The sequence below is a fragment of the Sparus aurata genome, chromosome 12, assembly GCF_900880675.1.
Source record: "Sparus aurata chromosome 12, fSpaAur1.1, whole genome shotgun sequence".
NCBI lineage: Eukaryota > Metazoa > Chordata > Actinopteri > Spariformes > Sparidae > Sparus > Sparus aurata.
The window spans coordinates 632,494-704,582 of NC_044198.1; the positions used below are offsets into that span (position 1 = coordinate 632,494).

Genomic DNA, 72,089 nt, shown 5'->3' on the forward strand with positions numbered 1-72,089 from the left:
AGGGAAGCGCAAACATTGCACAATTGATACGCACTAGGAGAGCCGTCTCACGTGAACGCCAAACAATGAGCCAACTTTCCAACGCTGCTCTTGACTGCAAAGACTCTGAATCACTTGCAAAATTCATTGAAACTGCGCTGTCCAAACACTTTCAAGAAGCGGATGATGTTGCTAAAGAACGATTTAGTCGGCTAGAAAAAAAAGTCGACACAATGCAATCTACTCTGAATCGCCAAGCTGAGCAGCGAAAATCATTGCATACAGCTGTTGGGAAGATTGAATCCCGTGTGCAGAAGCTCGAGACAGATTGCGCTCAAAATCAGACTAAGCTGACCAAACACGAGGACAAACTTGTCCAGATTGAAGATCGAGCACGTAGAGATAATATACTCTTGATAAATCTCAAGGAGGGAATCGAAACATCTAACGCCAGGCAATATCTGCTTGCCAATCTCTCAAAGTGGTTCCCTGCGCTGGCTCAGCAACCTCCAGAAATAATGTGCGCGCACAGGGTTGGTGCGCCGAGAGATGCTTTTTCAAAACCTCGACCACTGATCTTAAAGTGCTTGAGATTCACTGACCGGGACAGAATCCTCAACGAGTCAAGAAGGCAGCCAGTCATGGTAGCTGGTCATCAGATAAAATTTGCGCCAGGCTACAGCGAGACTACATCCAAAAGACGCAAGCCCTGCTACCCGGTTCTAAACAGGGCACGCCAGGCCGGCTTCCAGGCTTTTCTGCTTTACCCAGCGAGGATCTCTCTAAACCGGGGCGGTGAGCGCTACATGTTCGAGGATGTTGCTCAAGCCTCAGCGTTTCTGGATTCCGAGGCTGCAAAAGGATCAACTGGTGTGGAGTAAACCTGGATAAGGGGCCGGTGATCTGCGCTTTGACGCAGCGGTAAGGCTGTTGCTGGAGTTATCTCTTAAACTAATCTGACCTAATTTTGTCACACAAAGTACGATAAGGCGGAATAACTATAAGCAATACTCTATGGTCAGTAATGTGTTTGTCTGCTTATTTTATTATTATTATCATTTCCCCCCCCCCCTTTATTTACATGAAGCGTTAGGTGACAGTGACTTTTATTATGGACCGCCGAGGAGAACAGATTATGGCCGATATCCCCATGAACACGTTTGTGTTTATTCTTTGCTTGTTTGTTTTTTCTCTGCTTTTTTCTTTAATGTGTATTTGTTTGCTGTTTTTTTTGTCTTATGTGTGGCACCTTCTATGTGTGTGTGCGAGTGGGTGGGAGGGAGGACGGGAGGGGAAAAGAGAAGAGGGAGGGATAGGCAGGAAAATGGAAAATAAGAAGGCTGTTTTCTCTTTTTTGTTGTATGGATATGCACTTGGCAATGGCAAGAAGAAATATATACTTTCTTGTTTGATGCTTGATCTTTAGATTAGTCTAATGAGTAGCACGAAATTAAGAATTATATCCTGGAATGTGAACGGAACAAATAATCAGGTTAAACGTGGCAAAATATTAAAGCATTTAAAAAGATTCTCCCCAGATATCGTTTTTCTCCAAGAAACACATGTAAGAATAGAGAAACTTGGGCACCTAAAAAGAGAATGGGTAGTTGAGGTACTTGGTGCTGGACAATCTTCAAAGAGAGCTGGTGTTGCTGTTTTATTTAATAAGAGATTAAATCTCATAGTCAACAATGTATTACGTGACCCTCTTGGGAGATATATTATTATTAATGCCTCTGTGGATTCAAACAACTTTACTCTAGTAAATGTATATGCACCTAATGAAGACTGCCCAGGTTTCTTCAGCACAATCGAGAGTAAATTAGTAGATTTTTATGACTCAACAATTATAGTGGGGGGAGATCTAAATTTAACATTAAATCCACAGGTTGACAAGAGCGGGAAGATAAACCAACCAAAAAAAATCTGTATTTACGTTATCCAAGTTAATGCATGATGTTGGGATTGTTGATATCTGGAGAATACTACACAGTGATGAAAGAGATTATACTTTTTACTCCCACAGGCATCAAATCTTCTCAAGAATTGATTTGTTCCTAATTTCTCAAGACATTGTTAAAAATGTGACACAAAGCTTAATACATCCAATAGTGATATCTGATCATAGTCCTATTCAGATTGACCTTGAATTAAAATTGGCACCAGTGTGTTTTAAACAGTGGAAGGTCAATGAGTCCTTGTTCAGAGATCCAGAAATTAAGAAACAAATAAGTGAATACATTCATACATTTATGGATATTAACAAAAACTCCATAAATGATTTGCCAGTGATATGGGAAGCATTAAAATGTTGCCTCAGAGGAGAGTTAATTAAGATCGGTAGTTTCAAGAAGAAGATACAGCAGCAAGAGGAAAGCAAATTGTTAACAAGAATTAAGCTGTTACAAAGTTCACTGTCAAACGAATACAAGAATGAAATATGGACGGAACTGTGTAAACTTAAAATGAAATATGATGACATTGTAAGAAAAAAAACTGAATATAAACTAAAGAGAGCAAAATTAAATGATTACGAAAGTGGGGAAAAGGCAGGAAAGCTGTTAGCCTCAAGACTGAAAAAACAAATGACAAAAAAGAAAATTTCTAGTATCAGATTACTAAATGATTCTTTATCCTCTGATCCAGATCAAATAAACAAAACTTTTACTCAATTTTACAAAAACCTTTATGAGTCTGAAGGTGATGACAACTTTGAGTCACTAGAAAAGTTTTTTAATAATGTAAAGCTTCCCTTTTTAACAGAAGAGGAAAAACATACATTAGAACAACCAATAACTCTATCTGAAATAAATCAGGCCATAAATTCCTTTGCTAAAAATAAATCCCCGGGGCCTGATGGTTATAATGCAGAGTTCTATCAATAGTTCAGTGGGGATCTATCACCCCTGCTTTTGCAGATGTATCAAGCATCATATGAAAATGTAAGTTTCTCACCGTTATTTAATCATTCACATATTACATTAATCCACAAAAAAGGTAAAGATCCTCTCTTGTGCAAGAACTATCGTCCAATATCTTTAGCCAACCTGGATAATAAAATTCTGGCAAAAGTTCTTGCAGCAAGATTATTTAAGGTAATTGGAAAGCTGATACATAGTGACCAGACTGGCTTCATGAAAAAACAATACTCATCTGATAATACAAGGAAATTATTTAATATCATACAATATTCAAAAAAACTTCCTCTGTCAGCTGCACTGTGTACTATTGACGCTGAAAAAGCGTTTGACCGCATTGAATGGTCGTTCTTGTTTAGTGTTCTACAGAAATATGGGTTCGGCACCAACTTTATACAGTGGATTAAAATGCTTTACCACAATCCTACGGCTTCAGTAAGAACAAATGACTTAATTTCAAAACCATTCACTTTACATCGAGGTGCAAAACAATTTCAGGTCTCTTATTTAATTTGGTTATTGAGCCATTAGCTGAGAAAATAAGATCTGAAAATAATATCAATGGAAATGGAAACAAACAGAATTAACATATCTGGGACTAAAAATTACATCAAGTATCTATCAAACAAGAGATATTAATCTCACTCAAACCTATAACAAAATAAGAGCAAATATTGGTCGCTGGTCAAGCCTTCCTATATCTCTGTGGGGTCGATTAAATATTGTAAAAATTAATATCCTCCCTACTGTCAACTACATCTTGAGAATGCTACCTACTATCATACAAAAAGCCTGGTTTGATGACTTACACAAAGCAATCTCAGCATTTATTTGGCATGGTAAAAAGGCGCGATGCTCATACTTGAGGATGTCCAATCTATACAAAAAAGGTGGCCTGCAGCTCCCTAACTTTTTTTATTATTATTTATCATTTGGTTGTCAGCAAGTAAATATGTTTTTGGATCCTGGTGTGATTAAAGAATGGAAAACCATTGAGGAGAATATGTTACAAAGCTTAAATATTGACTCAGGATGTCTTTATTATATGAAAACACTTCCTAAGGTACTGATTGGAACTCCTATTGAAGTGTCATTCAATATTTTAAAGTCATGTGCAAAGGTTTTGAGAATTGACACAGATACTTCAATAAATCAACCAATATGGCAGAACCCAAATATAACAGTGAACAAAAAGGTTATTAATTGGAAAAAGTGGAAGGACAATGGAGTAACAAGACTTTGTCACATATTCTCTAATAATAATAATTGCAATTGTTTTAAAAACTTTGATGAGTTAATCACTGAATATAATATTCCAAAGAGTGAGTACTTGAACTTTATTACCTTACGACACTCTATTGAAAAATGTGTGTCGATAGAAAAGTTGAGAATTTGTGTACACACATTTGAAAATATTCTTTACAGTCACAACCTGCCAAGTAAAAATGCAGTTAAATTATGGTATTCAACTCTGAATGATAGCACTGGTGATCAATTTGATGTTTGTGCAAAAAAATGGGCCAGAGATCTGCATAAACGAGAGGAAGAGCTGTCCTGGAACGGTATATGGAAAAATGCAAGGCAACCTTTTCGATGTATAAAAAATAAACTAAGACAATTCAAAATACTCAACAGATTATACTACACACCGTCAAAACTATTTACAATGGGCTTACAAGAAGACAGTAAATGTCTAAAATGTGGCTATACTGATGGAACTTTGTTTCATTTACTTTGGGATTGCCATAAAATAAAAGAAATTTGGTTTGGTATAACAAAACACGCTATGAACTACATTAATATAACTATTCCACTAACACCAGAGTCATGTATATTAGGAGATCTACATAATTTTAATAAAGTTCCACTAAAGGACAAGAAAGTGTTCTTCTCTTTATGCATGATCACAAAAAAGGTGATCATCAATAACTGGATCTGTACAAAAACTCCATCTGAGAGGGAGTGGGTCACCGAGGCCATGGAGTCTAGAGAAAGTAGCCTTTAGTTTGGAAAATAATGATGCGGGTTATGTTGAAATTTGGGCTCCAATGGAAAATTATTTGATGTCGTTGTGATGTACATCTTTTTGTTCTCTTAATATTTCTTTTGAATTTGTTTATGAAGTTTGTAGTTATAGTGTCTGAGTCCATTTTTTTTTTTTTTTTTTATTGGAAGGGACTGGAAGTGTGCTATTTGTTTGTCTGTTTGTGTCTTGTTTGTTTTTTTTGTTTTTTTTCCCCTTTTTTTTCTCCTTTTTTATTTATTTTTATTATTTTACTTTTTTTTCCTTTATAGTATTATCATTAGTTGGAATATGTTTGTAAAAAAATAATAATGATAATAAAGAAAAAAAAAAAAAAAAAAAAAAAAAAAAAAGCAAGCAATATAGATCCTAAGCAAATATTCATACTATGTAATTGAATTATGTTACACTAATGCAGAAATTCATAATCTGGATTTATATTAAACCTTGCAATATACAGTGCAGTGTCACTTTAAAACATGCAGCCAATTTCTAAAGTTGTCACTTTTAAGCAGTTTACAACACATTGTTCTTGATAAAGTTATAAAACAAAGATAAATGACTGATGAGCATTATGTGATACTGAAGGAATATTTTTGTGTGTATTTACAAAGTGGACTCCTTGTGCCTAACTGATGAACCTATATTCTGTGAGCAGAACTAACGGTCATATATAGTATAGTTTATATGTTTACTTTAAATATACTTTAATTTGAGTTTTTATGATTCTTTTGAATAAAACAAAGTAATACATTAAAAACATAACTGAACTGTAAGAATTTAGGCAAATTTGTTCTAATCATATTGTCACAATAAATATTGTAATAAATTTGGTAAAGAAAGAAGCAACTAACTCAGAGTTAACAATAATCCACTCAGAGCAATAATCTACTGCCACAATAGTCCATAATCATCTACAATAGGTCTAATATGTATTTGTGTTGTTTAGCACACTTCACATTAGAGACCTATAATCTGAGGACACACTAAAATAATTCTAAAGTAATGTTAGTACTAATTACTAAAGTAATGTTACATGGCAAATATTGAAGAGCAGAGGAGGTCTATGAGGGAACAGCAGCTCCCACTGGACGAGGATACAGCAGGTGACACACATCTGCCTAACAACACACCCTCCCTCTCAAATGTAATGCCAACGTGCTGGACTTCACTAACACAGGTGTCACTTTAGTCAATCACTCTTTTTCCTTCATCTAGTTTCTTCTTTTTCCTTTTTCTGAACCAGATGAATGGGTTTGTTTTGATGCCATGCTGTGAATGACTGGTACTGGCGGCTCAGAGCAACTCGCTTCACCTAGTACTGGTCATCATAGCAACGCAGCGCGATAGAAACCAGATTTGGCCAATCAGCAGGCGTATCGCCTTGGTTCGTTTGGAACCTCAGCGGAGGTGCTTGAGAAGTGCCAGGTACTTTTCACACCTTTTCTGTCAGGTCACTCCTCAGATATTGAGGCCAGACTTGCAACTTGAGGGGCCCCCCTAGTGGTGTGGGGGCCCTACACACCTGCATATAGCAAGAAATGGCTCTGCCTACATCCATGTGCACCACCTCTGTCTATTACGAGTGAGACTTTCCAGGTGTGGATAAAGCATATAGGGTTCACCCCACTCTACCTGGCTAGGGCTAATATTGCCTGTGATGTGGATGAGAATCTCAGGCATGATCCAGACCAGAGACGGGATTCTGAGAAGTTTTTTTTCCCCCATTGGTTTAAATTAGGATAAACATTCAAATTATTTTTGTACATTCTTCGTCAGTTTTGTATTTTTATGGTTCATATACCATTTAAATCATTTGCTGTTTATTTTACATTGGAGAATCAAATATTTGGAAAATATATAGCTACATATGTTGTGTCTTCAAGCTAAAGAGGTTGGAAACCACAAGCATCATCATCCACAGCAGTAATACATCGTCATTCTACTGATTTGAATTGATCACACAAATATTTAATTGCCATTTTGCTGTGCATATTTCATGGCTGTTCTGTGTTGTTCGAAGGCAAAGTTTGGTTTTGATGTAAGTTTAGTGGAGTGGAGAGTTCATTTTTGACATGGAGGCTTGAAGGTTGTGAAAATGAGTCAATTTCGGGATATGGAGTATTATTTCATGCAATGTGTGGCAGCCGGCGAGAAAACTGAAGCTACTGTAAACGACCTGCAGAGCCGCCCTGAACACTCGCACACGCATTCCAGTTCAGGAGGCGGCGGTACTGCAGCGTAACGATCCATTTAAAGCCCCTCGAAGAAGAAAAAATACTAAGCGAAGAAGAAAAGGCAGAAGACCACAACAACCAGACAGTCTCAGCTCCAGTTCCTCATGAGTGGGGCTCCACTGTCAGTGTTTCACTTCATCCCTGCACATTCGTACCGCGGTCAGTAACAGTTTGCCGTTGTTTTTACTGTGTCTGTATATTTATAATTGAAACATTATTTTAGCACCGCCGCTGTGTGTGGACGTCCGTTCTTCGCACGTTAGTCCAAATTTCGGGTTATAACATTCGCTGACACAGCAAACCTGTGATGAGCTGAGGGCACCAGGAAGGAACACTTCAAAAGTACATTTGGTAAGGATGTGGACTTGTTATGCTACAGCCATAACGTTAACTGTGCAGGGGGAAATAACTAATATTAAGGCCTGTCAGTTTACCCGTTAGTGTGTGTGTGCTTCTTCGTATTATATGGTTGACTATAGGCAACCTAGTTAATGAAAAATTTGAGACAAACGGCTATTTTTTGCTTAAGGTAGCAATATATATTGCAGACTCAGCAGTTGATATTTCCTCAGAAGGATTTCTGAGGAAATATTAACGACGCAGCCTTCATTTCACGTGAGTTTTATCACTGGAAGTTTCCTTAAAATCGACTGTAAAGTAGGACACCTCTATAAAATCAAAGTTATTATTCTAGTCTCAATCATTATCTGACAGCAGTGTGCTGTCTGTGTTCCGTACAGGGTGTGATACTTTGTACAGGGTTTTATTTGTGTTGTCACATGCCACCTGGTTTGACGTAGGCTGTGTGGATGAGGTTATCTAATGTCACTGCTAAAGCAGTAGAGTTAGCTGGTGTGTAGGTGCCACTGCCAGGCTCAGTCTTACTGTGGCTGTTGATGTGAGGGGTAAAGATATGATGAGAGGACCAACTTCATTGTATTGTAAATTCAATATGAACATAAACACAAACATTGAATATGAATCCATGAAGAGAGCCCCCATCTGAGACCATACGCTTGCATTTATTTCCTGGGCATCCCAACGATCGAGATGTTTCCCAGAAGATCAAGAATATTACAATTATTATCATGATTATTATTCATCAATTAATATTGTCATTATAGTAATTATGACCCTCTATGAGTGACCTATAGTTGGAATTGTGTAGCTCATTGCCAGGTGATGACAAAACAAGACAAACTTTGAATACCTTTTCGAATTGAAAAATGTTTAACTTTTTGGTCCGTAGAGATTAAATGCACTTCTCGATCGATTATGCTAGCTAGCTGAAAAGTTACAGCACTTTATCCCTTGAAATGTTGCAGATGGTCACATTTTTTTCTATTTCTCCATAATCATATCTATTTGGCTTATTGTGGTGCACAGTGTTAAATATGTAAAATCTGATTATTGATGAGATCGCCATGCATATGAGTATGCTCATCAGTAACTTGGGGACATTGTCTAACATCGTTAGTCGAACGCATATTGTTTGCCGATTTTGTGTATGTTTTGTTCCTGGGTATAGCACCGTAATGCTTTTTCTGAGAGGCTTTAAATAGTTCTATTTACAGAATACAAATTCAGACTTTTGTGAAACTTAACAAAGTATTACAGAGCATTTATTTTCAGGGGTAGAAGTCGGCAAAATGTTGCTAAAGTTTATGAAGAGTCACAGCTGGACACTGACGCCAAACCAAAAATGTAGAGTTACATGATGTTTTGACTAGATCTTTGTCAGGTCAAATAGTTTCAGTATTGTTGCCACCCCTATATTAAGCATACCTAAAGACTTTACGATGCCGTGTGGATAACCATCCAATCCGCCCAGGCTCTTTCTATACACTATGCAGCTTGATTGGTTGGTGGAGGCACAAAGCAGTAATGTTAGTTCAACCCTAAGGAAGAGGTCATTGATGGTTAAAGTGGTACTTTTCAATTAATTAAACAATTAATATTCCACTTGAGAAAGTCACGTTCTTTTTGCATTACTACTGACACTAAGATGTTCTGAGATGTTTTCACCATTCTGAGCAACCACTGGTTTCTGCTACTAATTCTTACCAAAGCTGGATATCTTCTCAGGTTGGCAGTTGGGTTGTGGTCAACTCTGTTGTAACTTTTTTCTAGACTAATAATGAACAATATCAGCTGAAGTGATGATTGACCTGGGGCTGTGTACTCCATGTTCATGTTTGCTCTTAGGCCAGCAGGCAGGGTAATTTGGCCAAATCAGGTTTTGACTGTATGAAAATCAAATTTATCAGATTTGAAACTTGCTTGAGGCAAATAATCCATCTGGCACAACCTTCAATGTTATGGATTGTCCAGTTTTCAATAACAAAGAGGTTGTTTTCACAGCATTCTCAAGTTAATGGGAACCAGTTGCCTCCGGAGAGTTACAGCACATTCAGAAATCGTCCTAGCTTTAATATGAATACTGTACATATGATTGCAGTAAATGGCTGTACTACACAAAAAATGTCTTATGGTTGCTCTGTGATGGTCTCTATCTTGTTCTTTTACATTTTTCAGCCCAATCAGGTCATGAAAGTTGAGAAGGTTTAGATGCAAGTTTGAGAGAACATGGATGACGACTGCAGGCCTTTGCTGAACTCAGAGCAGCCTGGAGAGAGTTACTCACACAGAGGCTCCACAGACTCACTGGACTTCAAGCCTAAAAGGTAGAACCGAAGCACTACACAAACACCTATGCAGTATGGGGGGGGGGGGGGAATACACACACATTTTTGTGCGCATTTTTTTGCATATGTACAAATGAAATGTAAGTATGGCAAAAAATATTCTGATTTGTTCAACCTGGCGTGCGCCTGCCAGTGTTCAATCCTTTTCTAAATCTCACTTCAGATTGGGCTTGTGTGCAAGGTGATCAGCCCCTTATCGGGTTGCGCACTCCGCACCCACATTCAAGTATAGATGGTCAATGCAAAGTGTTGACAAGAAGAAGGCTTCTTCTCGTCAGCAAAGTTGAACATCTCTGCATATTTTTATGTGACGTATATGTAATGAGCTGGGCACGTACAGTATCCTCTTGTCAGTCTGTATGCGGGGGGCTGCATTTCACCTGATCTACACACTTAAAACAAGTGACTACGAGTTACAGAAACAGCAACTGAATTAAGGACCTAAGCCAACAAACGATTGGCCTACTGTATATCAAAAAGTGACATGTCCAGTCTTGCACTCATAACCAATTAGGAGTTTCTGCTCTGACATTTTCTGTATCAAAAATATTCCCAGTGGGAAAATTATGACAAAATATATTAAACAATCAGCCTACCTGCTCACACTGTCTGGTATTATCACCAGATCCAAAAGTATCCCTTGCCAGGCTTTGCAAGAGTTTCACAGTGATAAATATGGATGCCCATTTCCGCCAGTTAAAGAAAAGGATAAGATGAAAAAGATATTCCCATGGTCTGCCATAATTATGAGCGATAAAGTCATTATCATGAGATCAAAGGTAGAAATTATTAGATAAAAGAAAATCAAAATTACATGATATGAGTAATTATTATGAGGTGGAAGGTCAAAATTATGAAATACAAATAAAAAATGATGAGGACAAATAATCATAAAGATTTGAGATTATGAGATGAAAAAATTGTTTCATTCTAACTATGAATTAATATATAATACAAAAAAAAATCTTTTCTATTGAGTTTTCATTTGACAGAACACTGTACAGATATACATGTGCCCCTGGACACAGAACATACCGTGAGCAGTAGGGGGAAAGTCCGTTCCTTGAATGAGCAGCAAGTCCGCTTGTAGGTTTATATATATGCACACATACGCATCTCTCTACTTCCATATATATACTGCCCATTTAAAGTGATCCTTAAAACAATAAGAAGCATCTTCAGTTGAAAAAAAACCCCTCAGTGTTATATTTTGTACATAGGTGAGCCATTTAGACCAATTTTTTATTAAACATGTCAATCTGAGTTCTTAATATAAAAGTAATTCTGTCCATTATGTATATATTATAAACAAAGTCAATCCAATCGTTTATGGTCAGAGTGTCTGTCTTAAGCCATTTTCTGATCAGCACCTTTTTGCAAGCCACACAGTAAGTCCTGCAGAGTTTATGTGGATATAAAGGAGGTGTGTTGGAACAATTAAGTCCTAGGGTGTCCCTTGGGCTTAAATAGAGGACTGAAAGCCTTGACACAAAGTTGAAAATATCTCTAAAAGCACATCGGATGGATAAAGAACTGCTTGTTAACTAAAACTGCAGGTAAATCAGGAAATGACTGCTAAATTAAAGCAGTTGACAACAAAAATAAATCAAATAAAATCACTAATGGTAGAATATGATAACTTAGATTAGGGCTGCACGATTCTGGAAAAAATGTGAATCACGATTTTTTTTTGCTTAGAATTGAGATCACGATTCTCTGGCACGATTTTTTTTTCACAAAATGTTTATTGCACTGATGAACTTGAACAAAACAAAAACAAAAAACATAGTAGTATGGCAGAGGCATACTACTATGCCTCTGCCAAAGCAATGTTTTTTTTGTTTTGTTCAAGTTCTATCATTGGATGAAAAGTTATTTTTACAAGAGTAAAAAAAAAATAATTAGTCTCCAAGATGAGAGGGCACCCTTTAATACCTCATGTTGTGCAGTGTTTATTGGGGCCGTATCTTAAGCTAGGTGATATGTGATAGCTGCTGTGATCGGCTTTCTAAAACGAAGGCATAATATTCGTCCTTTTCCAAAAGCTGCCTCTGAGGTAGACGTAAACATGTGACGTGACGTGAAACCCGAAGTTGGGCCAGTGAACAGCTGACAACGAATTTGTCTTCAAAATAAGAGCTTTACCTTGCACCCCATTGGAGTTTAGAACTGGGTACTTAGCAGGGGGCTTTTAATTTGAAAGTAGCGACCGTTCCTAGCTTGTTGCTACAACAACAAGCTAACACAACCATACAGCTAGAGATCCAGGAGACGCTAGCATCTCCCGGACCTCAGCGGCTGTCCAGTTGCTCATCTGGCAGGCGAGGCGGAAATAAGTGTACCCTCCGAGGCGGCAAATCGGCGGACCAAAACAGACCGCCCTCTGTCTAAAACCGCGGACCTAGCCGCCCAAAGGACGGGCAGATTGGCGGCTTGCTGCCCCGTCTAAAAACAGCTTCTCACCCACTCCTTCCAAGCACTCAACTGCAGGCGGGCTTCCTTCACTGAATCACGTGTTGTAAAGACGCTTTACCACAGGTTGAGGGAGGAGGCAGCGGCAGTGCTGCGTTTGGGGGCTCTTCAAAAAATCCGGGAGGCAAACTAGGAGCATTTGTTTGTGATTCAGCTCGAGATAAAATGCTTCACAATCGCCGTGTGTAGAAATGAGATCACGTGTATGTGTGAATCGAGATCGCGATTTTTTAATGATTTTTTGTGCAGCCCTAACTTAGATACTAAGATACTATTCTGCAGATGTACAACTCCTTTATCCAACTTCTTCAGCCTCAATCTATGAAACAATTCCAGAAGAGGATAAGGAAACTGATCACACAAAGTGGTATTTACCAAAGGTGGCTAAGTTAATTGAATTTAAAAATACAACCACAAAAAGGATACAGGATGCAGAAAGACTTGCAGCAAGAACAGCAAATCACAGAGAAAACCGAAGGGCATATTTATGTTATCTCTGTTGGAATCATGAGCAGAAGGACAGTGTAAGAAGCAGATCATCCACAGCTTCATCTTCAAGACGTAAGACTGAAGCTGAAAGAGCTCCACTCTCTGTTCAAGGTGAAGGTCTTAAGAAGAAACTTGCCCTTGAAAAGGAAGAAACTGAGCTGATGCAAAGGAGGGCTGAAATAAAAGCTACACAAGGAGTATTATCATCATCATCATAGAATTTCAGTAGTAAATTTAGATGATCTTAGGAAACAGAGCTACAATCATGAGTTCCCTGAGAGGGTGTATAAAGAAAAGGCTAAAATGTCCATAGAAGACAAATAATTCATGCACATCATGTCTACATCTGTCACAATAAAGGAGGGACATTATCAACTGAAACTCTCTATGCCAAAAAATCTCGAGCTAGTAGAACAGCCTTAGGTTTGAAAGAAAGTTTCTCAAAGATGCTAGCTTGCACCAGGAGTACAGAGACTTTCATCCACAAGGGGCATGCTGAAATGGTACCTCCAGATCAGCTGAAGAGGAAGAAATTCAGAAACAGGAGTGGAAACAATAATTTGAAGCCTTGGAGCAAAAATTAAGATCTGAGTCAGAATCAAAGGAAAACATTGACAGAAAGATGAGAAAAGGAACAAACTAAACTCAGAAAACTGCAAGAAGAATCAGAACAAGAAAGAAAATATGAGGAAAAGAAAAAAGAAGAGGACAAGAGGAAAAAGACACAGAGAATCTGAAGAAGCTGTATGAAGAAGAAACACTTGGAGCATGGAATCAGAACAAGATCATGGTCAATTGTGATGCTTCGCCACAAAGCAGGAAGTCCTTATAACTTCAACATGCAATTTCCCACCTACACCAAATTGCAAATGTAGAGAGTGTCGCCCTGAATACGTCTATGCATCAATACTAAGTCGGCCACTTTGATTTTCACTGCCATTTTGACCCATTTCCATGACTTGTACATTAACAAACTCCTCCGACAGATTTAACACCACAGACTTCACATTCAGTCAGTATCATCCTCAGACTTTGAAGATGAAAAGTTATCAAAAACTTTCACCTACATTATACCTGGTGGGCATGGTGGTGCAGTCCATTTTGCCGTTTGGTTATGAAGCAGGAAGTCCTCAAAACTTCTACATACAATTTCCCATCAACACCAAATTGCTTACACATGTAGAGGGTGTCATACCTGGTTGGCGTGGTGGTGCGAGGTGTGTTGAAAGAAATCCATCCTAGGATGTCCCTTGTGCTTAAATAGAGGACTGAAAGCCTTGACACAAATTCTATAAAAAAAAAAAAAAAAGTTTCCCCAGTGAAGCTCTTCTAAATCCCCTAGGTACATTATTTTATAATTAAAATTTATTTTGATTTTGAAGACCACCTCCAGGACAATGTGGAACCTTCTCCAAAATGGAGCCACAGAGGGACAACTCCAGAACATGTGAAAGTTGTTGGCCAGTGCACTTCCACAGGAACTCCAGCAGGTGGTCTGGTTAGAGTAACTAGTCTTTTGTGCTGGAGTGAAGAAGAATCGAGTCACATTCTTCCAGCTGAATTCTCTCCAGGAGGGAGAGCTTGTCATAGACCACTGCTGTCTGCAGGTCCTGTCCCATTCATCTATTATTATTGTGAAGTTGCCCTCTGTTTACCATCTTGCTCTAATATTCAGAGTAGAGATTCAAGATTCAAGATTCAGAGTGTTTACTGTCATATGCACAGTAAAGAAACATGTTCTCAATTATGCGATGAAATTCTTCCTTTGCTGTCCACAGAATGCCAACTGTGTAATAAAGAAATATATACATCCGAAATTTACAATATGAAAGTAAAGCACTTTCAAAGCACTTTTACACATGGCACATGTGATAGATAGAAAAAGCAACAATCTTTCTATAAAAGCAAGAAATCTCTGTCTGTCTGTCTGTCTGTGTGTGTGTGTGTGTGTGTGTGTGTGTGTGTGTGTGTGTTCCTCAAATATCTCTGCGGATCAGGATCAGACTCACCTGAGACTTTCATCATGGCTGCTGCATGGTTCAGTGGTGTGCAACTAAGCATTAGCTTGGACTGCAATGATAATGTGAATAAATTATTTCATAAATGCTTTACAAATTCTGCAAGCATTGTCCACCGGAGCCACCACAGTCACGTGCGCACCAGAGCCAACCACTGTGCGCACCAGAGCCAACCACTGCACACCGTGGCCACGTGCGCACCAGAGCCAATCACTGCAGAGCTCAAGCCCACGTCATACCTTAAAAGACAAGCGGATTTATACCTGCAGCTGCGCGAGCTGGACCGGGATTTTGCCGGCGGTTCCGTTCCGTTCTGTGCATCTAAACTGACTGTTGTGGATTAATGAGATTAAACAAGTCCAAGTCTTTTCGGGTCTGAGGAGATCCAGAGATGCACGGACAACAAAGTGGGATCGCCCGAGTCGACGGAGCGGACGCACTGGCATGTCCAAAACCGGATTTAGGGTAAATAATGTCCAACACGCTTTTTCACGAACATTGCCGTTACGTTTGCTTTATGTCTGGTGCAGGAAGAAACAGTAAAAATGCGCTTTTGTCACAAGCGGATTTATACCTGCAGCGGCGCGAGCTGGACCGGGATTTTGCCGGCGGTTCGGTCCCGTTCTGTTCTGTGCATCTAAACTGACTGTTGTGGATTGTAATGAGATTAAACAAGTCCAGACCGAGATTGTTGGGGTCTGAGGAGATCCGGAGACGCACGGTCAACAAAGTGGGATCGGATCTGTGGCTGTTCGTGTGTAGCTAGCTGCTAGCCGCTAACCGACCCACACGGCCCACCTCCCGAGTTGACGGAGCGGATGCACCGGCACGACCAAAACCGGACCTAGGGTAAATAATGTCCGCCACGCTTTTTCGCGAACATTGCTGTTACGTTTGCTTTATGTCTGGTGCAAGAAGAAACAGTAAAAATGTGCTTTTGTCATGAAAGTGTCCAAGCAGCAAGTTTGGTTGTTGAGGAACAGGAAGATGTGGGAGGGACATCGGCGGATGATTGACAGCAGCAGTGATGTGTTGGAAACGGCGACAGAGATAGCGAGTTTTGAGAGTTGAGAGATTTGTGACATATAGCGTGTTTGGAGTGTATAGTTAGTGTGTTATGTAGTATTTGGTGTGGTGTGTTTAGTGAGTAGTGGAGTCGTGTTGTGAGGCAAACCAAGGAGGAGACGGCTGAATGTGGAACAGGCAAGAATGAGCTGAGGAGCCTGAGGCATTGCCTGCATTTAAATGTAAATAGTTACACATAACTTTGTAAATTTCAAAAACTTATGCACCAATTTAGTAAACAACAACTTATATTTGCATTATAACTAATGCAATTGGTTCATTAAACATATTTGTGGTTTTCACAGTAAAAAAACTAACTTTTTCTACTCTGATTTTAGGTCCATAGTGTTAATATAGTACCTTAAAATGAAAAAATAACTGTACAGTCACACATGTGAGGTTGTGCTAAAAATAATTACACCAAGTAAGGCAAGGTAAATAGTTTTTAAGGTGAAATATAATGGTATAATCAAAAGTAGTCAAAAACAGCCAATTATATCCCTGACGTCCCACCTTCAAACACAGCCTCATTTGGCCATCCATGAAAAAGCTACTTAACCTCCCACTTTTCTATAGGAATACATGCTTCCTACGGGCAATGCACTAGTAATAATAATAACAAGAATGCCAATAAAATAAAACGGTGCAAATCTGAAAACTGTGCAGTTATGCATGTCCAAAAATGTAAACAGTAGGGACAGTCATGAGGTAGAATAAACTCCTTAATGTTGTTTAGGAGTCTATAACTATTATTACTGATAATTTTTAATTAGCTCCTTCCATGTCCTCAGGGAACTAGATATTCAAGGGTTATTGGGGTCCGAAAGACCGTCTGTCAGTGAGGGGTCTCCAACAAATGTGTTAACTGGTAGGCCCCTCCCAACTTAGCTTTCTTTGTCTTTCCATCTTGATCTATAGTTGGGTTTACACCAGTGGCCAAATTTGGCTGCTCTGTTGGCCGCTCTCTCTCATACATGGAAGGGCCAATCCACCTCTCTCCTTTGATGGTTTCAACCAGCCCAGATAAATCTAGAAATGATTTTGTCCCACTCTGCAAAGTATTGTTCTTGTTTACCAATAGGCACTGATTGGAATAAATATAAGAGTCTTGGCAGGACATCCATCTTTATTGCATTTCTGTGAGAACTAATATTTAGATATGGGATTAAGTTGTATCTATTAATATCTGCATTCATTTCTTTTTTGAGAGGGCCATAATACATTTCTTCAACTTGGATAAATCGATGCGTAAATGGATTCCCAGATACTTTACAGGTTTTTTGTCCCAGCCTATCTGATATCTAGAGCTGAGACATTGGGGTGGGGTTATAGTGTCAGGGTTCTCCCCAGACGGTGGAACAACGGCGCTGCGCCGCTATACGGCTAGGTCAGCGCCGCTATACTCAACAATGTTAGCTGCTTTATAGCGGGTGTTTGTGGGCTGCCGCGGTTGACGGTGACGAGCGTCCCTCCGTCCGTCCCCCGGTTGACGATGACGAGCCCCCGGCTGACGCCGATGATCGATCGAGCGTCCCCCCCCCTCAGACTGACAGTGACGAGCGTCCCCCCCCCCCCCCCCCCCCCCGAACGGACGGTGCGCCGCTATACTAAAAATTTCGGGGGAGAACCCTGAGTGTATATTTAGCACTTGAGTCTTTTGCTAATTAAGTTTGTAGCCTGATTATGACCCATATTCATGCAGATCTGACATCATCTCAGTTAGGGAGTCTGTTGGACTTGAGGGATACACAAGAATGACGTCCACAAACAACAATAATCTTGTTATTCTGTCTAATCCACTGCGCTAGTAGTTCAACAGAAATTGCAAATAAAATTGAGCTTAATGGGCAGCCCTGTCTTGTGGATCTCTCCAACAGAAAAGAGTCGGTGAGCTCTGTGTTGAGTCTCAAACTCGTGGATGGTTTGTTATATATGGCTTCTGGTGTCTTGATAATTGTTTGGTCGAATCCAAAGGTCTCCAAAACATTGAACTAAAAACCTTTGCAGCATATAGACTAATCAGCATAGCCTGAATTTTGTTTTGATTTATATGTCTAATAATTTGTAATGATTTTCTGATGTTGTCGTGCATCTGACAGGCTTGGACAAATCCTGATCAAAATGCATTATTATAATTTTTTCAAGTCTTTTTGAAATAATTGATGAAAATTATTTGTAATCCAGGTTTAGTACACTAATTGGTCTGTAGTTTGCACAATCCAGTTTATTTTTCCCTTCCTTGGGTATCACTGAGATGATTGCTTCCTCCCATGATGCTGGAATCTCCCCCCTCTCTAGAACCCAAATAAACGTACTCAGTAGAATACATGTCAGAGCCTCTTTCCGATTTTTATACCACTCTATCTGTTCCCGGGTATTTATTAGCTTTCAATCTGGCAATAGCAGAGTCAAGTTTTTCTTTTGTTATCTGCAAAATAAGATATTTATTTTGGTCTTCTGTGAGGGTTTGCAAGTTTAAAGATTTGAGTAATGTCTCTATTTTTTGATTGTTGTAGGTCTGAGTTTGTGAATATAATTTTTCATAGTATTACTTTTTAATTTCCGTCATTTGATGGTGGACCATCCTCCTTAGTTTTGGGGTCTCTTATCTTATATATTGTGTTATCCGCCTGTTGTTTTCTTAGTTTATATGCTAATAGTTTTGTGTATTTACTACCCCCTTCATAATACTTGTGTCCAGTAAATATTAATTTCTTTTGAATTTCATGAGTCATCTCAACTAGTTCTAGGATCTATTGAGTTCTTGTGATTACACTCTGGGTTTTTCATTTCTTCCTGAAGGCTGTTGAGTTTTTCTGCTTTTTGTTTCTTAAGGTAGAATGTTAATGCAGGCACTTTTCCTATCATTACTGCTTTACAGGCATCCCAGAGCACTGGTGGAGAAACCTCTCCATTATCATTACATTCTAGATAATCTGCTCTATCAGGGCTGTAAACTAGCGGTCGCCACTCGCCAAATGCGACTAAAATATTCCCCTGGCGACTTAATTTTGGAGGGATACATGCCACGGGGCGGGTAAACATTGTAGTAGCTGTAAAGTGATAAATTATGACGGTAGCAAACGTTAGTGCTTAACCGGTGATTTGTTGAGTGTCGCACTGAAGTAGCTCCCCCGACGTCACCGCTGTAGAAAATAGTTCCCCTCAGAAGCAACGTAGCGTGAGCGTCACCGCTCTTTAAAAGTTTGGCGCAGTGACTGTAGCCATTTTTAGACAGAGCACCAAGCCGCCAATTTGCCCGTCCTTTTGGCAGCTCGGTCAGCGGTTTTAGACAGAGGCCGGCAAATTGGGGCTGTTTTGGTCCACCGATTTTCCGCCTCGGAGGGTACACTTATTTCCGGAAAAGTGCCGGCCGTGGGTGAGATGAGCGGAGGTGTCAATGACCTGCACTGTTGTGCGACCCACAACCGAGGAGTTTTAAAAGCAGTCCATCACTTCATCCGCGGACATTAAGATGAGCAACTGGACAGCCGCTGAGATCCGGGAGATGCTAGCTCTCCTCGGTCTCTGTAGCTGTTTGGTTGTGTTAGCTAGTTGTTGTAGCGCAAGCTAGTAGGAACGGTCGCTACTTTCAAATTAAAAGCCCCCCGCTAAGAACCCAGTTCTAAACTCCGATAGGGTGCAATGTAAAGCTCTTATTTGGAAGACAAATTCGTTGTCACTGTTCACAACCCAACGTCGAGCTTCACGTCACGTCACATGTTTACGCCTACCTCAGAGGCGGCTTTTGGAAAAGGAGGAATTGCTTGGCCGGTAGATTCTTTCATCTACCGGTCCCCTTGGCAGGTGAGCCAAAAAGTTAGTTTACAGCCCTGTGCTCTATCCTACATCAGTCAGTCCTACCTCTCATATTACTGAGTTTATTTTCTTTGATGTTTTTTTGGTTGCAAATATTCTTGTTCCTCGTCAAGGTGGGGGTTTAGAGCTATATTGAAATCTCCACCACATATAAAAGTCCTCTTGCAATTCTATCCAGTATTTTTATGTAGAAATCTGATTCAGAGCCAGGGGGGATATAAACATTGTATAGGGTAAACACATTTCCATCAACTTTCCCCTTTATCAGTACAAACCTGCCCTATTTATCCTTAAAAGTTATCATATGTTCATGCATACATCTTCCAGAAGTCAATATAACCACCCCTGTTGTATGTTTTGGGCCATTCTTTGAGGAAAATACATATTTCTTTTTTTTAAGTATTTTTTTGGCCTTTTTATGGCTTTATTAACAGTACAGCTGAAGATATGACAGGAAACAGGGAGAGAGAGAGGGGGAGTGACACGCAGCAAAGGGACCCAGGCCGGGAGTTGAACCCGGGTCCGCTGCAGAGCCTCGGCACATGGGACGCGCGCTCTACCAACCAAAGAGAAATTATGTTAACTATATGTTATCTACAGTCAGAATTTTAGCTTTCACATGTGATAGTGCCCTTGACAACTGCAGATTTCTACTTTGAACAATAAACAGTAACACATTGTCAAGAACATCAGAACAGAAACAAATACTTCCCTGAAAAAGGGGACCCTTGTCCCTCTTGAGTCCCTGTTAGTAGGAGGAGGGAGACTACCTCTCCAGATGGTTGGGGCCCTCCCCAGTAGAGGGGTGATCAACCTACACGTACACTCCATATCCACTAGATAAGTCCAACATAAGCCACACTGCTCAACTGTTCAGTCAATATTTGACATTATATATAAAGAAAAGGCCTGAGTAACTCAGAGTCACCTTCGTTATGTCCATTCAGTCTACTCGCTAAACTGTGTGATGACCATATTTTAATAAACAGCTCATCTCCTGATCTCTTGGAGCTCCATTTTCCTCTGGCCCTGGCGTCTCACAGTTGCCATGGAAACACCTTCAGTGTGCTCTCCTCTATGTAGCGGCCCGCGTCCTCTCTAGTGACGGTCACTTGGAGCCCCTGCACCCACAGCTCCTGTGCAGCCTCTGTCGCTTCCTCGTAGGTCTGTAGGCTCTGCACTTCTCCATCACCTCGTATGACCTTGTATGCGTAATCGTGGTCGAATAAAATCTGTTTAATATTTATGTGAACTTTATTGTTCCAAGCTAGTTTCAAGACAGTTTCCCTAATGTCAAACTGCAGGAAGTTTATAACAATGGATCTTGGTGTAGCTTCAGGGGCTAGTTTCTGTGCCAGACTTCTGTGAGCGTGTTGTATTTGGAGGGACATGCCATCGGGCAGAGAAGCTCACCTCCCAGCTCGCCTGCCCCTTCTCTGCTAGCGAGCAAGGTGCTACGTTCCTCGTTGGAGGGCTTCATTAGCTGATTTTTCAACATAAATGGTTGTGTTACCTGCTTTTTTGAGCTCTTCTGGCCTTTCTGTGATTCCCCCCACTCATTTTCCTCTCTTTTAAAGTTTGCAAGTTAAAATTTTCAACTGGGGGAATGATTTTAGTTTCGAAAACATATCTTTTTTTTGCCTTAAACTTGTGGAAATGGACTACCATAGAAAGGAACATATCAGGGCAATGAATAAGTCATGTATGCATGGGAAAGAACTCAGTCTCTTCTGGGTCAGTGTGCCGCTCAAGATTTTTTTATTCATTTTTAATGCCGCTCCTTCTAGTACGCACAACCTTGGTATTTATAAAATCCTGGCTACAGCACTACATGCACAAAATGGCAGATTATAGTTAGAATAGAATAGAATAGAATAGTCTTTATTGTCATTGTACAGGAGAGTACAATGAAATTGAGGGTGCTCCCGCAGCAACGAAGAAAAAAAGCAACACATAGAACAAATAGTAATATAAATATAAATAAATTTTATATATATATATATATATATATATATATATATATATATATATATATATATATATATATATATATATATATATATATATATATATATATATATATATATATATATATATATAGCCCTTTAAGGTGCTAAAGGGAGGTATGAGGAGGAGGAGGGGGGGGTGGGGGGTGTTTGTGAGTGTATCCGTTCGTATTTGTAGTTCGTATGGCCCAGGGGAAGAAGCTGTCTGTCAGCCTGCTGGTGTGGGACTTTGTTGACCTGTAGCGTCTCCCAGAGGGCAACAGACCAAACAGGGGGTAGGCAGGGTGTGAGGGGTCTCCTGTGATGGCCTTGGTTCTCCTGAGACAGCAGGATGTGGCGATGTGTTTGAGGCTGGTCAGAAGGCATCCCAGTTAGCTACCATCAACTGGGATGAAGACAGCAAAACATCCTTTCATTTTTAGAATAACTGCAAAAGTAAAAATTGTTGAAAATAACTTAACTTTGTGCATGTTCCATGCTGGTGCATGCACACCTGAGGCACATCTTTGATGCTCTCAGGTACTTAATACACCCCTGACAGTAAGACAGTAAAAGACTGTACATCCATCATGCAGCATTAGGCACGACTTGCACTGCAGTATTTATATTTTACTACAAGATCCGACTGACCGCTTCACTTGCCAAATGATCGTAACGATCAGTGTTAACCCCCACCCTGAGATATCATTTGAAAATTGAGGTTTGATACATGAACAATACTTATTTATAAGTTTTGTCACTGTGAACTCAGGGCTGCATTATGATTAGGACTCTTAACTTTGTTATGGAGTGTGATGATTGTGTGAGAACTGCTAATGGATTTATTTCCAGGCTTTGACCATTCATACAGTCCATATGCGCAGGAGGTTCAGGTGCACCGGGAAAGGCAGTGTATGTGGCAGCCACCGCGCTGTCTACAGTGTGCTCTGTTTGCCTGACATGTCATGACATGTTTGCTGCAGCGATTTTACACAGTACAACACTATTTGTTATTACACATTTGTTATTATGTGTAGAATATTGCCTTTCACATTTCATTTCTATATTCTTGCTTCTCTTCACTGCCTGACCATTGACATTGTCAATTCCCCTTGCCACCAAAATGTGTGTACACATGGGTAAGAGTTTCTGTAAATGTACACACATTTTCATGTCATGTATTATTTTGTGCGTACTCAAGCTTTATAATTGAGGCCCCTGGTCTTTACAGGGTCTTTTTCTCCACAATGCATGTCTGTTACTTAGCAGTGGTCAGCCTCAGAAGCTTGAAACACAGTTAGCCTGCTATCAATACTGAGGAAGCTGAGCTAAGAAAATGCAAATAACAGCAGCATGATTGAAAGAAACACACTAACAGTTGCCAACAGAAAAGAAACATTGCTGTCACCAATGAAACCCAGTGGGACATGAAGGCATAATGTTAATGTGTTGAGCAGAAATAAACTGCCTTTTCCGTTTTCAACAACTCCTGTTTTAGGGAAACTCTGAGGGGACACAGAACATTTTTTGTCTTCTGTGCAAGGGGGCCTAAATCATGATGTTACTATGGTTCAGGGCTCAATAGACGATGACTGTCAGCCATCAGCGATGGCCAAACCCTAATACATTACTTACTGGCACTCTGGTTGAGTGTTGTTAAACAGATTACTTGGAGGGCTTCTGTGTGTTTTATCATCTTAAATCATCTGCAGTTGTTCATGTTGTATTATATAAAATGCCAGTTTCTGGTGTACTGCCTTTCATTGTCCAACTAGTGCTCATGCATAAGTATGCTGTTTGTGAGCTTGTTCTGGAATAGTTGATGCTGCCTAAATGCTATTAACACTTTGCCGATAATGTGAAACTCAACCAGTTATGACCGGCCAGTGAAACGCCTCATATGCAGGTGAACAGTGACCTATTACTTCATGTGTGTCTCCAGCTGTCTATAACCCCCAGGCCTGTACATTAAGTCAGCACTTACAAGCACTGCAGCACAAACTGCACCACTTTAAATGTTCCTTACCTTTTTATTAATGATGTATGGCTGAATCCTTTTACAAAGGTTTTTGCAGTTATCTCATATGAATGTTACATACCTGTAACACATTTGTAGATCTTCCTTACCAATTACAAATGATGTCTATACAATGCACAAACGGTTCATTATGTGCAGCTGTTTTTAAAGGAATAGTTATTTCTTAGTGCTGTATAGTAGACAACTGTACTTGTTCCCAGTTGTCTGTGATACAGCACTTAGATGTACCATGACCTGGAAGACTGGGAACCTTCATCAACAAAGGAAGTGTTAATGAATAAATGTAGCTTTTACTAATCATGTGCAAATCTTTGCGAAGACCATTAAGTAGTAAAGTTATGGAAAAATGTTCTGTAGCTGGTTTTGTTATCTACTTTTTAGTGTTCAAATATGACTAAAGAAAGTGTAAAGGTGATAACAGAACGACAGTCATTGTAAAAATGTAGTGCAGCAGGTGAATCAATCGATCCACAAGGAAACTTTCACTGTCACATTAGCAATTTACATAAAACACAACAACTCACAATAACACAACATAAAACAGATACAAGCATGGTAAAAATAACAATATATTTACAAATATATACATACATACACCTACCATACTGTAAGATTAAAAATGCACTGATAAATAGAATGGAATTTGAATATCAATCTAAAATGTGCAAAAAAGGGGGAGCATTGAGTTCTGGTTCTGTTGTCTCCTCTCCCTGCCCATAGAGTCATTGTAAAGTTTTATGGCAGTGAAGAGGAAAAACCTGAAGTAATGGTTCTTGTTGCAGCATAGTTGGAGGAGCCTTGAGCTGAAGGCACTCTGCTGCCTGATCAGCAGGTCATAGAGAGGATGTAAGGTGTTGTCCATGATGGTCAGCAGTTTGCGCAGAGTTCTTTTCTCCACAACCACCTCGAGGGGCTCCAGAGCAGTCCCCATTAGAGAGCCAGCCTTTAAAAGACTTTTAAGTCTCTCGGTGTCACTGGCCCTGATGCTGCTCCCCGAACAGATAGTTGCAAAGAAAATTGCACTGGCAACATCAATTTGATAAAAGATGTGCAACATTTTACTGAACATATTAAAATATCTGAACTTCCTCAGGAAGTAGAGTCTGCTCTGTCCTTTCCTGTATACAGCCTCAGTGTTGCAATGCTCAGTTTATTCTCAGTATATGTGGTATGGTCTATGTCAATGAATTGCACAAAAAATTCACAATATATTGACACTGTATAATGTGACCCTAGGTGTCTTTTTTCTTATTTATACAACTTGGAATTATTTGTTGGTGCATATGCATTGTAATTAGTCTGTGCATCAACAGTGAAAAACTTTCAGTCATTCATGACAACATCATGAATGATTCAGCATTTTGTTGTTGAACTATACTGTAGTTCCTTGTGTATTTAAAAAGACAAAGTAGCTTGCACCCAAAGCTTGTATTCAGCATCGGCAGCTGAGCTGACCTAGACCATACATGTTTTTCTTTTCTCACAGCTTTTGTTAGGTAATAAACAAGATGCTTTCTGCAGGTTAGGCTTCCTGGAATTCACTTGACAAGCGGATACTAAGACCTTAGCTGTGTGTATATGTGAATGTGTATGTGTGTGTGTGTGTATGTGAGTGTGAGAGAGACTCTGGCATTAACAGTTGTGTGAATTTTAATCCAGTTAGGCATTTCACAGTGACCAACTAGCTTTCTAGCACATGAAGCATTACAAACACTCCCTTTTTTTCTGTTTGGCCATCAGTAGTTGCCAGAGGCCAAGGTGACATAACCTATTGCTTATTTTGTCTGATAAACTGTCACAAACCAAAGATATTCAGTTTAGAATTATATGAAGCACATAAGTGCAGCAAAGCCTCACAATGGAGATTTTTGTAGATTTAATGTATTATTAAAATTGTTTGATAGATAGAATATTGTTAGAAATTATACATTTTGTCTGCTTCTTCTAGGCCTTTCCACGTAGAGCCCAGAAACATCGTAGATGATGACCCGCAGGAGAGAGTCTCTGCTGAGGCTGCCATTCTCAACAGCAGAGTCCATTACTACGGCAGGTTGACAGGCTCTTCTGACCGTCTGCTAGTAAGTTGAAGCGCTAATTTCATGTAGACCGCTCTGGTCCGAGGAATGCCTTTGTTTATGGTCGCTCACATTTTATCACATTTCTCACAATAGAGCTGCCAATACTCCAGTACTCTACTAGCAGAGTGTGGAGAACTTGTAAGAAACGCTTTTGTTTTGTGCTATGCTTTTTTAAAACATTCATTACTATTTTTATAAATGTTGCAGAATGTTAATAGGAATCACATTAAAAATACTAAATCATTTCTTACACAAAAAGAAAAATCAAAAATTTTCTGAAAAATCACATCTCCACTGGTTTTCACAGTCACACATTTAGAAGTTATTTGGTCCTATATAAAAAATAATTGAGTACCGAAGATCTTGTTAAAAATAGCTTCAGAGCTAAAAAAAAATCTAGTTAACATATTTTATTAGTGGATTTGCTAAAGAAGGATTATTTTAATTTCCTTGAAACTTTTGTATGTGACAGTGTTGGTATTCATTGCATATTATGAAAAGCAATTCAACGATGTCAAATTAGTGCATTCTTTAGAATTTTTTGAAATAACAAATGTATTATATTTTTCACTGGCTATAATATCACCTTCAATGGTTTTATTTCATAGCTATTTATACTGTGTTGACTTTTGTCATTGGGTTCAGAAAATTTGCAAGTTACAGTTTCTAAATGCTTGGTTTGGTGCATACTAAATGATTTCATGTTGTTCACCGTGTCTGCCCAAAATCTTAATCCTAATTCTTCATTACACCTATATTTGATCACAATTTCAAACATTTCAGAATTAATTTCTGATTTCATCAATGAGTACCCTTTGATAACATTAACGTGATGCTAGGCTAATCTCACTTGAAACAGGTTGGGGTAGTACTTTACGAGTACAATCATATATATATTAATCGTTTGGCTGTTTGATGTGGTAGGGAGATCATGGAGCCCAGCTTGATTAGAAAAAGCAGGGAAGAAGAAGCCAACATACTGCTCTTTCTCCACAATCTATCTGGGCAATATTGCACCCCATTTACTGGTGCGAGACAATTATCTTTTAAAAATATTATTAGCAGCCAGCAAGAAAGCTGTAACCCGGAAGTGGTTGCAGGCCACATCTCCAACCGAGACGGACTGGATTGATATTGTGACTAATATTCCAAATATGGAAAGGATAACTTTTTGCTAAGTCTAAGGATGGAGAAGCTTTTGCAATACTGGGAAAAATGGATTGTGTTTGTGACAACAAGAGATGCTCACTGAGCCATTACTGTATGAATTGACATGTATCTCCATCAGTATAATGTCTGTATGAATGTGTAGGTGACCAACTGTTCTATGTCTTTCTGTGTGTTGTATGTCGTTTATGTTCTTTCTATAAAAATAAAGTAAAAAAAAAAAAAAAGCCAACAACACAGCGAACGCTAATGGAAAGGTTTTTTTTTCTTTTCTTTCAAGCAAGGCATTAGTTAGAGTTTATGATGTCAGAAATTAGTTCAGAAAAGTTTGAAATTGTGAAATAAATGTGTATTGAACTAAGAAAAGATTGATATTTTGTCTGACACAGACAACAAGATGACATCATCTAGTATGAAACAAACCCAGCCATTACAACTATTATTTTCCAAACCCAATACCAAAAGGAAGAGAGGTAGAAAACCAGAAAGTTTTAAAGTATCTTACATTAATTGTTATTAAGTATCAAAAGTAATTTTCTGGCAATAAACGTATCAAAAAAAGAAGTAAAAGTAAGTTATATATTTATTTACATATCCTCCTGGAAAAAGTTTTTTAATTACTATTTTTATTTACATAAATTTAGTATTGGGGTGGTCATATTGCAAAAGAAAAAAATGTTTAAACATAAGTTTATTCAAATTTTACAACACGTCCTCTGTAGTAGACAACAGGACTTGTTTATAAAATATGAAACATTTAAAGGGTGAGTATGGACATGGAAAGTTGCTCTGGAATCATCCAGTAAAATTCAACACCAAATACAAAACAAATGGCAAAGGTAGATTTATCTTTTTGTAACCATTACACCTGAACCTTATAATTTCTTTATTAGACGTTTGACACATCATGTATCATCCTCTGATAGATCTACTCCGATCAGGCATAACATTATGACCACTGACAGGTGAAGTGAATAACACTGATTATCTCTTCATCATGGCACCTGTTAGTGGGTAGGATATATGAGGCAGCAAGTGAACATGTTGTCCTCAAAGTTGGTGTGTTAGAAGCAGGAAAAATGGGCAAGTATAAGGATTTGAGCGAGTTTGATAAGGGCCAAATTGTGATGGCTAGACAACTCGTCATACCCCAGCGCAGCTTTAGGGGTCTCGTGGAGTCTATGCCTCGACGGGTCAGGGCTGTTTTGGCAGCAGAAGGGGGACAAAATATTAGGCAGGTAGTCATAATGTTATGCCCGATCGGTGTATGTCTGAATCTTACTGAATGATTATATTACAGGGTATTCGCGGTGTCTTAAAAAGTATTAAAAGGTGATAAATCAATTTGGGGAAAATTAAGACCCTTAAAAAGTATTTAAAAAGTCTTTTCATGTCTTTACTAAGTCTTACATTTTGAAGGTATTTTTTCTGAATTAGCTGTCCAAGAGTTTGGGTCCTAAAAACATCGTAAACGTGTAATAATTTATCCGTTTCATTAAAAAACAAAGATGAACTGGTACATATAAAACTACGCTTTTGTGGGTGTGTTCGTAAATTGTCTCCGAGACCGCCAGAGTGCACTCGGAAAATCACAATGTACGCTCTGGCGCTCCCAGTGCTAATTACGAAAGCACCTTTTGTCACATGACCCCCTCAGCGCAAAAAAACGGAAGAGAAGGCTTGGTGAACGGTCATGGGGAAGTGCAAGTTTGCGGAGTCCTGGCTTGACATGCCGGACTTAAAAGAATGGCTGCAGCCAGCGGAGGGGAATACCAAGGAGGCATATTGTAAAATGTGCAAGAAGAAGATTAACATCATGTCTATGGGAATTAAGGCATTAAGGCCCAACATGTGTTGCGCTAGCCACAAAGCCGCTGCTAGCCGCCAAGAGCGGCAGCTCTCCATTGTTGCTTTCTGTGCACCACCACAACCTAGTGCCGTCACACTACCACCGACAGCCGCACCTGAACCTAACGTTATGGCTACGACCTCAGCTCACTCTGCCTCCTCATTTTCTGCCGACATCAGGGTGGCGCTGGGCGGCACGGCAACGCTGCGTGCGGAGGTGTTGTGGTGTCTCCACACAGCGGAGAAATACCACTCTCTAAACAGTAACGAAAACTTGGCTGACGTTTTCAGGGCCATGTTTCCCGATTCAGACATAGCCAAGTCTTTTGCTTGTGGGAGGAAGAAACACAGTGCCACACAGGACCTCAAAAGAAAAGCAGTGCAAGAGGAGATGGAAGACCTGAAAAAGAAAAGAATGGTTCTGACAGAGGTGTGCAGCTCCCTCCAAACAGATGCTGATGAGTTAGCAGAGCAGGCAGAGGGGAAATCTGGGACATTAATGGCACAACTGATAACAAAGTCCAACACCCTGAGAAGGAGACGTAAAGAAAAACAGAATGAACTGGTCCAAACTGAGAAGCTGCTGGAAACAAAATCAAATGAGCTGAGGCACATGTCATGACTGTCCTGATTGTTGTTTTTTGAGAGTGGAGCAATGTTTTTTTGTTTAAATAAACTTGAGTTATTATCTCAGCCTATTTTGAATTCTGTTGTATCATAGCGCTCTTAGGGGTCTGTAGTCTTTATCACAAACTAAAACTGTTAAGTTAAAAGTTTCACTGATTATATTATATATTATTTTTATATATATAATATAATAATAATGATAATATCTATATCTCTATATCTCTATATATATATATCTATATCTCTATATATATATATATATATATATCTCTATATCTCTATATCTATATGTATATGTATATATATATAATCTATATATATCTCTCTCTCTATATATAGATATAGATATATATAGATATATATATTATCTAGAGAGAGAGAGAGAGAGAGAGAGAGAGAGAGAGAGAGAGAGAGAGAGAGAGAGAGAGAGAGAGAGAAAGAGAGAGATCGAGGAGAGCTAGAGATCTCTCGATCTTATCTCTCTTCTCCTCTCTCCTCTCTCTCTCTCTCTCTCGCTCTCTCTCGCTCTCTCTCTCATCTTGCTCTCTCTCTACCTCTGGCCCTCTCTCGATCCTCTATACAATCTCCCCTCTATACATCTTCCCTATATACATATACCCCTTACATATCTTCCATCTTCCTATATACATATCATATGGCGGCGAGGTATTAAAAAATATTGGGATGGTCTTGAAAAGGTATTAAAATTAGCTTCAGGATTCCTGTATATACCCTGTATTAAGAATCCTCTCTGCCTCCGTCATAGAGCTGTCTACTAGGGCTGTAACGATACACGTATCAAAACTGAAATCGCGACACTCAGATCTATGAACCTGTCTCTCGGTGTGAGAAGGCAGAATCGCGACACAACTTCCAGTCCAGATCCAGCCCTATGAGCTATAAGTAGCCCCCTTCACACAGAGACACTGCATTAACACCAATTTTCACCAATTCTCCGCCGTTGGTCGATCACACAGAGTTAAGCACCACTGGAGGAAAGACGAACCGCTGTGTAATTCACACAGAAAGCCGGCGCTGCGGCTCCTAAAGAGACGTGACGGTACGGGTGTGTGTTTCCCCTGTGTCCCCCCGTCAATCTAAACCCGCGGATAAGTTATAATCATATGGATGCTGTTTTAATGTGTCGTGATTGAGATCCTGACCCACCAAACATCCTGGAAAGTGACAAAGTTACTTTTTGACCCGAATATAGGACAACTCTGATTATAAGACGACCCCTCTTTTCAAGACTAATCTTCAGAAAAAGACTCTGATAACCAAAATTCGTTTCTCAATAACAAACTCACATACCCTCCTGTCAGTCTCTTGGAAGCGGCCGCTTAGAGGACCACGATAAGCTTTTCTCTTACTGTTAGCGTTTTCAGACTATCTTTTTGGACCAGCCATCTTCAGACGTTACACTCCATAACTCCATATTTCTTGGCTGGCTGACAGTTGTTTGGCGCCTCCGCTGCATTGATCACCATTATCTTAAAATTAGCATCATAGCTCCGCCTCAGATGTCTGTTAACTTGCCACACTTGATCCACTTTGCTCCGTAAAATCACCGCGTCTCTCCATTTTTCATCTCCTGTCACTTCTTCTCTGCTGTGATTGACAGATAACCCCAGCCACAGTGTCAGTGACGTCTCTACAATAAGCTGGTGCCCTCTGCTGTTGCGGTCGTGTAGCGACACAGACAACTATCAGCATGTGTCAACGGTTAGACCCCGATTATAAGACGACCCCACTTTTTCACATAATTTTCATTAAAAAAACCCTCGTCCTATATTCGGGTCAATACGGTACATAATTGCCATCAGTAAACAGGTCGCTGTCTGACTCTGTCACTCACGAGGAAGGAGGCTCTTTTCTGGCAGAAAGTTCACTGAAGTCTCGGTCCGGAAGGCTGACTTGTCGTGATGAGAAATGTGACGAGGAGTTGGTAGGACAGGCAGGAGGACAGACGCTTCTCCACGTACAGCTGGAGTATTTTTTTCCTCGTTGCCAAAGACAGTTACAGTTACTACGTTACCTTCGTTTGGTTCTGTAATGTTGCTTTATGGGACATTTCTCTTTATTAAGTTGAGTGAGGGACCTATGCAGCTAACAGATCATCCAATAGACCACATGCGCAGCCGGCTCATCTATTCACACTGGTTCAGTTTACCAATACTTTGCCTCTGATACTATCAGACGAGTATCATATACAGAAGTTATTGTAATGTTACATAAATAAAATGTTACATTTGGAAAAAAAAAAAAAAATCGAGGTTTGTATCAAACTGTGGGTCAAAAATCGTGATAGACACCTAATCGTGAGTTTGGTGTATCGTTACAGCCCTACTGTCTACTGAGAAAATGTCAAACAAACAAACAGTACAAAGTCCTGACGTCCAGTACAGAGGACATTTATAAATGAACTGTTTTTCAAATGAAAATAAATAAGCTCAGCTCTGAAAACTCACTCAAATATTCCTGAGATGCTTACTTAACATAATAACAAAAATAAAATTTTTTGTTTTCAATTATGAATATGATGCTTACCTTTCTTTTTTCCATAAAATGTGCTTTCTGGGATGGCAGCCATTTTGCAAAGACATGCACAGGCAAGTTGGCAAGGCCACACCCACCAAATGTGGTGTCATTTTAAAGCTCCAGCTGTCTTCTTTAAGGAACAACAGGACTTAATAGAGTGACATGTATAGTATGAGAGATGTAATGTGATGTCCACTACAGAGGACAAAAATTCATTGCTGGTCTCAGGTGGTGTATACTAAGGTGGTTGACTCATCATCGACATGGCCAATTATTAGATATGATAGCAGTTTTCTGTTTGTTGGAATCAGTACTTTATTTTAAGTTTTTTTTAAATCTGATTGCTTACAAACTAAATTAATTTGAAAATGTACTACTTTGGCTTTGATGCAACATGTCATCTGCAAAGTAACTAGTAACTGAAGTTATAAAGTAATTATAAAGTAGCAGGAAATGGAGGTACTCAAGTAAAGTATCAGTACCTCAAATTTATACTAAACAACAGAACTTGAGTAAATGTACTTTTCCACCACTGATCTTTTGTATCTGACTGTTTTTTCTCCTTCCAGAGTCCTCCAAACCATGTGATCCCTGGGCCAGAAGAGATCTACGTCTACAGCCCACTTGGTACAGCTTTCAAGGTGTCTGGCACTGACCACACCTCTAGAAACCCCAGTATCATCACCATGTAAGCCCTGTCACCATCAGCTTTAAATCAGCCTGCGCTATATGTTGTCTTCATACTTGAGTTATAATGTGTGATTATTACTTGACTCTTGCATTTCTCTCCCCAGATTTGCTATATGGAACACAATGATGGGCACATCTATACTCAGCATACCTTGGGGTATAAAGCAGGTGATGTGCTTCATTAACACTTACTTAAGGTCTTTGGCTTGTTCATGGCCACATCTAAAACGACTAGTCTTGACGTTTGGATAGAGCTGTACCATGTGAGGTTGTACTTTTCAAACTCCTTGCCATAAGTTATATTTATACTGTATTTCTTAAGACTTAAATTTTTCTTTGCCTATGGCCATTCTTTGTTACTGAAATATCCCATCATCTGCCCTGTGTAAAAAGAATTCTGCTGCACCTGATCTGTTGGGCAAATACTCTGTTGCTACTATGTATTTCTATCAGTTGGATTCTGGCAGGGCGATCGGTGCTATGGTGTGTCTGATAGTAGGAAAAACAGCTGGGATTTTTAATGCTTCATTAAAAATGAATCACTGTCCGGCCAACACAGAGTTGTATGTGCTATAAAGCTGAGTATTGTGTCTATTCAGTACAATTAGACAGGAGCAGTACCAAGATTTGCCATAGCTTTTGTATGGGCAAATCTTGATTACATGATAGTGGACCCATGGCGATTCAAAGATCTGCTATCCAAACAATTTTCCCTTTTTTCCCACAGCTTATCAATCACATTTGAAAATAGATTTATATACGTCACCATTTGAATGGGAAATAAACAGTGTTTAAATCTTATACCGTATACGGTATAAGATTTATTGCCAAGATACATTGTTACAACAAAGAAATGAGCACAAATTTCCTTACTTTTTGTGCTATGTTTGGTTAGAGGAGCGGTGCCTGAGATATGGGTGGACTGGCTACGGACATGCTAATAAATTACTATCAGTCAAGACTGATTAACTGCAGTGTAGCTGTCTGTAGCAGACAGTAATAGCAGAAAATATAACATCAACTAGGTCAGCGGACCTCAATAGGCGCCCCCCGGGCCGCATCCGGCCCGCCGGCCTCCTGTTTGTGGCCCCCGAACTATTATTCCTTCACTATGTGTTTTGGTTGGGTCAGCACATGTATACCGGGACTTGTCTCCATGCCAACGATACACAGACAGAGCGCAACTTTTAACTTTCACTTTCGTTTTCGGAGCACTTCGCGTATTCACATTTTGCTGGTGGTAAGAGACTGAATATGGCGTGTTTCCAAGTAAACTGTTATGACAAAGTGGACAGTGATAATCGGCAACTCGCAGAAATAGGATCTTAAAAGTTGCATTTATTCTGCCTCCAACCAGGACAATCTCCACGTATCTGACAGTGCAGCGGTTTTAAATCTTACTTTACCACCTTGTGCAGTTTGACAAGTTTTAGCTAACGTTAGCGATGTCATGTATATTCTATGTTGCAAAGAGTGTAACGGACGGGGAGTTTCTCCTGGCAAACACCCTTTTACTCACGGTGCCAAAATGTGTATCATCCTTGTTAAAACACCATTTAATCACAGAACAAATGACGTGAAATAACCCACAACCATCTTACATATCATCTTATTCACAAACACATTCACGAACCATAATTACACCAACAACAACAGAATACCCAAGATCCATTGCGCCACAGTCCACAAGTGACGTTACACTATGCCAGGAGAAGCTGTGATGAAGATTTCCAATTTGAAACGGCATTATGAGACGAAGCATAGGAATTTTGAAGAGACATTTCCTCAAAATTCAGAGATAAGCAAAACACAAATAAATCGTCATATCAAGCTGCAAGCAGGATTCTTGTCACATCTATGTCACAATGAAATAAAATAATGCATGACTGAAGTGATGGACACAATGTTTGAAGGCAAACCAAAAGAGGAAATATTCAACTACGTATTTTAATTTATGTTAAAATGGAAATTACATTTTATTTTAGTTCGTATTTTGTTGTTTAGAATGAAAAGGACATTTTGTTTTGAATATTACAGTATTATTGCATGTGGCCTGACCGACCTCAATACATGGACCTCTGAGTCATTCAAAAAAATCTTTGTGGCCCTTTAAGATTTGAATTTGAGTACCCCTGACCTAGGTAGTCCACTTGGGATTAGAAGGCCATTTACAACCAATTGAAGAGTCTTTTTTGAGAATCTCTACTTCTTACCCCTTGATTCCACCAAATACTGTCCTGCTGCGTGTTAAGGCTCTGCCACGGCAGCGGAGCTGATAGGTTTCACTCTAGTCTATATGTTAACTTCCACTGGGTCCGCTGCGCTGTGTATCTGCTCCGTCCCAGCTCCGGCAGTCCGAAGCCCTCCGGAACAGACATGCAGGACTTCTATTTCTGTTGGATGCCGGAACACAATGCAGCAATTCAGCTGAATTTAGCACAGAGCAGACAGGAAGTCACGCACCAAAACAACAATATAACATCCGGTTATTTTTCAGACACAAACACAAGTTCTTCTACTAATCCTTTGGTCGGGAACACTTTGTGTTGTCGACAGTATTGCGCCATGGCGCAACCGGTGGGGGTTGCTGGATGGCGGACAGTGGAGCAAAACTGGATCAGAGCCGTAACGCAGCGGACACATATCTGGTGGAATCTGGGGGTTAGAGGTCTCGGATGGCAATTCTACCACTTACTTTTTTATACATTCAGCTACAGATACCATTCAACCACTGAAATGTTCAGCACATTCAGCTTACGACTTTTAATTTTTCTAACTTTGATACTTTTTCTAATATTGAGCTTTTTCAAAAATAATTTTGCAATGGAAACAAATGGCAAATTCTTCAAATCTTCTTCAAACCCACCCCCCTTTCAACCAATGTATTTCAGCTTAATTATTTTTTTTTTGGGTTGAATTGATCACAGTGTTAGTGTATGTTTTTTTAGCTCATCTTCAGATTTTATTAGGGGTGTGTATTGCGTGAGCTTTTGTGTGTGACATCAATGCTAGAGTGGAAAGCAGCTGGAAAAACATTAGATTTTTAGATTTTTGGATTTAAAATGTTTAGCTTGATTTAGATCGAGTACTTCAACTACTACCACTACAACTATGACTATGACTACTTGTACTACCACTTCTACTAATACATGAGGGCTTTTCAGCTGTGTTATGTAATGGATTATAGTTTTATGCATTTCAGGCAATTATTATTATCAGCAGTTTTTTCAAAATCACTTCAGCTGACAACATTCACACTGTATTTTCACAGGAAATGCACATTTTCTAGTTATTCATACCTCTTCCATACATTTTTCACCCTGCTTCTTCACAAAACCTTTTAACTATTAGTGATGGCTCGGTCGCGAACGAATCAGTTCGAACGAACTACTCTTAAACGCGAACGAACTGAACTGATTCCCCGTTTCACTTCTCTCTCGAATTTTAGCCAATGAGAAACAGGAAAGCATAGCAACCGTTTCTAAGAAAAAAAACCATTTCATTTTGTTCGTAGCTCATCGTTCTCGTTCGTTCACTGATTCCTTTCCTGTCGTTCTCGTTCAGTCAGTCACTCGTTCTTGGCTAGCCAACTTTAGCTGTTAGCTGTTGTGTTGTCTAAAAGTACACATAATCATGAAGTTGCAGCTATGTATTAGCCATGAACTACAGTGTTATGTTGACCGTTAGCACGATCGTTTGAGAACGAGGAGCTGAGAACTGTGCATTACGTGATTCACCACTGAACGATGTTGTACCGGAAGTACGACTGAAAGCATGAACAAACTACATGAACGATTCATCCTGCCGAACTGACCGACGGGAACTGAATCTCGACATCGAACGATGAAATCCACCTCTATTAACTATGGAACTTCTCCTTGGTCAGGGTGGAGTCAATTCTGAACAAGTGTCCAGCCTCTATGTTGGTTTGAAACATTGAGATATCTTTCTCTCTCCTGTTTGTCTCCTTACATAAACCCTTAAAGCCATCCATCTCTAACTTGGAGTCATCAGTAAATAGGACTTTCTGGGGGTGTCTTAGCCCACACCAGGCAGTTGGCCCTGTTTCCGTACTGAGAAGTTATTTAGAAACTGCTAATCGTACTTTACGACCATTCCAAAGACAGTCTTCTTTTGACAGGACTTTTGCTGATTAGAGCCTTGTGTTGTTTATTAAGCATATTCTGTATATGTGATTAATTTGCTATCTGCTAATTAATCTGGGAGCTAAGCTTGCTGTATTGTTCTGATGTTGTAGTCACACTTTAGATACAACTGATCCAGTATCTGAAAAGCGTTTCTGAGTTCCATGCGCACTGCCCCCTTAGTAACCTTTAGTATAGCCATGATTTGACTTAAAAAGATAAACAACCAACCCTTTGAGAAAGCTAAAGAAGACCTCAAGCTCTGGGCATCTGTCCCCATTTCACTGGCAGGCTGGATCATCTCCATTAAGATGGTCATTATGTCAAGAATGTTAGATGATCTCCTTTTTACAAGGTACAAAAAAACGAACACCTACAAAAGTATGTCTGTATCCTATGTCATGGCAAAGGTGTGAAAAGCCTATCTCTAGCAAGTTCAAAACAGTTTAAATAAACTGACTCGGTTTGTATTAAGGTCATCTATTCTTGAAATGCAGAGTTTGCAGAATACATTGCACATTGAATTTTCCTTACAGGACAGAAACTGAAAACTGATAAGTCAGTGTTGTCTTTGCCCTTTTAGGCTGGTTTCACTCTGGGGATCCTCATTCTCATCTTTACAGGTCTGCTGATGCTCTACTGTTGTTACATCGTCCTCAAATCACGAAAGGCAATACGTAAGTCCAGCAACACTTTGCTGCATTCAGGCTCTGTAATATATCCGTGCCCAGAGTTTACATCATTACAGACAGTTGGAATAGTTAATGTTTTCATGAGGAGCTGCACAGTTTATTCAGGGGCAAACTATAACATGTATTGTATTTTTACTACAACTAGACAACTTCACTGCAAAACTTTCCCTCAGACGACACCTATCTACTTTTTGCTATGACAGCTGCTACTGTTGCTCTCTCTATTAACCACACACATACTACACACTGCCCCTTTCTACCCTTATAAACCATATAAGATATGCCTCTACTTCAGTAATATGTAAGCACAAAATTAATTTATTTGCTAAAAATGTTTTGTGTGGCTCATCAACATTGTCAGGAGAGGACTCAGAGAAATATGAAATAGTCCATCAAGAAAATGCCAAAATACACAGGAGTAGAGCTTTAAAAAATAAACAAACGCCCAAATGGCTGAAAAAAGCTATTGACAGGAGCATATCTCTAAAAGTAGTGTGAGTTGGTTGTTGCTAAAGCTAGCTAGCAGCGTTAAAGGCACACTATACGTCACATTGCACAGAGATCTTTAGTGGCCAACCTTGGTGGAGCTTTAGCAGGGCTGTTTTGCTTTGAATTGGATTTGATGATGCGTCTAGACACAGACTTGTTAGTGTCCTAACAAGAGCTAGCCCCAGTTAGGGGCAGATGTGACCAGGTGCATTTTTTGTTTTAATTATGATTTTATTAGCCTTCGTATGGCTTTATTTATTAATCGGCCAGCTTTAAAGATGACAGAAAACAGGGTGAGAGATGTTGGATGACACACAGCAAAGGGCTGCTGGCCGGTACTCGAGCACATGGGCCTGCTCTACCAACTGAGACTCAAAACATTCACGAAACACCAACTTCCTGTTTCACAGAATTCGCCTTTCCCCCAAGGGTACCAATCCATGAATACTCAATAGTTATTGTAAAGCAACATTAAGTGTCTCTCTTAATGTTTATTGTTAATTCTCTACCAGTTGTTTCGGCTTTGTGTTTTCTCATGGCCCGCCATGGTATACTGTTACCAGTGGAATAGGCATCTTTGGACTGGTGAAAGGTGAAGCATTTTTCATGACAAAATATAATCAATAGCATAATTTGAATTGAGGTGAATTAGTTTTAAGGTTGCAATGTCTCAGATTGTCTTTCATGTGTAAGAATATAGAAGCAGAACATGACGCTGTCTCATGCGTGCTCACACGAGCACACAGATGCACATGGCGTGCAAATGTGCAAGATGCACATAAAATCCTCTTCACGCTGACAAAATAAACTATAGATAATGTTTATAGGCTAATATTTGTTCAAAGGCTGTCTGTCTGTTTCCTTGCCTGTTACTACTCATGTCTTTGCCAACCAACCTCACATTAACATGGACACTGACCGATTTGGCCAAATGCATCAGATCACATTGTTTTTTTGTTTATTTAAAAAAAAAAAAAAAAAAAAAGATATTCACTGCTCTTTTCACTCTTTTTTTCACTCAGCCTATGTGGACACATCTGACTGGGAATTCCCTGATGTGTGTAGGTACTACTTTGGCAAGTTTGGCCAGTGGTCGAGCTTGTTCTTCTCAATGGTGTCCCTAATTGGTGCCATGGTCGTTTATTGGGTCCTCATGTCCAATTTCCTCTTCAACACAGGACAGTTTATCTACAGTAAGTCAACATTCTCGTCTCAGTAACTGAACTTGTGAATTATCAATTTGTAGTTGATTGATTATTCAAACAATGCCAACTCAACACTTTAAAGGCAAGACATGTCAGTTGTGTATGACATCCATCGAAACGGGTTACACTTTCTCTGCCTGTACACTGTCTGTACAGTGCAGCTGGTGTGTGCTTTGGTTGTCAGTTGACCTGACACTGTGCAACATGGCGAATGGCAAGCCTTGGTTGCCCTTCAGTGGTAGCTCCAACATTTTTACACATTAAACTGTATTTACTGGTCCTGATGTACTACTACTTATGTAAGAAAAGTAGAATAAAGCCAGTTTGGCTCCAGAGGAAGCTACATTGTTTAAACTGGTCTAGCATACACTACTTTAACACTGTTGGACTCATTATGGACAGTTATAAACAAATGATCAAAATGGATGCAGCAGACCAGAGATATCACCTTCTTCATTTCACACATTCCTTTTCCTTTTCAAAACCAAGCACCTACATTACTCACAATGCAAATTAGCCACTGAGTGACATTACCAGAGGCAATTTATTTTTTAAATATATATTCAGTAGTACTTCCCAGCCCTGTAAACACACATTAATGTGTAAAATTGATGGTGTTTTCCTCTATGGATATTGAAGGCAACCGAATTGAGCATTGTCATCTTATTGTTGTGCAATATTACTGTAAAGAATGGTAGGTAAAAATGTCCTCCACAACACTGGTTTCAAACAAATATCAAAGTTTAAAAAGGCTTAATATGATGCTAATATTCAGTGTTACCGTTCCTCATATTCTAATCCCCATGTATCCCCATTTAAACTGACGGGCAAGGCAAGACACAACTAGTATCACTGAATATACATGTATACTTAATGCAGACTAATGTCAGCTCAATACAGAATCACATTTGTTGAGGTGTTGTATGCATTTGATAATTTATTTTTAAACTGTCCATATGTATAAAGACGTTTTTCTCCTTTTATTGCTTTTATAAATGGAATTATAGTCAAAATAATAAATTTTTCTTGACAAGAATTTTCAAAAACATACTGCAATCACTGTAGTATGATTGTAGTATGAAGACACCTGTGTCTGAAGTTCCAGTAACTGGTGAATCAGTATTCCTGGCTACAATTACACCATAGAGACAAACAAATACTCTGAAAGGTTATTGAAAAGTATAAATCAGGGGATGGATACAAAGACGCGGAGGATGTAAGTAGTACTACCACCATGCTTGAGCGCTTGAGTTCGTCCTGGGGCGGCTGGATTCACATTTGATCCGGTGGTGTAGCGTAAGGCAGCAGTGTTGTAGTGTCAGTCCGTGGTCTGTGTGTGATGTGTTGGGGAACCCTCACTGATCAGTCTGCCAAAAGACGAAGTGCTATGTTTTTATGCTACTGGCATGCTCGTCCTACTAGCAATTGTTTGCCCTCATTGATAGATTAAAAATAACAGTAAACAACCAGGATGAGGCAGATTATTGCTGTGTTTTAAACTGGGGGACAAAACCGAACTGACGTGAAAGTGAAATTTAGCACTACACAGAGAAACGTCCGTTGTGTTCCTTCTGTGGTATTTATCAATGCTAAATAACATGCCCCATGCCCTACTTAAAATAAATGGGAAAACCTGTGTTTTTTTTAACCACAATGCCGGACCCAATGTGATTAAAGTCCTGTTTACATTTTGTCCCCAAATGCCATAAATATTGGGATTACACAGATTACCAGTTAAAAGTGGGCTGTTTTTTGTTGGGGAATAATTCCCTGCAGTGCATACTTTGCCATATTTGTTTGTTGATAATTGAAGATTGAATACAATATTGAAATATGAATTACACATTTTAAAATGTTATTTTGGGAAAATGTGTTATGTTAATCGAGTAATAAAAAATAATAGATTAATCTAAAATATAATCGATAGATTAATTGATGAATTGATGAATTGACAAAAGCATGCACAGAGCGTGTACATTTGAGACTTCCACTGACCGAGCTGGCTAACTTCCTTTTTAGCGCCCAGCTAACTTCAATGGGGATAAAACAAATTAATCTTGTGGCTCTTCTAGACTCTCCAAATTTTATTGGACCGAATGGCTCAAATTCTGACGATAAACCGAGTCATATCACCGTGGTTGTGAGTCTCAAAAACAGTTATTCACTGTTTTACAGACATGTCTTTCACAATTTTAGCCTGTTTGGAAAAAGTCTTTTTGGGCCCCAGTGCATCACAAGACAATGTAATTGCATGGTTTGGCCACTAAGAAAACTGACTTCAAGGCCTGGTGCTTTTCTTGGGGGCTTGATCACGACAATGAGGCCAGCTGTATTCTTCACAGATTAAGTTCTGTTCAAGCCATCATGTTAAATATGCCTCCTCTTTTTCTCTGTTGATTTTACCGACCGACTAAAAGCCACACTGCCATCCTCTGTATCAGAGTATACAACATCATGCTATTTACTGACGGGTCTTGAGTGAGTGAGAACATGATGCACAGCTCCAAAAATAGAAAATCAATATGTAACGACCACTGTTGATATTGCGGTGGACTGCCACAAATAGAACAATGTGAGGGAAACACTGAAGTAAGTTGCACACCTATGTGATGAGGTGGGTGGGGCTGGAGGGCGGATGGTCTGTGTGTGCAGTAAAATTACGTCATTGATTGGAAAAAAGTGGAATTCGGATTTTATCTTCTCAGTCAGGTCTCAGTTTACCTGCGCATGCCCCCCCCCCCCCAAGTAGAGCCAATGTATGGGAAACATTGTAAGTAAATAGTGACTGTCCCTAATATGGAAGAATAGCTTTTGCTTTGATCTGATGGTTTCCTCTCCTGTGAACAGACTATGCTCACAATGTCAACATGTCATATTCCGAGTTTGGAACCAATGGCTCTGATAAAGGTAAGTCAGTCATACTAATTGACTTTCAACCTAGACTTGGACATTAAATGTGGACAAGTATCTTACAGCTAAAGAACTGACTGAGTTTGGATTAACAACCAATACTTGTCTTCTGCTAATGAACTAAGTTTTTTGAAATTTCTGTCACAAAAATGTTGTTATTGTTAACCATAATTGGATGTCTCTGAAGTATTTATAGGCCAGTCAATCTGGACCAAAAAAATAAAACATTTGCAAAAGACATGTCATAGTTTTTATTGGTCCTAATACCCTCCTGAATCATATACTAAAAGTCTACCACGGTAGATGGAATGGAACATATTTTTTTTCGAGATTAAATGCCAAAGTTGTGTCCAACACTCAAAGTAAATTGAGTACAGTACCTTTACAATTAATAGCTATTACTATGAAACTTCTCCAGTTGATTAGTGACATTATACCAAAGAAAAAATGTATTGCAAGTTTTTGAGATTTTACATTTATATATGGAAATTAGGCATTTCTTCATAAAATGTACCAAAATTTGCATATATTACAAAACACAAAATCTGAAAATTGGATGAAGCCAGATTAAAAATGTATTGTTTCATTGTTGACACATTAGCAAAAAGACTAAATTGAAGAAGAGACTGTGGCTATGTTTCTCTATCATCCCATACATTAGAAAATGCTATTTAGAGTCATCAAAAAATCTATTTTTGCCATGTTTTTGGTATAAAATGTAGAAAATATCAGGCTATTGAAAATATATCAACAGAACTCCTCCCTTATCAAAAACAAAATATAGATAGGAATGAATCTGTAAAGAATAGTTTATTTAGGTGTTACTGAAGTGGAGATTCCTCCTCCACAGTGTACGAAAATTTTGAGAAAACACCATTTAAAGATTATAGCGAAAGGGAATACATTTTTCGGAGGAAACCACTATTATAGTCTATTTGCCAGCCCGTAGAGCCCCATTGTGAAGCCGGAAATGTTGAGTACACCAAAATGTTATGATACAAAAGTACAGTATGGATCACCAGCATTAGGAAACTGCCGGATGCTAACTTGCATATGTTGGGCAATTTGCATAATTAGCATGATTGGCATTAATTAGCATTAATCACCTATATGGGCAATATTTCAGCAACTGTTTGGCCGATTTGGACAATATTGGAGGAAGACATTTTTTGATGACTCTAAATTGTATTTTATAATGTATGGGATGATAGAGAAACATAGCCACAGCCTCTTCTTTAATTTAGTCTTTTTGCTGTTGTGTCAACAATGAAAAAATACTTTTTAAATCTGGGTTCATCCAATTTTCAGATTTTGTGTTTTGTAATACGTATATACAAATTATGGTACATTTTATGAAGAAATGCCTAATTTGCATATACAAATGTAAAATCTCAAAAACTTACAATACATTTTTTCTTTGGTATAATGTCACTAATCAACTGGAGAAGTTTCATAGTGATAGCTATTAATCGAAAAATTTCCCCTATTGTACTCAATTTACTTTGAGTGTTGGGCACAACTTTGGCATTTAATCTCGAAATAAAATATGTTCCACTCCATCTACGGCGGTAGACTTTTAGTATATGATTCAGGAGGGTATTAGGACCAATAACCCCTAACCCAAAAAACTGTGAGACATTTATTTTGCAATTCTTTTGTTTTTTTGTGCTAGATTGACTGGCCCATTAATATAAATTCTAAAATAGATGATAGGGATTAAGACAATATGTGATTCAAATATATTTATCTTCACCTTTATCTCTCCTGTTGGTTGATTGGTTTTAACATAGAGTCTTGGTGCAGAGTAGACCCCATTAATCCTTGGTGTGGATCCAGGACTTTTTCTTTTTAAACCTTTTAATACATTTTATGGGAATAATGCATGGATCTTGATGAAAACAATCCAACATATTTAGGTGGTTGGTATCCTTGAGTAAAAATCTATTAAAAATCTATTACTCCTCCATAACACAATGGAGATCATAATTCCATCTGCACTGTTTTTTTGTCCGTTACTCATGTGGTTATCTAAATTTATTGTTAAGCAGTCATGGGTGGTTAAAACTTTAGGGTGATAAAGAGCCATCAAGTTTGTTGACACCTAAAAACTGACTAGTAGCTTTCTAAATCCCATGTAGGGTAAAAAACTATTTTAGGCAGTTAACTGACTGTCCAAAAATAATAATTTGTTGATTTGTTTACCAGTCATCTGTCCATACCCGAACACTGACCCTGAAGGAAACTCTACTATCAGCACACTCTACATTGGCAACAGTGGAAATGATACCGATGTCAACTCTTTTGAACACTGGTGGAGTAAAACCAACACCGTTCCCCTCTACCTGATCATCCTGCTGCTACCACTGCTGTGCTTCCGCTCAGCCTCCTTCTTTGCAAGGTTCACCTTCTTGGGTAATATAGATTAAGATCAAGGAAATGTCAATAAATTGAAACTTCAAAACAGTTGATAGTTGAGTTTAGGGATGGGCATGATTAATCGACGATTGATTAATTGATCATTAAGAATTTTGTCGATGACGTTAATTTTTTATCGATAAAACTAATGCAGGTTCTATTGCGTAGTGTGAATCTTGAGGAATGCAATGAATGTCGATATGTGGCAGCATTCCAACATTTTACCACACGGGGCAATGTTTGAAAAAAATGCCACAGGCCTACTCAGTTACCTGCGAGTTTCCGTGTATTTCAAAAGTAAGGTAAATCAAGAAGAGGTCACGGTGAAGTGTGGCGTGGGACCATTTTGATTTAAAAAATGTCTTAGTTCACTGCCAACACTGCGAAGCTGTGTATAAGTACAACTCCTTCACCACTCAAATGATGTACCACTTGAACAATGCGCATCCGACCCTGGTTAGTGGCGGTGCATCCTGCTCTCAGTCTCAACCTAGCATAAACTCGGTGTTAGCATGGACACGGAGGAGCTGCGTTGCACAACGAGCAGAGAAAATTACCCACAGGATCTGCAAGTTCATCAAGATGGATATGCTGCCCTTTAGTATTGTTGAGGGCGAAGGTTTTCGAAAACTGATAAACCTATTGGAACCAGCATATCACATTCCGTCACGACGTACCATCACCAGACTGATAGAAACTCACTACGAAGAATGGAAGCAAGAGCTGCTAAAAGAATTGAGCACAGCTGAAAAAGTTGCTCTTACCACAGACTGCTGGACCGCTTTAACAGCTGAGAGCTACATCACCATCACCTGCCACTACATCAGCGATGAATGGCAAATGAACTCAGCGGTTCTGCTCACAGAAAGCCTACCAGGCCGGCATACAGCTGACCACCTTGCTGAGAAAATAAATGAAGCTGTGGCGCAATGGGGACTTGAAGACCACGTTATTGCATGTGTTCATGACAACGCAGCCAATATCATTGCTGCCAACAGTCCCACCAGAGTGAACTAGATTTCCGTTGCCTGCTTTGTACACACACTCCAGTTGGCCATAAATGACGGATTTGCACTGTATCTATATCGGGTAATATCAGCGGCTGGCGGCTTTTGAATATAGCCTATCAATAGTAAATTTGAATATAAGAATATTAATGATTAATCGAAAATAGATTGTTTATTCTACAGACGATCGATTAAGACTTAAGACGATTTAATTGAATGCCCATCCCTAGTTGAGTTGTTAAAATTAGCTGAGGCCCAAGGACAACTGGGTGTTCTAAATGGTCACAGAACACTTTAGATCGTTTGATTGTCTTTGAATTGTAGCTAAATATTAAAGCTGCGTTAATCGATTTTTGGTAGCCAGGTAGTTGCCATTGTGTTGGATTTATGATTGAAACATCTGACTGAAGGCCCTGTATCACAAAATGGATTCGTGAATACTCTGAGTATGTTAACCCGTGAGATTTGGAAATCTAGGATTTCTGTTACAGAAAGAGAGATAGCATGAACTCTGGGTCTCTGTGAACCTTACCTGCTCACTGGCAGGCTTCTTCATGACTAGATCTTCTAGATCATCTAGATCTTTCTGACTCCTCCCCTCTTCCCAAACCAGAAGAAGCTCTTTATTTACCCAGTGCCTTTTTTCATTCACAACACACCCTTAACTCAGACTGAACACATTCAGAGGTAATGTAACTGATCAGCTGTTCTGGAACCGAGAACAACACTGAAGCTAGTGTGTATACAGAGTTTTTGAAATGGCAGGAAGTCCTTTCACATTGCCAGTGGTCTGTTTTTTCCCCTTGTGTCCTGTTTGTAATCATGAATACACCAGAAAAACAGCAAACAGTTTTAGAACATTAACTTCCGTCTTTATTTCAAACTTAGCTCAATCTTTCCTGCCTTTTGTAAATCCAGCATTAAAATCAATACATTCAGTTGTTTTTATCCTTTGTATAGTGTCAGTATGTCAAGGTATCGCTGTACCAGCCTGTCTGGTCCCATTCTTTCCTTTCTCCACCCCAATATTCACTGCTGCTGTAGTAATTAAAAAAATTAATGTGTATAGTCACAAGCGTTACCAATTTTTTTATTTTTAAATGTTTTTATTTCATCCCATGCAATGGTGAATTTCTAGGATAAGAGCCCCACATTATGTAATAACACCGCATTATGTAATAATGTAATACATTTTCAATTCATTATGTCATAACGCCACATTTTGTAATAATCTGCCACATTTTGTAATAAAATTCTTGAACGCAATATGTAATAAACTTTGCCGCATTTTGTTATAAGTTCTTACATATTGCGTCAGTAATTACAAAATGCAGGTGTTGTAAAAAATGTAATAATTGGTGCATTATGTAATAAACCACCAAAATGGATGTCTTAATTAGAAAAAAACATTATACCATTGTAATGCCCGCCAAGATTTATTACATTTGTGGGGACGTGAAAATCTTTATTGTAATAACTTCCCACAAATGTAATAATACAATGAATAATGGTTGTTGTGGTGGTTTTATGGCATATAAATATCTAGTTTAAATAGATTTAGTTCTTTGCATAACCAAAATGCTTCTTGTTAATGAGAATCATCTCTCTCTCTCACACCACTGTCCGCAGTGCTGCGCATCACTACCTGCGTGAATGTGTTATATCCAAATGAGTCGGAAGCAGCAGCAGCCGGTTCCTAGACATGGTCTTGCATGAAGAAAATAAATTTTGGGCTGTGTTGGATTTTTATGTGTTTCAGAATTAATACAATCTCAGCTTTAATATATAGGCCGTAGTCAACATTCAAATGATAAGCTGTAGTTTAGAAATGATTTTAGTAATGTTAGGTCGGAGGGCGTTTCCCCCAAACACATGTTAATTTACAGACTGAATAGAGTTTATTGACAGAGGAGACAGATTGTGGTTGACAAAGGGAGATAGCTAGCTTAAAAAAAATAAATTCCATGAGGAAAACATCGCCTAACATTTAAATTCCCATTGGCAATAAAAATCTGAAGAAATCTGGATTTATTGCTCAATTGTAAACACAACAGTTATCAGTCTATAGGCAAGAATCTAAAGGTTTATTAATTCATTTCATTTCAAATTTGCTTTATTGTATTAAAGCACCAAGAACCACGAAAAGAGTACCTAGCTCAGTACCATTACTTGTGTGCTGTGTGAGGGATGGAAATTAGCACCCGCCACCTGCCAAATGCGGGTGTATTTGTGTGCTGGCGGGTGAACTGAATCCGTTTACCACTGTGGCGGGTTCCGCTAGATTCAAACTCTATATTCTCTCATGTAAATACTCAATTGAGTGATGAATTTATTCATTCTGTCATGATATATATATTAAAAAAAACGAAATAACACCAAAATGTAAATTTTAACAAGTTTAATTATACATTTATCAATATTCATATCATCGCACATAGTAAACCTTAATTATTGCATATATTGACGCAAGAATTTAATAGAGACAAATCAGAACACGAAAATTAACAATTACAAGTCACTTATTTGATTATGAAACATTTCATTTTTAACACTTAATAATATAAATTCAAAAATAATAATAATCGAAAAAGCTGGAAACGAGCTGATCTAAAACAAAAAAGAGCCGTTGTGATCACTAGTCACAGTCTCCGCAGATTTCCTCCGCTCTCCTCACAGTCACCACACACGGGCTTGTGGCATTTCAAGTGTCCGACGTTTGGTTCTGTTCAGAATCAGAGTCAGAAATCCTTTAAAGTCTCGCAGACGGGGAAATTTGTTTGTCACAGCAGCGACAGAATATTACAAAAACAGAAACATATTACAAGAACAGAAACAATAGCAAAAATCTGCAATAATATTAAAAAGGGAAGAAATAAATAGACATATATACATATTTACATGATAAAGTGCAAAATTAACAGCATTTTTTTTGTTTTGTTTTGTTTGTAGATTTTAAATACAGATAATAAATATGGGTGTTAAGGAAATTGACCAGATTGCAAAAATGTGTGTGCAAAAACAGAAGAGACCTTTGTGCAGCTCTTTCGGACCGCTTTCCCCTCCATGTATTCTGCCCTCAGCTCCTCCGCCAGCTGCTGCAGGACTTTCCTCCGGGCTCTCCTGCTGCTGGTGCACTCTTTAAATAAGATGCGAGCATTGATCCCAGCCAGGTCGAGGATGTTGGTGTTGTGTTGTTGTAGTACATCACAGACTCTGGTTTTGCCTTTGCCCCACTAAAGGTGCCCACACCTCTGCGCACGGTGCTCAGGATGCAGACATTCTTCCTCGGCTTTCCGAGGGGGGGGGGGTGAATCCTTTTTTTGTTTGCCCATGGTGCCAACAGGCTATATAATACAACTATATAATAATTAACTTAAGTAAATTCGTGGGGAAGCACAAAAAATGTAACAATGAAACCCCGCGAAATGATGTGCGGTCGATATGACCGCTTATGGCCGAAATAGGTAAAACATAATCCTGACAGCGGAGCAGCAGCTGGATTTTGCACCCAGGGTCAGAAGTATAGTAGGTGTATAGGCAAACACACAAACAACCACCACAACGACCATTATTCATTGTATTATTACATTTGTGGGAAGTTATTACAATAAAGATTTTCATGTCCCCACAAATGTAATAAATCCCTACAAACGTAATAGTTATTACATTTGTGGGAAATCACGTGTTACGTTTGTAGTAGGCAGCGGCTATTACATTTGTGGAAAATGCATTACATTTGTGGGTTTATTACATTAAGTGCTGCAGATTTTTATTACGTTTGTGGTTTTATTACGTTTGCAGGCATTATTACATTGGCGGGTATAATGGTATAATGTTTTTTTCTAATTAAGACATCCATTTTGGTGGTTTATTACATAATGCACCAATTATTACATTTTCTTGTTGCAACAAAGTGCAACACCTGCATTTTGTAATTACTGACGCAATATGTAAGAACTTATAACAAAATGCGGCAAAGTTTATTACATATTGCGTTCAAGAATTTTATTACAAAATGTGGAAGATTATTACAAAATGTGGCGTTGTTACATGATGAATTGAAAATGTATTACATTATTACATAATGCGGTGTTATTACATAATGTGGGGCTACAGCCCCCAAAAGTAATGACTTTTTTTATTCACTACTCACCCACTTAACTCATACTGAGCATACTCAGAGTTGATTGAACTTAATCTGATCAACTGCTCTGGGACCGAAATTCTGAATTTCCTATCTCATGGTTAGTAAAGTCAGATAGATAGAGTTAAGACATAGGTTCAGAGTTTTTTAAAACCTGCAGTCTAGAACAGACCCTTGTTGTTGAGCTGTGTACTGTGATACTCATCCACCTTTTGTTGCATCATTCTGTCTTGTTTAGGCACTATATCAGTGGTCTACCTGATTACGCTAGTCACTATTAAGGCTGTCCACCTGGGCTTCCACCTGGAGTTTCACTGGTTTGACACAACCCAGTTCTACGTTCCAGGTAAATCTGCAGATTTTGGCGCATTATGCTCTGTTAATCCTTTCTGAGCAACTCCGAAGAATGTCCCTGATATCCTTTTAACCTTTGGGTGTATCAGGTCTTATTAGAAAATGGTGTTGATCAATTTGCAGAACTGCTTTATGGCAGTATTAGATTTATTGTCCTTTTTTTTCTCAAAGGATTTATTGGAATTTCATAACGTCATAATATAAGTCAAGATTGTGATATTAATTTAAATATTGTATTTGGCTAAATGTGTTACTGTATGTGTTGATCTGATCAATGGATGAAGATGAACTTCCTTATCTTTTCTCTATCTCCACCACCAAAATCTCTCTCACACACAATAGCTGTCATAATAATGTAGCAGAGTGGCAAATGAGAACATTTTCTCTGACCATTGATGCTCCCCAGGACATGAAAGCACTCCATGCACTGTGCTTTTTGGCAAATTATACTTTCCAAACCAATTTTAGTGGCTTCTGTGAATTGTCCATTTCAAGAGAGATGACAAATCCGCTTGAGAATTCTGACAGTGTCATTTTCTTCAGCCTTTCATTTTACATTGGTTTCCAGAACCTGTATGAGTACTGATATATTACTAAGCAGGGTAAGAATATGGATCAGCTAAAGATCAAATCCAATATGCTATAATTTCCTGTAGGAGGTATTGAACATTGCAGCTACCAGGAGAACACAAGTACTGATCTGCAGATAATTTTTCTGTTTTATTATGTGTTCTTTCAGAGTTCAGATTGTTCTTTCCTCAGCTGACGGGTGTCCTTACTCTGGCCTTCTTCATTCACAACTGCATCATCACATTAATGAAGAGCAACAGGCACCAAGAGAACAATGTGAGCCATCATCCACTTGCACTTGGTTGCACCAGCTGGACGTGCACCTGAGCGTAAGACTAAGCTGGACGTAAAATGTGCTTTAAGCCTGACAGAGAATTAATATCTGTTGCACCATCGAGCCATAATGGAAGGTCTAGATCTTTTTTTTTGGACTTGTCTTGACTAGTTTCCAAGGTGAAAATAAAAACTAGATTGCAGATGCCTTTTGATGCCCCTGCGCTGCCAATATGCAGAGAACCTGTTGTTTTCTGTCTCTGTGTTTGTTTCTGGTCAGTATTGACAGGCCAATACAGAAGAAACACGAAAGGAAGAGGGGCTTTGAATAATTCAGTACTAATTCAAGAAAAATATCACCACCACACTTTTGTGTTTGCTTCCATTTTTCACAAGTTGAATGGGATCAAGAACAAATGTGTTATGGTGATATTTTGATTGAATCTAAATAATCAACTAAATTTAGTCAAAACAAATTGGCCATTCATTTCCCCATTATAGTGTTTAGGCATCAGAAGTGAAAGTGACGCTGATTCTAAAATGAAGTTTGTATTTGGTGTTTTTAGGTGCGGGACCTGTCCGTGGCTTATCTTCTCGTAGGGCTGACCTATCTGTATGTGGGAGTGTTGATCTTTGCTGCCTTTCCCTCTCCACCTCTCTTCAAAGACTGCATTGAGCCAGTGAGATTTGCACTTATTTGCTTATCTTGCTGTTTTTTGTCTCACATGGTGCTAACGTATGAAAGGTTTTATTGGTCTTTATAGTTGTTACCTACAGTAGACAATCCAAGAATGTGTACCATCCACAATATTTCACAGTGAGAGATTTGAAGAGAAATTTGCAAATATGCATAACTTAAACATGTTTTTTAAATGTGTTTGATTGTGACTGATGCAACACTGTTCTTCATTGCACTTCATTTTATTTTTTTTATTTTATTTTGTAGCTCTGTAGATGTGTCATAAACTGCAGACCCTCCACTGCTTTCTTCTCTTCTGCAGAACTTCTTAGATAACTTCCCCAGCAGTGATGTGATGGTGTTTGTGGCTCGGACCTTCCTGTTGTTCCAGATGATCACAGTCTACCCCCTGTTGGGATACTTGGTGCGGGTCCAGATGATGGGCCAGATATTTGGCAGTCATTACCCCAGGTAACACTGAAGAATATTATCATTGTTCAAGTTCTTTTCTTATCATTTCTGTGGAACTAGACCTGTGCAGCACACCGATAATGATATCTGATCTTTTTGACAACTCTGTTATAATTTTGTGGTAACATTTTTCTAGCCTGAAATTTTGCTATGCCTCGATTTAAGTACCAGATTATGAACTCTTTCTCTAGATGTGTCCAAGTGCATTTTGGGTTCCCCAGAATTTAGAACATATTTACATGAAAGCCCAAATAGTTTTCCACACAAAACTTTAAATGTATGTGTAGCTTAGTGGAGTGTGCAATCAGACTGACTAATATAGTCAAATATAAGTCCCTCAAATATAAATATAATAAGTGCAAAGACGTTTCATCTTGTTTGATACATATCCGGGCCAGAGGCATCCCACAAGCACTAGTACTGGACCTTAGTTTGTAAGGATGACCTGCTGTAGACAGACTTATTTTAAAGCTTTGCTGTATTCTTAAAAAGTATTTAAGTATCTTAAAAGAGTATTTCGTGCCTTGAAATGTTGTATTTTTCCTAAGGTTGGAATGTTGTTTTTTTTCTAGTGTACATGAGTGTTAATGAGATATCAATTTCAATGAGAGTTTAAAAAACTGCTGATCATTTTTATCACAGATAAATATTTTTGATAAGGACACATAAAGTTGATTATGAAAGAATAAGATGTCTGAGACATTTTACATTGTAAAGATAAACTTGTCAGTGGCAATGGCAGTTAGAGATGTTTAACAATTGTTAAGCTATTCTGATATGTGAAATGTATTATCCTAATATTTGTCCACTGATAACTGTGTAATAAACATTTGGTGTTGTGACAAATGCAGTCGTAGAATGTTATTGCCATCTAAAAAACACACAGGAATTGACTGCAATTTCCTACCATGAATTTCAAATGCTATGAGTAGCTAAGTAAAAAAAAAACTGTTTTTGAAACTTAAGTTCCAAAATGTAATGCATTATAAACATTAAATATGAAACAAGCAGGACAGAAACACCAATTACAGAAAAGAGTAATTTACACAACAATCAACATCAACAATAAAAACATGAAATATATTAAATTTAGCTTTCATAAACCAGGATTTTGTTGAAATTCAATTGTGTATTTCAAAATGATTTCATTTGAACTCTGTAACTGTTGTTTCAGTCTTGTGTACAGCAAAATTAAATTTTTTTTTCTATCTCTTTAGTTTCTTTCATGTTCTGTCTCTGAACATCTTAATTGTTGGAGCTGGTGTCCTGATGGCCAAGTTTTACCCCAATATTGGATCCATCATAAGGTATGTCTTAACAATTTTCCCCAAAGGAACTAAATATTAAGTAAATAGAATTTGTCCAAAGTTTTTATGTGCCTCAATAGGCTGGGGTCTGACAGTTGTAATATCAACAGATGCGAACATAGCTTCAGACTCACTTTTTTGCAAAGTAGCACTGGTGCTAAAAAACTCAACTGACAACATTCGATGGTGGTTAATCAAAGTGTGTACAGCCGGCCCATGGAGAAAAAATAGTTGGATTGCCTGGTGATTTTAAAACTTTGAACTCTGAACTTTGAGCAGTTTTTCCAGGTGTGAAAATCTGTTTTCACATCACAGACTGGACTCTCTATAACAGACGATTCCAGAAAGAGTTAAACTCACATCGGGAGATCTACCTTATATAGGCGAGTTTGTGTGTATGAAATGGCTCTATCGTCAATGCTGCATTTTCATAAACAATGATGATCTTTTCATGGGTCGCCTCTTGCCCACATCCAGGGTCCATCAACTGTTTCTCTCCTTGGCGGAGAAGAAGGCAGTCCCTTGGGTGAAGTACAAAACGCGTTTAATAATAACCGTGTACATATTGCGGAAGTGGATCAGGTGATTGGTTGTGGTCATGTTTCTTTATTTATTTTACTGTTTTACTGTGGCATCCACGGTAAAACATTACCAACAGAAATGTTGCGCCTGATGTTTGACATCATGATAGTTATTATAAAACTAAATCACAGGCAGAATATTTGCAAGTTGCACAGGTGCTGCTTGTTATGAAATTTAGTCTCACTATCTATAAAAAATACTCCAGGTGGGGAATGTGTCCTTGCCCCAAGTGAAGGAGTTCAAGTACCTCGGGGTTTTGTTCACGAGTGAGGGGATGATGGGGCGTGAGATTGACAGGAGAGTCAGAGCAGCGGGTGCGGTGTTGCATGCGCTTCACCGCACGGTTGTGACGAAAAGGGAGCTGAGTCGAAAGGCAAAGCTCTCGATCTACCAGTCAATCTTCGTCCCTACCCTCACCTATGGTCATGAGCGATGGGTCATGACCGAAAGAATGAGATCGCGGGTACAAGCGGCCGAAATGGGTTTTCTTCGTAGGGTGGCTGGGGTCTCCCTTAGAGATAGGGTAAGAAGCTCAGCCATCCGGGAGGGACTCGGAGTAGAGCCGCTGCTCCTCTGCGTGGAAAGGAGCCAGTTGAGGTGGTTCGGGCATCTGATGAGGATGCCACCAGGGCGCCTTCCTAGGAAGGTGTTCCTGGCACGTCCAACTGGGAGGAGACCTAGGGGTAGACCCAGGACCAGGTGGAGGGATTATATCTCTTCTCTGGCCTGGGAGCGCCTGGGGATTCCCCAGTCAGAGTTAGCCGATGTGGCCGGGGAAAGGGATGTCTGGGGCTCGCTACTGAAGCTGCTGCCCCCGCGACCTGACTTTGGATAAGCGGTTGACAATGGATGGATGGATGGATATCTATAAAAAATAGTCACAAAATGCAACTAAATTGTCGCTGTCTGGAGCCTTGGTATGGCTGGGACTCTCAGTAAAAGGGCGTAGATAGTCAAATGTAGCAGGATTGAATACAACCACTTAAAAAAGGCAGTGGCGGTTGTGATCAGTTCTGTGGTCTGTCCACTGACCATGGTTGCTATATGGACCACTGGTCACTGCTGCCAGGGGCACTAAAGCAAGTGGTCCGGACCAATAAGTTAGTGGTTGTGACAGGGTCGCCAGTAAGTAGTCGGTGGAGTGGTCTTTATGGTCCTACTTCACGTTCTCCCATTTTTAACCATAAATGAATTGTCAGAAATCATAATCCTTTAATAAATACAGCTTACATTATTAATGAGATGTCAGTTCACATCGATTTGTTTGATAACTAAATTGATCATGCCTGTTGTACCATGTATCCCCTTTTCTACCTATAACTAGCTAGTGAGTGGTCCATAGTGTGATACATGTTACTCAATGCTCTGTGGCGTGGTCAGTGAGTTGTCCGTGGCTTTCCCATGTTACTCAGTGGTATGTAGCGTTATCCTTGTGGTCTGGATGATTACTGAGTAGCGGTCTTTGTGGACTAGACCAGAGCTGCCCGTGGCATGGTTCACACTTCCTCTGTTTTATCTAGCTATTAGGCCTACAGAATGATTGATGGATGGATGGGTCTGTCATCTGTAAGATATTAAGTAACAGTACTGAATTTTATAGAAATTGTTGTGTACTGTATTGCATTGCTTAGCAATCAAAATATTGACTGCATCATGTAAGATAGAACATGCATATGTGAAATACATGCATGTATACAATTTATTCTGTACATGTAATAAAACATATTTAACCCTTCTGTAAATTGCTTTGGCAAAAACATATTTTAGTCATATAAAGCCAATAAAGATATTTGAATTGAACGGGGTATTGAATTATTTGCTTAGCAGTAGAGTAAGTGGACTATAACCTATCTCTCTACCTACCTACACTATGGCCTGTGGTCCTTGTCGTCACCGTACCGTCACCTCACTACAGGGGGCGCTGAAGATTGTTGGCCTTTGGCTCAAGACCGTTTTTTGATCTATGGAGTATTCTTGTTGCCCGCACCAATCAGTGGGGGAGGAAGCATTCAGATCATTAACTTGAATAAACGTGCTAATACCACACTGGAAAAAAATACTCCACTACATGTAGAAGTCCTGCATTCAAAACCTTAATCAAGTAAAACTATGCAAGTATAACCAGCAAAATGCACTTTTATTTTAGAACACTGCCTTCAAAGGATATGATGTGATTATTCATGATTGATCATAAAACATAACGTGTGGTTGAGATCACAGAGTACTCGTGTAAGAATGTTGAAATGTCTACTGATTAGTCATGTAGATGACATGGTGACAACATCACAACTGGTGTGATACCATCCTAAGATGCACACGTTCCTCATACATACGTTGTCTCGACCTACAGGCTTCTGCTAAAAAAAAAAAATACTTGTGTCCCTCGAGCATGGATGTAAATTTCAGTGCAACAAAAAAACTAAACTCGAGTGTTAATAGTGGTTTCGAATGGTCATTGTTGTGGAATAAAATTTTCATTTTTACCTGCAGACTTTGCTTTTATATTTTATAGGGACATCTTTAGGATTTAACCTAAATCATTAGTGTAATGCACTGCTTAACCTATCATAATACTATGCTGAATCTTCTGTTGTGATATCAACTCTCTGTCTCCCCTTGCAGGTTCTCCGGAGCAACATGTGGTTTGGCTCTAGTGTTTGTCTTTCCTGCCTTAGTCCACATGATCTCCCTGAAAAGGCAGGGGATGCTCCGCTGGCCATCAGCCCTCTTCCACAGTTTCCTGATCGTGCTAGGCATGGCTAACCTGCTGGCTCAATTCTTCATGTAGAGATGCAGTGAGACACAGACACTCTCAACCATTCAGAAGCATTTCCATCCCACCTTTTAATGCAAGAAATGTGCTGGAGATTTCAGATGGGAATCTCTCAGAGTAGATGTCCAAAACTGCATAATATGCATAATGCTATTTATGTCATGGCCACCAGAAAAATGCCCAGATAAACTACAGCATACTCCAGCCAAGCAGATGTCACCGCTGATTTGTATTATAAGATTACACATCAGACACTTTGTTTTGTTAGAGTGATGTTTGTCATTTGTAATGGTTTATGTTTTAGCAGAATAACCGGATTTCATTGTCTTGATTTGATGATAGCATTGTTTTATTTTTTTTCCTGAAGCAATCCAGCCAGTGATCATTCAATGATAAAATCTTGCTTTTAGATAATTTCCTACATTATGTTGATTATTGATTATACCTGCCTAAATGGATTCTAGACCTGTCCAATAAAACATTATAGACACAGTGTGAACAGTATTGAAGCTATGCCATTGATGACATCAGCAACAAGTTAGCAGGAACATTTGGAATGTGGTGTCACTGTTAAGAGAGTTAACACAACCAATGGAATGTTAATTTAATTATGTTAAATGCCTGTTTTTATGTAGAATCAAACAACATCTCAGTCAAACAATACAATACAATTTTGAGTCGACAATTATCAACAATAACACAGAATCAATGACACCCTTATTTTTGAACCTACAGACAGTTATCAGCAGAATCTTCACCTCTCTTAGTTTTCACAGAGCTCAGTATTGAGTTTCAGATTATCATTTTGCTGTCTGACATTTAACCTTACTGTTTGGGCTTTCCCATTGCTTTCATTGCATTGTTTTATTCCACAGCAGGCAGCTGTTATTAGTGAAAAAGCTCCAAAAGAACATTTCACACTGCCTGCTCAGCACCAAATGGCAGAAGGAATAGTTAGGTTCTAACTGGTCAACATAATGGCTGTTGAGTCAGATCTGTCCCCCAGGAGTTTGTGGAGACCAAAAATAGTCTAATATTCACTCTCTTTTAGCTCCAAGACTTATCAGGTAGACACAAATATAAATCAAAAGAATGACCATGTCGCTCAGTAACTGCTCCAAATAAGCAACTGTCTGGTAACAAGTTCAACACATCAACTTAAAAGGTGATGAATATGCCATGGTCACAACTTGTTTTCACTGCACTCAAGGCGACAGAAGAATATGTTACTGCAGGTTTAAATATCTTGCATTCAAAGCTTTACAGACAGATTTTTATGACTGTATGGTGTAGGGAATAAATGAATAGCTTTGTGATTGGATAAACAGTTTAAACAGCATATTTTTTGAAGCAACTTTTGGCACAGTCTTTAAATTTGTATGAGTTGTGTTGATTTACATTGTTGATATGTTTACATTTTGCTTATTTTCTAGGTGCCTAATGTAAAGTATTGTATTTTACTAATTATAAGGTAGAAAAAGGGAATATTTAAATGAAAATAAACCATTTAAGTCAAAAAGAACTGTCCTCTGTTTACTTTTAATCAGGTTTACCAGTATGAACGACAAAAGCTAATTATTTGAGTAGTCCTAGCTGTTAGTAATGAAGCTCAACATAAGTTCAGTCAAGAAGACCTATTTTTGTTCATTCATTTGAATCCCTCTCACTCTTTCACCCTGTTTCCCCACTTCTCCATCAGCTGATTATGGCTGTTTACTCCTTCGATTAACTCAACAGCTTTTGGCATCTAAGGTTTTCCATTCATTCACATTTATCAAATTAAAAATGTTAATAAATGATTTAATTAATACATAGAATTCAATTAATAATTATTTCTTAACTGGATTTCCTTGAACTTTAATGTAATACAAAAATACATGCTTGATGATTCTTATTGCAATTACAATAATTATAAATACAATTTGCTACATCATTCTCATTCGATAGATTAAATGGGCAGATGTTTGCTGTGATGCAACACAGTCTTTAACTGAGACCCAGCCTATCCTTTTACCACTGGCATTTTTTGCGTATAAGGTGGCCAAGATCTCACACCTAGAAGCATAGGCATCGTACTCGAGTCCCTCTGTATGGAATTGAAAATGCCTGCAGTTCATATCAAGACTTTAGCTTTGGCACAGCTCCTCATTCTTCACACAGCTAGTTCTAACTCATGTGGCATTTCATTCATCTCCCAACCCAGTGAGCACCAACAAAGGATTTCAAGTTGATTTCATTTATAAAAGTGGTGATATTGCTACAAACATATAAGATGTCTTTTCACCCTCTTTTCAGCCAGCTAAAATGCTGCTGCAACATCCTGTCAGCATTGCTTAATCATTTTAATAACTTGTTCATTTGTATGTTCAAAGAGAAACTATATTGATTAATGTTAAGGTATCCTATTTACTATACTACTAAATCATATGTGATCTACATGAAGACATTATTTGAATGCATTTATGTTTCACATAAAATGTCATAAATATTAAGCTACGTACGATGTTCTTTTATATGTGAATGTACTCACTACCATAAAGCACATGTGGAAGAACAGTATTGCAGCTTTGAGTTCTCTGAACCATGACTTGTGGAGCAAAATGCACAAGCTGAAAAAATAAATATGCTTTTTTACCTTACTGAACTGTATGTAGGACATTGGCAGAAAAGGTAGAGCAGCTGTTATGTTGCTTGCAGTTTGATTGTGTAATTCCTGTCCCCGACAGCAAAATGTGTTATTTCAGGATTTGCTATAAAGACACCTTTCATCTTCTCAATGTGCAAATAAGAGCCTATCGTCATTTTTCAGATTTCTATACTGGAAAGCAATATGCAAATCCCTGTGAAATATTTATCTAAGCTTTAAAGATTCAGGAAGGGAGGACATTGAATGCAGATATCTCTACAACTTTCCTAAAGTAGATTGCAGAGGCCAGAATGATCATGGAAAAAATGTCAGAATTCCCATAACAAAGCCTGCCCAATGCTAGAACTGCAATCAGTCATAAATCAAGCCCAGGGTCATCAGGACCACACCAAGCTGGTCATGGTTGCCCTAATGCATTCAGCAATTCCAGGTCATTACCATCCTCATCACTGTACATCACAAATCTCAATCAATCATTGCAACAGTCAACATTACTGTTAAAAATCTCAAGCCTGTGAGACTGAGTGTGTGGACAGATTTACTTAACCGTAATCATGGGAGGAGTTTAATAGATAGTTTATTAGGGTCAGATGCGATTTATAGTCATTGTTTATTTATATATATTGTATTTACCCTTTATTTTTGATAAAGAGACTCACAGTAACCTCAGTGGATCTCAGTGAAGGCTTAAAGAATCCTTAACCTTAGTGGATGCATTAATAATGAAAGATAGATGAGATCCACAGATGAAGTCGTTCATTGTGGATTTCAAAATGGACTCTGAACTGTTCCCCACAATTCTCCATAATTCTCCAGTCTTCACACCCAGGTGCAAAGACTGCCAAGTTCCGAGCTTTGAGTTACTATGGGTCGAGGTGACAGACCACCTACTGACCATGTATTCAAAACTCCCTTCAGTTGTTCTCTCTCTTTTCCCACTATGCTGCCTGCCCTGTTCGCTCTCCAGAGCCCTTCTCCAGCTCTTCTCCAGCTCTTCTCCCACTGCCTCCTGGTCTTCTCTTGAGAGCTGCCAGCTGTAGTTCCAGCAAGATCAAAGAACTTCTCCCCATAGCAGCAATGCAAGGTCCTGCTAGTATCTCAGCTCATTTAGCACCAGCATCTGCGCTCCCTGAAAAGAAAAAGAGCAACTAGGTTCCTCCATCCACCTTCTTTCATTGGACATTGCACAGCAAGGACAGCACTGTTCAGCACTGGGATAAATGTTCACGTGCTTGGCTTGTCAGCTAAGGAACCACTAGCACCTTTTCTATGAAGACTGGAAACATTAAAATGGGCCTAGATAGCATACAGCATAGCATAGCATTTTTTTATTTAACCTTTATTTAACCAGGAAAGTCCCACTGAGATTAAAAACCTCTTTTTCAAGGGAGTACTGGCCAAGAGGCAGCAAAAAATACAGTTACACTCACAACATACAGACAGCAAGTAGAATTTAAAAAAAAAACAATCAGCAATTAAATTATAGAAAACAGTTACAAGTAAATTAAAATTATAAAAAACAATTACAAGTAAAGGAGGTTGTCTAAAGTGCACACAGCCTGAGTTTAAAAGCATTCAAAGAAATCAGTTCAGTTATTTTCCAGTCTTTTAGCAGTATGTTCCATGTAGAAGGATCAGAGTAGATGAAAGCCCTTTTACCCAGTTAGAGAGCTTAGCAAGGCTAAGCACAGGACTGTTTAACATCATAGTTAAATTATGCTTCACACAGATTTAGGGTCTTTGCATGCAACTAACCATCTTTTCTAACGTGGCATCATGTCACACACACACACAAGGTGTGAGCACCACCATAGTTTGTTTGTTCTCTCCTGCCAAAGAAACAAGTGGTGATCCACCCCTGGTCCAACCCTCGTCGTCCATGCTTCATGCTGTCTATTTAATATTGTACAAGAACGAATTTTGCCAACCTCTACTCTGCTAAGGACTCAGAAATTCTTTGACCATTATTAACTGGAAAATGAGCTTGTAGTTAGTTAATCATTAATCATTGTTAATCATCTTGCCTATTTGCGAGAGTCCGTCTGGAGAAAGAGATCCTTGGTGGAAAGCCACACTTTCCAGGACATATGCGATGCCTATCTGCTAGGCGCTGGTTCTGCACAGTGGAACAGAGGAGGGCAGAGTGGGCCATCTGCCAAATCCGACGGCACCTCTGCACATGGTCCCGGACAGAAGGAACCGCCACCTAGACCTCCTGCCTTGGGAATAAGGGGGGCTGGAAGCCATTCACTGCCATGAAAGCGACAAACCTATAGAGGCACTGACGAGGGTGTTGCGTGCATACTCCACCCAGGGCATATGAATGGCACAGGAGACGGGATGTTGTGCAGAGACGCAGCCCCTACTCCAAATCCTGGTTAGCCTGCTCCGTCTGCCTGTTGGATTGTGGGTGGTATCCCAAGGAGAGGCTGACTGAGGCCTCGATTGCACAACAAAATGCCTTCCAGACCTGGTATTATGAATTGCGGCCCTCTGTCTGATACAATGTCAACAGGGATCCCATGTTGCTTGAAGACGTGTAGGCCGAGGAGGTTGGTGGTCTCCAGGGCCAACGGGAGTTTGGACAGTGGGACAAAATGCATGGCTTTTGAAAATCTGTCAATGATGGTGAGTATGACAATGTTACCTTGGGAGGTTGGCAGACCTGTGACGAAATCCAGGGCAATGTGGGACCAGGATCGATGGGGCACTGGCAGTGGTTGTAACAGGCCGGCGGGGGCGCAATGAGAGGCCTTGCCACGGGCGCAGACGGAGCAGGCGGAGACAAACTCCTTGGTGTCTGAGTAGATTGCTGCCCACCAAGACGACACCTGATGAAGGACAAGGTCCTCTGAAAACCCGGATGGCAGGGCAGCTTCGAGGAATGGCCTCACTAGAGCACTTGAGACCTGGTTGAATCTGGGGGAGAGGATGAGAGCGCTGTGCCGCCAGGACGGAGCGCTCCACGTCCCACCCAGTTGCAGCCACAACACATCGGGGGGAGAGAATTTGTTCCTCGGGGGTCTCCTCCTCAGAGATGGAGAACTGGCAAGAGATAGCATCAGGCTTAGTGTTTCTGGACCCGGGGCAGTATGTGAGTGTGTAGTCGAAACGCCCCAGGAACAAAGCCCAGCGGGCCTAGCGGGAGTTCAGTTCTCTGGCTGAGTGGCAGATTTTTATGATTGGTCCATGCCAGAAAAGGGTGCGCCACTCCCTCCAACCAGCATCTCCATTCTTGAAGGGAGAGGATGACGACTAACAGCTTCCGGTTGCCGACATCAGAATTCCTCTTGTCTGGGGAAAGATGACGAGAGCAGAAGGCGCAGGGGTGTAGCTTCTGGTCGGCCGACGAACACTGTGATAGCAAGGCCCAAATTCCAGTGTCAGAGGCATCTGCCTCCACCATAAACTGGAGTCTTCAGTCCAGGTAGAAGAGAACTGGGGCGGTGGAGAATAGTGTCTTAAGCCAGCCAAAAGCCACGTAGGCTTCGGCTGACCGTCGAAAAGTGAGCTGGGTGAGAGGGGCCGCCACCCAGCTGTAATCACAGATAGACCGTCTATAAAAATTGGTGGACCCCAGGAAACACCGCAGGTGGTTGCGACTCTCCGGCACCGGCCAGTCCAGGTTCCAAGTCTGTATTCAAGGTCATAAACCATGCTTTTTAACTGTGCTATTTCTTGCCTTAACTGAACACCCTCTGGAGGTGAAGGGCAGGTTGTTGCATCCTGCTTGAGGGCCTGGTTGTAATATGGGTATGGTAGTCTTGTAGATAACCAGGTGGCCTCCTCTCTCAATGTGGTCTTCCACTTGATTCCTCTTCTGTACTTCTGGCTCTAGGATCCATATCCAATCTAGATGTTCAATCCAGCACGAAGGACCATGAGAGACTGTAAACTTTAATGACTAATACTGCCTAGGGTGATGACTGGACCATAGAACATCTGATTGGTGTGTACATTTAAACACAACAATCCAAGAGCCTTATTACTATTTATTGAGTTGGGAATGGTTTATCAAATGGATGGATGAATGACAGGATGGGTGACTGGATGGACGGATGATTTGCTGTATAATACAAACAAAATCATGCCTTACATGCCATAAGAATAATACGAGAAGTGCCTAAGTACAAAGGTATTGTTGTGCTTAATGCAACATTAACATGGAATTTGGGTCAAATTTGGCTATCAATAATAATTATTGATTATCAGGGATAATCAACCCTGGGATGGAACTGAACTGAACCCCAAAATTGCTCCTGATGTGCAGTAGGCCTGCACGATGTGAGGAAAATCTGCAATGTGCGATAACACTGTTCAATACTGCAATGACGATATAACTTGCGATAAATAAACAAATATTGAAGTTTGCATATTAATAACTACACAGTTAATGATGGCTAACATTAGTTTTGAATTGTTGGTGTAGGTCTTTATGGTTGTATTGAAGGTGGTGATGGAGGTTGGTTGTGTTTCCTCTAGAAGTTGCAACAACTGCTCGGCATGTTTTACACAGTACCTGTGTTTGTAACACGTCGTCTCTCCTGAATCCAAAATGAGTCCATATAGCAGAAGTGCTGTTTCTGTTCACCATAAGGTCTTCGTCGACCACATTTTCATCGCATTTTTCTCCTCCCTCAGCCATCATAACCTGGCAATCACCACCAAACTGATGCCGATTAATCTTGTCAGAGTAGCTAATGGCTAGCTGGGGCTGGGCCCTTGTATCCAGGGCTCCGTCTGATAGGTTAAATGTTGGTTCGCTCAAGGTGCATGCATGGCGCATGAAAACAAAATTATTTTTCTGATTCATCCCGTGTCAGGCAGTCTTTTGTGATGTGTTTATTGCACATGTTCATATCGCGATGACGATGAAAATTCGATTTATCAGGCAGCCCTAATGTGCAGTTAGCACCTTGCGTGGCGGCCTCTGCCATCAGTAAGGGCCCTGTGATGAGCTGGTGACTTGTCCAGGGTGTACCCTGCCTTCGCCCAGAGAGATAACTGGGATTGGCTTCAGTAACCCCCGCGACCCCCTTGAAAAAAGGGGGGATAAAGCGGTTACATCGGCGCTACCCTCACAGATAAGTGGTTGATAATGAGATGAGATGGGATTTACATTAGATCGCCTCAGGAGCACCACCCTTGAACAGAAAATTGTTACGTCTGACTGTGGTAGTCTAGGTTGTTGTGCTTTTGTGTTTGTCTGTCTTCCACCTCCCTTTTCCTCACCTGCTCCTGTTTACCTGTGGTCTGGACCTGTGGGCGTGGCAGCAGGGTCGGCTGCAGCGGAGAGGCCCACCTGCAGATCATTCCACTCAATATCCCCTGCAATATAACCTTGGTCTTGTCTCCACTCCAGCGCCAGATTGTTTCGCCAGTTACGGTGACTATATCAAGAGCCTCTAACCATTGTGTTAGCTTAGTGTTGTTCCTAGAATTAATATTGTACGTTCCATGGATCTCCTTGTGTATTTTCTTTCAGTGAGCTCTGTCTCATGATTGTGTTTGTTCTACCTCGTGGCAGAAAACTCCAGCACCTCTCCACTCCGGCTTCCAGAGTTCCATGACCTTGCCTGCCTGCCCTCCTGCCTGCCTGCCTACCTGCCTACCGACCAACCAGCCCCCCCAGATCTTCTTAAACTTGGTGTGGGAGCTAGAAAGAGTATATCGTAATTCCTCTAGGTGTAGACAAGAAACCATGTCGTTCAGCCATTTTTTAAAGCAGGGAGGGGAGATTGACTTCCATTCTCTTAGAATCACCCGTTTTGCAATGACCACACCAAACATGAGAGCTTGTTGTAAAGTGGAGGGGAGAACTAGTGAATCATTAGAACAGCCCAATATCACTAGGAGACCATCTGGAGCCACATGTCTGTTATATACAACACTGTATAAATAAAAGATGTCTGCCCAAAAACTTAGTCTTAGAAAAGTGCAACGGGTGAATTACATTAAACTGAATGAGCTGAAGTCCAGCATTAATAGAGCATGCTTTTATCCTCTTTAGCCCTTTCTCCCATAACTCATCTGAGAAAATTTCACCAGTGTCCTTGATCCATGCCTCTTTAATCTGGAGAGATGGGGTTGCCATAGAGAAGAGGTTAACAAACTGGGTGATCAGGTGTTTAGAGGTAGGTGGTTGTGGTATCATAAAAAGCATGTTGTATTGTGATCGGTTCAAAGCGAGGAAAAAATTGCTTAACAAAGTTTCTAATTTGCAGATAACGTAAAAAAAAAAAACAGAAGGAAAATTGAACTTTATCTGAAGCTGGGCGAAAGAAGCAAAGTGATTATCAATGTAGACTGCATCCATCAGTCATGGCTTAAAACAGGGGTTCTGGCATATAGGAGCATTAATGGACAATTCTAGGAGACCCAGGACGCCCTTAATTTGCCTTAAAATTGTAAGCAAGTTGCACAACAGAAAGTCATTGTTCAACGAATTGAAATTAATATTAGATTTAGAAAATAAAATGTCATCCAAGGAGGTAGAGTCCGTGTTTCTCACCACACCCAGCTGAAGATCGACTCCAGAAGACCCATGCTCTGGCGTTACAGGGGTAATGACAAAAGACAGGAAGACCCAGGCCACCCTCCTCAGTGGGCTTCTGTATGTGTGCCTTTGAGATACGGGGGGGGGGGGGCTTATAGGCCTAGATGAAGGGCATAATTATAGAGTCTAGAGTCTTGAAAAAGGATGATGTAAGAAAGATGGGCACGTTCTGAAAGAAATAAGTAAATTTAGGGAGCACTACCATTTTAATTATGTTAACTCGGCCTATTATCGAAAGTGGGAGAAGTTTTCAATTATCTATCATGCTCTTAAGCCCATCAACCAAATCCAAATAGTTAACTTTTAAAAGAAGTTTGGGGTTTCTGGGGATGTTAATTCTAAAAGGCAAGTTGTCGAGAAAACTGGAATCGAGACCATCAGACAAAGGCATAAAGACAGATTTTCCCCAGTTTATGGTGAACCCAGACAGTCGCCCAGAGCCATCTATTAGACCGAGAAGCGGGGAGAGGGATGTCCTCACGTCAGAAAAAGAATCAGAACCACATCATCTGCGTACAATCCAATGGTACATTCAGATGTTGAAATTTGGGGGCTGGCTCTGACGGCTATGGCCAGAGGCTCAAGAGCAAGAGTGAGAAGCATTGGAGAGAGGCAACTGCCCTTCCTGGTACCACGGTGTAACAAGAATGGGGGGCACCTTTCATGGTTAGTTATAACAGAAGATTGGGGACAAGCATAAAGCATTTTCAATATATTCATAAATTTTAACCCAAAACCGAATTTTTCAAGAGAGGCAAACATGTACTTTCACTCAGCTTGGTCAAAAGCCTGCTGGGTGTCTAATAAGACAACAGCTGTGTGGGGCAGCTTAGTTGGATACATTACGATGAGTAAACATCTGGTGTTGGAGAAGGAGTATCTATCAGGGATGAAGCCTGATTGATTGGGGTGAATTAGCGTGCAAATATATTTTTTTAACCGGTTTGTCAGGACTTTTGCAGTTATTTTTTGTCAGAGTTGAGCAGGCTTAAGGGTCAATAGGATGCAACATTTGTTTCATCTCTGTCTTTTTACAGGAGGACAGAAATGTTAGCGTCATACAGAGTATGAGGACGTGCGGACGTTGTCGGCTCTGATTCAGCATGCATCGTCTGAGGAAGTGGGCTGTCGGATGTCTGAGCCATTGGATTCTCTGATTGGCGGTGTGTTAGCGAATCAGCGCGGTGTGTGTGTGGGAGGGGCAGAAGTGATGATGGTGACGGCTTCGTATCATAACGAGCCCGAGAGCACACAACGCGAGTGTCAGCCTAACCATAGTCATCTTTCACGTATGCCAAGTATTTAGTCCACAAACGTCTTCTCGGGTTGGACGAATACTAAATCAATACTGTGTGCGCTTTGTTTTTCTATGCACTCCGTTGCTCACTTCGTTCCCTCATTTCCTGTTTTCGTGTTTTGGATTACTGGCACGAGACTAGCGCCACCCGCTGTTAAGGAGGCTTATTGCATCTTGCACAGGAGCAGAACGTACACGCTATAGTGGAGTAGGCAGCATATCAAATGGGTGTGTTCAATGCAACTTTTCTGTTGAACGGGTCAGATGAGAGGCAACAGAGTGGTCGGAGAGTGGTGGGAGAGTGGTCGGATAAGGCAGACGTCTGGGCGGTGTGTAGGGGCCTTTACATGGCTCCCCTGTAAAAAAAACAATTTCAGATGACAAATATTTTGCCCCGTTTGAGGGCTTTGCCCATACCCCTACAATTCCATGAAGTAAAAGTGATGTGGCTCATTCCTGACTTGAGTGAATGGTTAACATGGGTTTGAAAAGAGGGACAAAAGGGAAAGTTGACAGGTGACATATGAAGGGCTGGCGGGGCAACATCAACACCAACAGAGAAACAAAGGGCAACATATAAAAACCCCAAAACGCTCAGGCCCAGTAGCGGTACATCCCACTAGTTAACAGGGAGGCTGCCAGGTAACAGAGCCAGCCAAACTGCACGCTAAAAAACCCACTTAAACTAAGCGCCAACAATGTAAACTAACATTAACACTGCACTATCAGAATCATATGTAGGAAATTTTCCGATTATCCGGGAAGGTGGCATAGCTGGAGCGGCACATAAACATACAACTTAAAAAAAAGAGACAAGAAAAAGAAGTGAACATGTTAATTAATTAATTCAATTCAAAAAGACAAAAGGATGCCCATTCGGCTGGGCAGCAATACACTGCAGTAAATGGATCCAAATATAAACCGCCACCAAAAAGCCACAAATAATGCTCAGAACAGCACCAAACTTCACCAACAGTACAAGTAGGGTCTCAGCACATAGTCCGGGGCATCTAACCTCCGCTAGCTATGCTAGGGAAGCTATTGGGAAGCTAAAAACAGACTTCAACTCTCCTCCATCAGCTTCCGAGTCAGGGAAGTCCCGACACGACGATTACCGAGTGCGGTTAGAAATGCTCAATTCCATTCTTTTCCCTGTCCGCTCTCGATAATAACTGTTATAAACTGGCAGGTAAGACACATATGAACTTTGATTGCTTTTCCATGGAATCATAATCATACATTTTCATCCATGAGCCGCAGAACTCTACTACACTCGGTAATCGAGTCGTCGGGCCTTCCCGTCAACAGGAAGCTGCTGCAGAAGAGTGGTAAATTTTGTCAGCTTTTCAGTAGAAATCCAGCTAAGCTAGCGGAGGTTAGATGCCCCGGACTATGTGCTGAAACCCTATTTGTACTGTTGCTGAAGTTTAGTGCTGTTCTGAGCATTATTTGTGGCTTTTTGGTGGCGGTTTATATTTGGATCCATTTACTGCAGTGTATTGTTGTCGTGCGGTCGTTTCTGAGGTTGATAAAACTCCGTAAATTAGCGGTCTGCTAACTTGATCTCTCGAGAGGGAGTCTAACACAGTTTCACTGTGATTTAGACCATGAATTAAATTTACACTGGAATATCCCTTTAAGTCCACCACACCAGTTCTCTTCTACCTGGACCCAAGCCTCCAGTTCGTGGTGGAGGTGGCTGCCTCTGACACTGGAGTTGGGACTGTGTTATTACAGTGTTTGCCAGCCAGCCAGAAGCTACACCCCTGCACCTTCTTCTCTCATCGTCTCTCCCTGGCCGTCATACTCTCCCTTCAAGAATGAAGACACAGGTTGGAGGGAGCGGCGCATCCTTTTCTGGTATGGACTAATCATAAAAATCTTATCAGGCATACCTGCACTCAGCCAAACGACTGAACTCCCGCCAGACGGGTGGGCTTTGTTCCTGGGGTGTTTCGACTACACACTCACATAGCGCCCCGGGTCCCCGCTATCTCTTGCCAGTTCTCTATCTCTGAGGAGGAGACCCCCGAGGAACTAATTCTCCACCCCCGATGTGTTGTGGAGGCAGCAAGGTGGGACGTGAAGCACTCTGTCCAAGTGGCACTGCGCTCTCACCCCCCAAGATCAACTATGCTTACAACAGTTTGTGAGTATAAAGTGCATGGTGCAATTGTGTCACTGCCACGATCAGGAAGAAAACACAAACTGCTGCTGAGAGAAAAATGGGCCAACCAAAAACCACCAAAAAGCAAGTCTGTGATGAATTAGAAGCTGCGGGAATACAGGTGTCAGTGTCCATAGTCAAGTGTGTTTTACATCAACATGGGCAGAAAGGTTGCTGTGTTAGAAAGAAGCCCTTGATTCAAAGACAGCGCCTTAAAGCTCGACTGATGTTTGCTGCTGATCACATGGACAAAGAAAAAGCATTCTGGAGGAAAACTCTGTGGTCACACAAAACAAAAATGTAGTTGTTTGGCAGCAATGAGCAGCAATATGTTTGGAGCAGGCACGTGGTGCCATAAGGACCAAGGGATGCTTGAGCCCCTGCCCTTTTTGCCTCGTATTATAAAGTGCCCTTTTTGTGTGTTTTTGAAATGAATAAATAAATTCCTGTTGTGCAAAGGGATGTCAAAAAACGGCGGTATAAAAACACCACGGTTATCTACCGTACGCATTTCGTACGTAATATGGTGTCGTGTGTGAGTGTGTGTGTGTTGAGCCTAAAGCCGCTTCTCTGTCTGCTGCGGCTCCGCTCTGTCTCTCTTTACGAACGGTCGCTACTTTCAAATTAAAAGCCCCCCGCTAAGAACCCTGTTCTAAACTCCAATGGGGTGCAATGTAAAGCTCTTATTTTGAAGACAAAGAAGGAGAGAAGCCGCAGCCTCATCGAGAACTCCACCACGCACGTAGCTGAGACGTGACTGTGGAGCGACTTGAACCTTTGTGAGTTATAAACCATGAACATAACTTCCTTGTGGGGGCTAACAAGTCGCCTTCCACTTGTTCATCGTGCTTAAATATGAGTCATATTTCAGAAAAGCGCCCATTTGTGCTTGTTAAGCTAACTGCTTGTTAACGAGAGTTGAGAATAATATGACAGCTGTCTGTGTCGGCTGTTTATCTGCCACAAATCTTAAACTTCTTTTAGATATTGAGTTTATTGCGACTTTGCTGTTGTAAACATTGTTGTTCCTACTAACAGTCACAGTAGTCATTTCTTGGTTTTGTCACATTTTTAGATGTGTAGCCTGTATTTCTAGTTTGCACTTGCCCTCCTATAAATAGCTTAATAACAAACCAGTGTTTCATTGCTATTTAAGAACCACAGCTGAATTGCATGTTTTCCAAACCTCAGTATTATGAAAATGTGAATAAACTAATGTTGACAATAATTTGTTGACACAAATGAAATGGCAGTTACATATCAGTCACAGCTACACAGGATACACAGTTAAGAGTTTAGCTTTCTATAAGTACTTTGTTTATTAATTTTACATTAATCAATCTACAGCTCGGCACATATAGCGCGCGCACATAGCTCGCTTTTCTGACTTTGAGCCCCTGCCCCTCTATAATCATGTGTATGACCCTGGTTTGGAGGAGGGAATGTGAGGCCTTTAACCCACCCTAACCCTAAAGGCCCCCACACACCGCCCAGACGTCCAACTGCCTTATCCGACCACTCTCCGACCACTCCGTTTCCTCTTGTCTGACCCGTTCGGCAGAAAAGTTGCATTGAACACACCGCTTCCTCGTACTGCCTACTCCACAGTAGCGTGTACGTTCTGCAGTTGCGCGAGATGCAATAAGCGGGTGGCGCTTGTGTTGTGAGTTGTAAACGAGAGGCTTGTGCACGCAACTCTCTTTACTTTCGATCAAAACGAAACTTAACTATTTCCGATAAAAACAGCTGCATACTAAACATGCAGCGAGGCATTACCAGACGAACAAGAATTAATTCGTCCTGAACGGACATAACAACTAGTTTCGTGCCAGTACTGCAAAACATGAAAACGGGGAATGACGGAACGGAGTACATAGAAAAACAAAGCGCACACAGTATTCCGCCCCTCCCACACACCGCGCTGATTCGCCAGCACAACGTCAATCAGAACGGCCATTCAGCTGGCACACAACCAATCAGAGAATCCAATGGCTCAGACGTCCGACGGCCCTCCTCCTCAGACTTCGCATGCTCAGTCGGATCCGACAACGTCCGCGCGGCTCCGAAAGCTTCCGACGCAGCTGAACACACCAATCATATGTGTTCCCGACCTCGTCCGAGCCTCTCCAAACGCTTCAGACGTCCAACGGTTGGGCCAGTGTGTTCCTACCTTAACCCTCCTTCACGCACTTGGACCTGTGATACCTCTCCTTCACACTTGGACCTGTGATACCTCTCCTTCACACACTTGGACCTGTGATACCTCTCCTTCACACACTTGGACCTGTGATACCTCTCCTTCACTCACTTGGACCTGTGATACCTCTCCTTCACACACTTGGACCTGTGATACCTCTCCTTCACACACTTGGACCTGTGATACCTCTCCTTCACTCACTTGGACCTGCAATACCTCTTCTTCACACACTTGGACCTGCGATACGTCTCCTTCACCCACCTGGACCTGCGATACCTCTCCTTCACACACTTGGACCTGCGATACCTCTCCTTCACACACTTGGACCTGTGATACCTCTCCTTCACACACTTGGACCTGTGGTACGTCTCCTTCACACACTTGGACCTGTGGTACGTCTCCTTCACACACTTGGACCTGTGATACCTCTCCTTCACACACTTGGACCTGTGGTACGTCTCCTTCACACACTTGGACCTGTGATACCTCTCCTTCACACACTTGGACCTGCGA

General features: G+C 40.1%; 1 protein-coding gene across 4 annotated transcripts; it reads left to right on the plus strand.

Moving 5' to 3' along the window:
* The first annotated feature begins 785 nt into the window (after positions 1-785).
* Positions 786-58,231, plus strand: slc38a9 (solute carrier family 38 member 9). Of its 4 annotated transcripts, none has more exons than XM_030435841.1 (15): positions 786-900; positions 9,693-9,841; positions 25,697-25,826; positions 32,576-32,694; positions 32,801-32,864; positions 37,425-37,518; positions 39,045-39,215; positions 42,075-42,134; positions 44,343-44,549; positions 49,942-50,049; positions 50,797-50,903; positions 51,467-51,580; positions 51,902-52,050; positions 53,268-53,357; positions 56,562-56,727. In XM_030435841.1, exons 2-15 carry the CDS (start codon positions 9,744-9,746, stop codon positions 56,725-56,727), a joined length of 1,677 nt encoding a protein of 558 aa, XP_030291701.1. In that variant the 5' UTR covers positions 786-900; positions 9,693-9,743. The 4 variants fall into 4 exon arrangements, with proteins under 4 accessions (XP_030291701.1, XP_030291702.1, XP_030291699.1 ...); XM_030435839.1 differs by lacking the exon at positions 786-900 and adding an exon at positions 6,704-7,316; XM_030435840.1 differs by lacking the exon at positions 786-900 and adding an exon at positions 6,710-7,508 and having other exon boundaries at positions 56,562-58,231.
* The last annotated feature ends 13,858 nt before the right edge of the window (positions 58,232-72,089 follow it).

Bases quoted from the DNA above. Each gene is read 5' to 3' on its own strand.
- slc38a9 (XM_030435841.1), top strand. From the start codon at position 9,744: ATGGATGACGACTGCAGGCCTTTGCTGAACTCAGAGCAGCCTGGAGAG. The intron at 25,827-32,575 runs GTAAGTTGAAGC...TTCTCCTTCCAG, and splicing joins GCTCTTCTGACCGTCTGCTA to AGTCCTCCAAACCATGTGAT. The intron at 32,695-32,800 runs GTAAGCCCTGTC...TTCTCTCCCCAG, and splicing joins AACCCCAGTATCATCACCAT to ATTTGCTATATGGAACACAA.